Source organism: Dipteris shenzhenensis, chromosome 5, assembly GCF_047967505.1.
Source record: "Dipteris shenzhenensis isolate YYH24624 ecotype China chromosome 5, Dip_SZ_1.0, whole genome shotgun sequence".
Classification (NCBI taxonomy): domain Eukaryota; kingdom Viridiplantae; phylum Streptophyta; class Polypodiopsida; order Gleicheniales; family Dipteridaceae; genus Dipteris; species Dipteris shenzhenensis.
In genome coordinates, this window is record NC_141600.1 from 50,458,859 (window position 1) to 50,530,947 (window position 72,089).

The 72,089-nt window shown below is 42.8% G+C and overlaps 2 protein-coding genes across 4 annotated transcripts; one reads left to right on the top strand and one right to left on the bottom strand.

The window, feature by feature from the left end:
* Nucleotides 1-8,522: 8,522 nt before the first annotated feature.
* Nucleotides 8,523-25,956, bottom strand: LOC147902150 (V-type proton ATPase subunit D-like). Of its 3 annotated transcripts, none has more exons than XR_015540947.1 (2): nucleotides 24,937-25,956; nucleotides 8,523-8,999 (listed from the first exon to the last, which is right to left on the bottom strand). XR_015540947.1 is itself a non-coding variant. In XM_087374301.1 (2 exons), the coding sequence occupies exon 1, from the start codon at nucleotides 25,833-25,835 to the stop codon at nucleotides 25,038-25,040; it is 798 nt and encodes a 265-aa protein (XP_087230427.1). In that variant the 5' UTR covers nucleotides 25,836-25,956; the 3' UTR covers nucleotides 8,523-8,999; nucleotides 24,997-25,037. The 3 variants fall into 3 exon arrangements, 2 of the variants coding, with proteins under 2 accessions (XP_087230427.1, XP_087230426.1); XM_087374301.1 differs by having other exon boundaries at nucleotides 24,997-25,956; XM_087374300.1 differs by having other exon boundaries at nucleotides 24,992-25,956.
* Nucleotides 25,957-38,423: 12,467 nt separating this feature from the next.
* Nucleotides 38,424-43,263, top strand: LOC147902151 (uncharacterized). The gene is made up of 9 exons (XM_087375052.1): nucleotides 38,424-38,887; nucleotides 39,101-39,307; nucleotides 39,400-39,687; nucleotides 39,802-39,878; nucleotides 40,098-40,206; nucleotides 40,970-41,086; nucleotides 41,395-41,978; nucleotides 42,107-42,712; nucleotides 42,820-43,263. The coding sequence occupies exons 1-9, from the start codon at nucleotides 38,713-38,715 to the stop codon at nucleotides 42,889-42,891; spliced, it is 2,235 nt and encodes a 744-aa protein (XP_087231178.1). The 5' UTR covers nucleotides 38,424-38,712; the 3' UTR covers nucleotides 42,892-43,263.
* The last annotated feature ends 28,826 nt before the right edge of the window (nucleotides 43,264-72,089 follow it).

Genomic DNA, 72,089 nt, shown 5'->3' on the forward strand with positions numbered 1-72,089 from the left:
GGCGGCAAGAATAGGCCTCACAACTCTCAGCAACACTCCTCCAGGCACATCTCTCTGCACACAACAGCCACACAATGATGGTTGCCACCTAAGCCATAGGGCTAATGGCCATAGACAGAGTAGAGGAGTATCAAACAAAGGCTGAAGAGCTCGAGTTGGCAATCACAAAGCTCAAGGGTGAGCTCTCTACCAACGAATCCCTGGTCCAAACACTCATGGACCAAGCCGACAAAGCGGAGTCTAGCCTCAAAACAACATTAAAGAAAAAGGCGTAAGTAGAGGCACAGCATGTCAGGACTCGAGAGAACTACGAGCACCAGATCCAAACATTACAGGATCTCTTGGCATAGGAATGGGCACTGAAGGTGTACCTTCAAGAGCAGAACGAACGACAACGCACCCCCAGTCACGCAAAAGACTCAGGGTTGGAAGACCAGGAGCAACAAGAGTTCAGAATGTATGGGGAGGTCTCCGTAGTGACTCGCCACTTACACACTCGCACCATGCACTATCCCCCAGACACTCCAAATGCACTTCGACGCACTCCGTGCATAAAACCTTATATTCCACGTAGATCTCACAGCCCCACTCCCTCCTAACACCCTCCAAACAATCCTCCGCCATAACCCTAATCACTGCCGCCCCATTCTCGCCATGTCCTATTTTTCCTTCTATCTTCAGCCCTCTAGTCTCTCTCTTCTCCGCCCCTCTGACCTCCAAACTCTCGCCGTCCATCCCATTCCACTAAATTTCCAAGCCTGGTGCCACATCATCACGGAGTCCATTAGTTATCCAGTGGATGATGATGTGATGCAAATCGCAAAGCCCAAGGAACTCAGCCTGTGGGTATGCACCCCCGAAAGTTTGCAAGCCAACATTAATTGGATGTAGGCCTACGGCCGAGTCTCCGCAATACAATCTCAAGGGCATCTTGCAGCGTACCAATCCACCACCTATCCCCTTTGCATTATAATCCTCTTTAATAGGGTGCTACAAGCTCTCCAAGACTCACTTGAGTCCTTGGTGAGCAATTTTGAAACAATACATGTTGCATATCCCAAGGAACTAGCCGAGGAGGAAGGCCAAGAAGCCATTGCAATATTTAATTCTACCGCCCCACCTGTCAAAATCCCACAACCGCCTCCTCTGGATCCCACCCAACCCACCCAGCAAGCCACCCAACATCCCCTTCCTCGCACAACTTTGCCCAAATATTCTTCCAACACCTCTAACACCACCACCACACAGCACGGGACCCATCTCCTCTACGGCACTGGTCGACCTCCCTGAAGAGGCTCTCAAAATGCTGCTCAAAGCAGACAATTTTGTCTAGACGACCGATGATACAACACCAATAGGCACAGTGGAGGCGGAACCCATGCCCATTGAAGATGACGAATCTGCAAGCTCCTCCCTCCTCCCCGCCCAAAAATGTCCAGTGGCGCCCCAACTTGCAGTCATTCCATAAACTTCCAGATAGTGCATTTATGCACCATTAGAAGCACCAACTCGAGGGCTCCCACCTCCACCTCTACAAAATCTTAGAGGTGCGCCCCCTCACACAATTCATCACCCAGTCTTTCGATGACTAGTGATGCATGCATCCAAAGCGCACAAGAGGATACAATTTCGCCCCCCCGATGCTCCAATCCCAGGAACCGATGCCAATGTCGGTCTATAGCATCACTAGCACATTTTGTTCCTCAAAAGGGAGTAGTTTTTGCAGTACTACCATAGTGCCCATGTCGATTGCCGAATCCACCCCCTGCACATGCCAATGGAACGATGATGGACTTGGGCGGAATTCCAAGAGCTCCAGCAAAAAAACCCTAATATGTTGTACAATTTTTCAAAGTACAACTTCCCCAAAGAAATGACTCAAGGTGGATTTTGCTTCCACCTCAGTTCATTCAACAACACGTATGGCTCGGTACCCGATCCCGCCATCATGGCAGCGGTCCACTTCAACCGCCTCCTCCTCTTACTCCTCCACGACCCCTCTGCCCATAGTCGTCCCATCGATGGACCACCTCCACAATCTGACAAATCAGATTGTCTACAGCCCCGACATCGGTCCTACGTGATTTCAAGACCTCTGCCTCTACCTCCGCGTTCGCAATCTCCATGGACACCACATCCGTACGTACAAGGATATGCATGCCACCCACTTTTCGAAGTATCACTCATATCTCACTCGGCTAACTCCACACCAGCTGGACTACTATGTAGTCCTACAAACAGTCCTCACCACACACCTCCTCCAACACGGTTAATTCGAGGGCGGCTCAGTAGAGCGAGAAGGGGCGCATGTTAACATCCACGGAGTACAGTCTCCGAATGCAAGGTAATCAGTGAGGATTAGAGGTGATTAGGATTCATGATTTACTTCAACGGTTGCAGCCATGGAAGGTGTATAGTACAAGTTCAAGGAGTTTGAGCCCCAAATACCCCAAGGTCAAAGATTGCAGGCAACGGGCACAGATTGCAGGTTCCATCTCACAGGTTGTAGGTTCCAGCTGCAAGTTGTGGTTAAGTGGTGTCTTGCGGGAGTCAAGCCTAGCCACTCTAGGTTTTGAGCCTCGTACAAATAGGTTAGGGCTTGGAGGCATGAGTCTAACACAAGCACTATTTGGGAGCTGGTTATGAACACCTCCTTATTCCAAGCTTGTCCCAAGTGCTCTTATATGGTGAACATAAGTACTATTTCTGCTATTAGGGAGAGATGGAAAGAATAGCAATATGCCTTGGCACCCTACGGGTCCAAGAGCCTTTTAATGATGTAAAGAGAGGGAGATTGCTAAAAGGAAAAGGGTTGGCCCTCCCTTCAAAAGGTGACATGTATAAAAGGCCAAATGGTTGACTTTGGTCTTCATTGTTGTTTGCACAAGTTGGAATACAAGCTCCCTCTTCTCTTCCAAGAGTGTTTTGGGTGTTCACTTGTTTCTCTTGTAGTGCCCTTATGTTTGCCACTCCATCCCCCTTCACTCTCCTCTTCCCTTCTCCTTCTCCCTCCCTTCTCCCCTCTCTTCTCCCCTCTCCCCCTTCCCTCTATCTCTTGTGGAAACACATTGCAACAATTCAGGAGCCGCTTGAGTGACACATGCAGACAGCTCGTGCCTTGCATTGCTCTCACAATGAGTAGCTTGGAGTGGAGGCTCCATTGGCATTCCTTCAAGATCCCCATGACACGCGAGTCATCGTCGAGGCTACACACGTTCCTTATGAGCTTTCACTTGGGTTCACTTTATCTTTAACCAGAGCCTTATTTGGCAAGGAGACAATTCTTTCTCCATTGACAACATCCCGACTTGACTCAACCTATACCAACTATATCACTGACTACAAGAGACTACAAGCCACAAGGAAGCAAGCAGTGAGCAGACACTACCAACGAACGATGCAAGCTAGTAAAGTTCAAAATAGCAATGCTACAGAGAAAAACACAACTTGACCACAACAATTATAAAAAGAAGAACCAATGAAGCAACAATGAGCATCAACACTCATTCAACTGCAAGCAATGCATCACTAGACACCAAAGCACAAAACATCAATGATGCAAAAGCAACTTCAATGGCAAAGTTTCCAAGAAAGAGGGGCACCAACTCACTTTAGTAAGAGTACCTACCAAAATCTTGATTATGAGATGAATGTAACAATATGCCATGAGTAGAAATTAGTTAAATTAGCATGGTTGTGTTCTACACTAAAAGAGCTTCAAATATGTCTTTACACCTTGAAATTTAGGTAACACATGAAAATTTTCATTAATTTGAAAGGACATGGGTTTTCATATTTTAGTGTATTTATTTTTTTACCCCCCCTCATCCAAAAGACCCGCCCTTGGGCCTCACATACTATGAAAAATATGTACAAATCTTAAAATCTTATATATTTTTCAAGGTATATACCTTATATTTTATGGGAGGGGGGACATGAGATTTTCATATTTTTCCCTTGCATATTTGATTTTTTTAAAAGGAAAATCATGCATATTCTATATGGACCTTTTCCCCCCATACCTAGATTTTGGACCAAGGTAGTAACATAATACATATTGAGTTAGCGCCCCAGGGAGAAATCCTAGAAAAAAGCAAATTTCAGTTATTGTCATAAGCTTAGTCATTACATTAATGAGCGTAAAAAGAGGCTTGAGAAGGAGAAGAAGGTCTACCACCCATTTAAGCACTCATTTGGATGCTTGAATAGTTGTTATTGTGACAATTCCTCTATAATGGCCTCATGCCACCCAAAAAAAAAAAACCTTAAGCATAAGCTAATTTGTGGGTAAAATAGCAAGTTGTGTATAAGGAAAAATAGGGTGATTTGTTGCTATTATGGGCCATAAATTATCACCTTGATGAACACAAAAAGTCTCCACACTAGTAGATGCATATTGTACAAATGAAGCATGCAATCAATATCACATCCTAGGGGCATAAAATATTCTTTTTTTTATAAGATAGCAAAGGATAAGCTGAGTTCCCATCAACAATAGCATCTCTACTAATCAAAATCTCCCTAGTGGCTGGATGGTAGAGCCTAACCCTTGGTTTTTGAGCTACATCCCATAGCTTAGTCCTTTGTTGCTCACGCAAGAGCATATGAAAGGCATTCAGACACTTGGAAACGAGCTATTGAAGACCTCTTATGAGTCCAAAATTCATAAGGAGCAATCACTTGCAAACCTTTATTAGGGCATCTGTTGAGCACATAGGTCATACACATAATTACATCCAACCAGAACTTGTTAAACATGCTTTGATCCTTCACCATGCTCTTGCCATCTCCATGATAGATCTTTTTTTCCTCTTAGCCACACCATTTTGCTAAGGTGCATAGGACACTATAAATTGATGAATGATGCCTCTATCTACCATGTATACATGAAACTCATTCAATATATACCCCCCCCCCCCCCCCCATATGTACAAAGGACCCCCCCCCTTTCCCCCCCTGTATGTACAAAGGATACCAACTTTGTATCTTGATACATTTTCAATCATGGAAACAAAGTATCAAACATGCATAAAAGCCTCAAATTTCTCTCTCATTGCGTATACCTAAGTAAATCTAGAGTAATAGTCAATTAAGGTCATAAAAGAGAGGTATATCAATCGAGGCCACAAAATAGTAGTATCCCCCAATAGATGGTGTCCTCATAGGATGGCATAGATCACTATGTAATAGCTATAATTTTTTGATAGCCCTTGTTGATTCATCCTTTGGGAATGATGCCCATCGCATTTTCCCAAAATGCAACCCCTAGTGGGGGCCTCAAGCTGTGGCAAATTTAGATGCAACAAACTACCAAAATTCAAGTGATCGTGCAAGCATGCCATAGTTACGCATCTATCATAACATCTATGGTCATAACTGAGCATGTATCATGTGCTTGCCAATGTCTCATATCATGTAGCCTATAAAGGCTATGCTATATTGTGCATGAGGCAATCATGGCATCACCATAACTCTTCACGTGAACCATGCATTTGTTACCTACGAATTTCACAAGTTAGCATGTCCTAGCAATGGCTAGAATTAACAATAAGTTCTTATTGAATTCAGGCACAAATAGAACATCTAACACTATAACTTTCGCACCATTTCCATCAATGAGACCAACCTTTCCAACTCCTTTTGTTAGACAAGAGGAGTTGTTTGCACATGTAACTATAGCTCCTTGAGGGGCAGCAGACCCAAGAGAAGGAAACAAATCTTGCTATGAATTGATGTGCTTCCTAGCACTACTAATAAAATACCAAAAATGTGCATCTAACAATGAAATCATACATCATGAATAGAAGTCTAATAGCTAGATTGTGCAATGAATGCCCAATCATATTGTGTATCATTAGCTGACTCCTTTCCTCCACTAAATCTATTGCATTTGTCACTACTATGCTAGCCCTTTGGATCAAATTTGTACTTGGTTTGAATGTGTAAAAGCCCTAAATTGGCGGATTTCATGCATTCAGGAATAAGTAAGTTGTAAAAATCCTAACTAGGGTTTTGATTCGGCTTAGTATAACTTGTGTACTTTACGATTCCAGGATGTCCTATAAATTGATGAATTTTGCTTGCATTGAGCTCAGGGGAGATGATTTGATGGGACAATTATGTCCTCACTCGGACAATACATCAGGATTCTTTTGTTAGATATCATAGTATTTCATTGATAGATGTCTCTTAATAGAAAATTGGAGATCATGAAGTTGAGCAAGTAGTTGACTATAGATTAATCAAATACTGACTCGTGAAGTGAAGTCCTATCTTGTATCTTTTGTCAAAGACCTCGCTAGACCCTCCATTCAATATTGGCTATTGTAGATCTTGGTGGTGTTTAAAACCCAATGTTTATTAAAAGGGATATTAGTGACCCTCAAATTCTTATGCTAGAAAAGGAAGCTAGAGGACCGACTCACAAGAAGCATAGGCTAAAGCTGAGTGATGTGACATCACTTGGGATTCTCTTCTTACAAGTAAATTTGGCCTGTTAATAAATAAAACATGCTTTTTACATGTTTTGTATCCATATCTATTGCCTTCCTATGTTGAGATTAATTTGATGTGAGATGGATGCGTCGTATCAAGTTTTTGGCAATCTCTGCCATTATGGCTTGGGATCGAATGAGGACCTTGTCTTCCTTGAAGACCACAATACTTTCTCTTGCAACTTCGGCTATCTCCCACCATGTTGCCACTAGGACCCTATTCGAGGGCATTTAGAACCATTCCTAGGTCTTTGACATATGCTTTGATGCACCGCTGCATGTGTATCAATCTTCACCCTCAGGAGTGCCACGAGTACCGAACATATTTTGATCACCAAAGCAACAAACAAATCCCTGACGATGACATTTGTTGCTTCTATCTTTGATGGATTTGGCTTGGTTGCTTCAGCAATCTTTGTCAATGTGTCCTTGTTGAGCTCTCATCCGTCTTGCTTTGCCAATTTTCCTTTGCCATTCCCTTTTGTTACAAAGACATCGTCTCCAAAATCGCCATCTCTTTCTCTTAGGCTAGCAAAGGTACCAATTCTTTGAAAGCAGTTGATGCCGATCTTTGTTCTACAAAGTCACTCATTGACACTATCATCATTTGCAATGAGGAGGTGATGTAGGGAACTCAACTTTATAAAACACCATCGACTGGTACACAACCAATGTTGAAGCTAATGCTGTTGGGAATAACATAGTCATTAATAAGGCCAGTGAAAATTGTTGCTTTGAAACAACATAAACCTAAGTGTTCCTGTGAACTGTTTGTGAAGGACGTTCAACTTCATGGCATAAGGTAGTCACAAGTTCACTGTCTAACAAAGAATGAAGCTTAGCATCATAACATAGTTGCAAGCTAAGGTCCATAACCAAGACAACATTGTGGCATAACATAGCGACAAGCAAAGGTCCACAATTGAAGGTGCAAAGCTGGACTTGTGCATGCACAGTTGAGTCAATGCAACTCAAGGAGTCGCAAAGTTGAGCAAGCATGCAATATCCTATTGCCTTTTGAGGATCTACGTCACTCCATTGGTGCAACCGAAGTGTTGTAATGAAGATATTGATGGCTGTGTATCCATTACAGTGTTTCGCACACAGGAAGAAGCTTGAATATTATAAAAAAGAGATAGAAGAGGCTGATCAAAAGTAAAATGGAAAGCGGTTTAGACAATGCACTTCATAATGCAAATATTGATAAGAAGAAACCTTCCTTTTTTACAATCAACAACAATCAAAGTTGAGGCATCAATAAATGGGTTTTAACATTTCCCTATGATTCAATGTTTATGGGCAATCCATCATATTGTGAATCTGTGTGATCGCAAAAAATACACAATGTGAAAGCATTATGCACCTCATTGACATGCGGTCATCACAAATGGCTGTTATTAAAGAAAGAATCTAGCCTCACCAGGTGTAGAAAGCTCTTAAGTAAAATAATTTTTCAAAAACATAGAACCCTAAAAATATTGAGCACCTTCTTTTTCAATTGTAAATCATACCAATGTTTTCTGCACCCATACTTGATTGTCCAAGTTTAACACAAATAATAAGAAGATTTGTAAGAAACATCACAGTGCACCTGTAGATTTTATTTACATGGGATAATTAGCAAAAGCTTCGTGAATTTGCAAATACCACTTCCAGCATTTCTTGGCAAGATATACTCATGTTGCTCTCCTGACATTATCTAAAAGGGATGTTACCACTAACCTTCCTTTTTGAAGAAAGGATCAACCCAATGTTCAGTTTCACAGATTACAATGGGATCATTAACTAGAGAGGGCACCCATATGCAAATGAATCCTGACTTTTAAAGGCATACGAAGCTTCTTTTTTATTATGATTTTTTCCATTGAATCATGTTTTATCATTGTAGAACGATGCAAATATATATTGCATGAGCATAGTCACAAAGAGCACAGCTTTCATTTTTCCCTTGTTTTACGCTACCAGCTATCTCAAACTTCTCTCATGCAACAGATGGGTCTGCAGCACCTGGGATACCTGTGCCTATGTTAAGATAGTACAAAAATTTTATTTTCATTTGTTGTATGAAGAGAAAGCTACATGAATTGTTATACCATGATATATCCATAAAACATAGTTTCAAATCATTCCCTAGACTAGATGGAGGAAGAGTGAATGACAGGATCTTCTTACAAATCCACATGGTAATTGAAATCAGACCGCAAAGAGAAACTACCACTCTCCAATAGGTTATATTGGGGTACCTACATACATGCTTTTTGAAATTGGAATTTCTAAATTAGGCATAAATAGGACCTGGAAAAGGCCCTCCAGAAGCAACAAACCTCATTAACTTAACAAGCTTGACCAAAATTTCACCCAACCCTATGTGCAGATGGACAAACCCCACCAATGCCTTCCACCACTTAAACTTGTACAGGTAATCCACAGCATGGTACTATTTAGATCTTTTGAGATGCTCAGGTGGGCTCCCCATGCACACGACATTAGAACCAAGAGAATGACCTGCATGCAGATAAGATTACGAGAAATGACTCAGAATACTATACCAGTTGCTTGGTCTCTGAAAAGCAAAAGAATAGACAGCTGCATAATTACACGATCCCACAAACCACGAAGGATTCTTAAAGGCCTTTCAAGCAGGACAGGCAAAGAGAGCAGCGAACTTTGAGTGTCTGATCTTTTCTTTGAAAGTAAAACGAAGTCGAAAACTCCAGGCGTCTTAAGTTTCTTTAAAGAAAAAAAGAAAACAGGCCTTCACCCCATGAACTAATTTCATCAAAACACCAAGATACTGTCTTAGCTTTTCCACATGGTGAAGGCCAAGGGGAGCAGAACATAAGTTCCACTAAAGAGGGTACAAAGCTTTCGTTTACCTAAATATTTGCAGTTTGACAGTTGCATGCACTCACCACAATTACAAATGACAGAGTGCGCTCAAAACAAATATATTCAGCGGTATTTCAATTCCTCGTTTCTGAATCTCAGTCGCAAGATAACCCATATCTTCACATCCAAAAGTTTTGATACCCATCTTTCCATCCCGGAGTAGCAAGAAACATCTTATACTCGTGCTAGTTGAACAGACCACAATACAATTGCTTATAATTTATACAGAATATGTTCATATTTGTGTGTTCTTATACTATAATATCTAAAGAGGACTAGAATATGAATCTAATTTCTGAAGAATGAAGGTTGAATGATAAGATACATAGACAAGAGGAAACATCTGTGTCTTAAAGGTGGACAATCTCCCCCAATCCTATGAGTACCCCAATATAGTTCAAGCATTACAACATAAAATATCTTTAAACATCCTGTAGATTAAAAGCAAGGTCTTCAAACAGCTTAAATCATATGATACACAATAACAGAAAACACGTCAACATCTAAAAGGGGCAAGCCCATGAAATATGTATTTCGGATTGACAGATTAAACAAAGCTAAGGGTTAGCAATAACAAGAAACTATAATAGAGCTGCTTGGTTCAAGAGAGAGTTCTACAGTCTCTGCCTTTGAAACCTAACATCGCACACAATTGTCAATCCCACAGCTAGTGCTACCCCGGAACACTGCCTCTATCAAGGAAATGATGATGATAGGGAGCATAGTTACCTGGCAGTTGCAAAACTTTCACGACACCTCAGTTGTGAACACCTGTAAAATATGCCATCATGACACACATTACACAAGGAAATAATGTGATGTTTCCGATTCACTAACAATTGAAACAGATTCTCTTTGGTTGACTGATCTTCTGGACATGACACATTTGACATCTTTGGATGAGACAGGTTAAGAAAGTTCAGTACCGAAATAGGGGTGGACATCAATCTTTCGGGTTAATAGGACAGCTGATGTATTAGAAGGTTCTGAAATAAAGGCCTTACTTATGGATGAACATTTGAATCAGATATCCGAACCATTGTGATCCACGTTGGACTGCCATACCCATGCCTAGCTTTATAGGCAGGAGTCTGGGAAAGACGCACGTTTTTAGTTGAAAGCACAGTTTGACTTGGGCTTCAACTTGGTGCTTTGGCAATGAGAAACCTCTCTCTCTCTCTCTCAAGTAGCACTCCTAACCCACAGGTGGGAAATTAGCCGAACCGTTGAACAAAGGTTTCTGGATTACCACATCATACCTATTCACAAGGCAGGTGATCCAATGGATGCAAGTAACTACCTGCAGCCATATGGACAGCAGCAAGGCTGTCATGTGGGCAGCACATCTAGAGGGAAAACAGGCTAGAACAGAGGCGCTGACCTGGTGATGATGTCAGCAAGCCTACAGACTGCAGGCAGGGACTGTACAGTCTTGTATGGATCTTTGGCGCAGGCTATGGGCCTGGAAGAGGCGCTGCAGGACAAGGAAAAAGGCAGGGGTGGTGGCCATGGCAAGCCAGCCACACTGGCCTTAGATTACCCAAGGGAAGGGGCCCATATGGGCTGCCCTTTGGGGCCTGGCATTGGCCCTTATATAGGATAGGAGGAGGCCTGCACAAAGTCGTCCCATTAGGGGCCAGTAAAAGTCAGCTAAGGGGGGGGGGGGCCAGAAAGTCAACCACTTTCCCCCTTGCAGTCGGTTGGTTTTGGGGGGGCTCAGCCCCTATAAAAGGAGAGGCCTTGGGCCTCATATTGCATCACCTGGAGCAGCCTTCCAAGGAGCAGCAAGGAACAGCAGACCAGCATCTTCTGGACCTCATCAAGGAAAAGAGAAGAGCCCTTGAGAGCTGCAGACTAAGCTTGAAGGAGGTGCCCACCTAGGCTGAGGCTCCAGACAGCGAGGTGGAGGGAGTCTACATATGCTCAGTGGGGCACGTGGGCTCAGAGATGTAGAGGTGCTAGGCATTTAGGAGGAGAACCTTTTAGTAGTGTATATTGTCCAATTTGTAGACCGACGGAAATATAAAACTGGCGGCAATTGGTCAAAGGATGAGCTCGACCAGGATGCCAAGGCTGATGCTGGGAATGCTCCCCCAGAGTTACAGTAGTTTTGTGACTACGATGACTGCATGGCAAAGGGCGGCCTCGGTGATTTCTGAGGAGCTGGTTCCACTGCTTCTACAACAAGAAGCTCGAGAAAAGAAGTACGATGGTACGAACAAGGATGACAAGGCCCTGATAGCTCACGATAAGAGCAAAGGCAAGGGCAAGGGTAAGCCTGACAAAGGCAAGCCCAAAACTGATGATGGAGCCAACTCTTCAGAAGAAGACAAGAAGAACAAGAGAAAGAAAGAGAAGAAGTGCTTCTACTGTGATGAGAAAGGACATTTTGTGAAAGATTGCAAAAAGAAGAAGGCTGATCAAAAGAAGAAGGGTGCCAGCTCAGAGTTAGAGAAGTCACGTCAGGTGGCGATAGGGGAACTTTTCTTGGTGGCTACTCCGTGTGCTGCTGAGATTAGATACATGGACCCTGGTGTTACTATCAAGATGTCAGACATTGAGGATTGATCAGAAGCATTAGGATCCTTTGTGAAGATGATGGACAACAACAAGTGCTTGGAATTAACTGGGTGCTTGAGCCTTGGATGTTGTTGCTGAAGCACAAAGGGAGATTCTTCGACAGGACCTGAAGACCCAGGATCAAATGGTGACTGTGACTTAGAGGGGGACAACAACACAGAACCACAGTTGGAGCGTGACAGTCAAGGTAAACTAGATTTGTGCCTGGGATATGATGTCTTGGGTATGGTGTTTGGTTGCAGATCTAGCCAAATGAAGGACGAGTTGAAACAGACCCTAATTGCTTAGTGCTTGGAGGACTTCAAGCTGTTCACCCGTCATGAGGGGGACAAGTGGAGGATGCCGGTACCTGATGCAGAGCTCGAGTTCAAAAGGCAAGTTCGTGATTGAAGGTCATGGTGCCATCAGGTGCTGCCCAAGATGGACTTGTGTACCAAACTGGTGTACGAAAGTAGAACTAGACTTGGCAGAGCAAGAGCCACTAGTTGAAAAGCCAGAGAAGGACTATGACGACATTGGACCTTTCCAGAGGGCTATGACACGGGAGCTACTAGAGTATCGACATTGACGTGTTGGTGTTGGGCCAAGACGGGTCGGTGATAGGGGGTGTTGGAAATGGATAGGTCACCTCCCTGTTTGTAAGCCCCCATATGAGGAGAGCATTGGTGGGGTGAACCTGGGTTCTAAGAGATGGTCACATGGGCAGCATCAGGGCTACCATGGGGGCAGGGATTAGACAAAGAAAAGGTTGATTGAGGGGCTGCCAGATGGACAGCAGCAAGGCTGTCATGTGGGCAGCACGTCTAGAGGGAAAACAGGCTGGAATAGAGGCGCTGACCTGGCAATGATGTCAGCAAGTGTACGGACTGCAGACAGGGACTGTACGGCCTTATACGGATCTTTGGCGGAGGCTATGGGCCTGGAAGACATGCTGCAGGACAAGGAAAAAGTCAAAGTGTTGGCCATGGCAGGCCAGCCACGTTGGCCTTAGATCTACCCAAGGGAAGGGCCCAATATGAGCTGCCCCTTGGGGCCAGGCAGCAGCCCAAAGGGCTTGGCCTTGGCCCTTATATAGGGCAGGAGGAGGCCTGCACAAAGTCGGCCCAGTAGGGGCTAGTAAAAGTCAGCTGAGGGGGGGGCAGAAAGTCAGCCACTTCCACCCTTGTAGTCAGTTGGTTTTAAGGGGCTCAGCCCCTATACCTTCGGCCGCATTTTGTATCACCTGGAGCAGCCTTCCAAGAAGCAGCAAGGAACAGCAGACCAGCATCTTCTGGGCCTCATCCAGAAGAAGAGACGATGGCTGGAGAGCTGCGGACTAAGCTTTAAGGAGGTGCCCACCTAGGCTAAGGTTCCGGACAGCGAGGTGGAGGGATCCTTTGGACTGAGAGTCTACATACGCTCAGCAGAGCACTCAGGCTCAGAGATCTAGAGGTGCTAGGCATTTACAAGCAGAACCTTCTGGTATTGTATCTTGTCCAGTTTGTGGACGGACAGAAATATAAAGTGTTGCTTCTATATTTGTCTCTGAGCATAGTGTATTTGCTAGTCTGCACATACACATGAATGTTGTGAACTACACACGCACACTTGATGAAGCATTTATTCCATAGTGAACCACTTCCGCGTGTAATTCTTGGGCTAACTATCAGTCTTCCGCTGCAGGATACCCACTGTGTGAGAGGTCACTTTAACCCAAACCAAACTCTCAGAAAAGCATTTGAGATGGGAGAACTTTCTGTCCATATTCCATTTCCGGATTGTGCATACTCCAGGAACACATAATAGAGGGCGGATGCCCTTTTTAAGAGGCCTGAAGATTTTGGAAGGATCGTGGAATATTCGGCAAGGACAGTCAACCAGCCAGTGCTCGGGTATCCCATGAAGGACAATCATCCATGTCACCATAGCCCATCATAGACATCTTGAGGACATGAAACTTGAAAGAGCATATTACAAGACCCGGATTTTGGAAGATCATGGAGAATATTCAGCAAGGTTAGTCAACCAGCCAGTACTCTCTCAAGGATGGGTATCTCATGAAGGACGATCACTTGCGTGTGACTCGTGACATGCGGATGAAAGTATTGGAGGAATCTCATGCACCACCTCATGCAGGTTATCAAGGTATTTCCACCACGACCCAAGCTATTGAAACATACTCAGACACAGCATTTTAAGAGATCTGGAACTGTGGAATTCACAATCTCACTTTGACCGTTTGATTGGGGGTCAAAAGAAGACGAAAAATCCAACTTCGGCCCCATGATGTCAAATGAAGCTTTCCAAAACAAGCTGGTCATCCAGGGGTCTCGGTCACTTACAACTGACTTGGGCAGCCCATGGTGCTTGGAGATGTGTGCCATGAACAACTTCACCATGTGGTCCGCTTTGATGGTCTTCTTGATAGGAATAAAGCCAGCTTGCTTACTGAATTTGTTTGATATTAGTCCAAAATCCCATCATTTGTATTCTTTGATCTTGGTAGATGCTTTCCCATGGGGCTTGAGGTACCGAAGTGACATCAACAGTCCTGGAGTCTTCTATCTGTCATACTTTACTTTTTGGCGGGTAAGGCATTCTGTAACAAATTTATTGATGTCCTTCCGCATACTGAGTGGGACAAGTACCTTCCTTTAGTGGAGTTTGCATACAATAACACCACTCACAGTTCCACAAGAAAAGCCCCATTTAAAGTGATATGGGAAGGTGAATTTACCACCAATTCTAATGACCAAGGATGAGATTTTTGTGGCTCACCAGTATGTTTGAGACCTCGAGACAGCTTTTTCTCACATTTGGACAGCCATAGAAAGATCGAGAGAAAAGCACAAAAGAGCAACAGATAAGCATAGAAGGGACATGAATCTCTAAGGAGTTTGGGTACTCATCAAGTTCGAGAAAGACAAACTCTGGAAGATAAAAGGGAAAGAAAAGGCATATCTGAAGCTGTCTACATGTATTATGGACCTTTTCAGATTAGTGAGCCAATAAATAACATTGCATATCAACTAGAACTACTAGAGAATTCAAAGATCCGCAATGCTTTCAAAAAAATGCTCTTCGATCCAACCATGGCTGCCCTTTCCTTACCTCTAACATATAGAGGCTTCTCATCATAGTTAAACAAACTAAGACTAACTGCAATTGAGAATTAGATAGCACTAAGAGATATAGAGAGAGAAAGAGAATGCAAATCTGACACAAGACATGCAAATTGGCATGCAATGCAATGAATGCAATAACCTGATTACAATAATTAGCACCTTTAGGTCTGGGCTATGACTGACTCCATATGCTGCTGCTGACAACTAGATGTTGATGGAGAGGCTTTAGTGGATGTTGATGAAGAGCCGGACTGTCGGAGGTCTTCTAGATCTGAGCCGATAACTTCCCAATGCTGCTCCTAGCTTCTGGATGCAACACTATGGGAGAATGCAGGACTTGCTGCTGTATGTAAACTGCTGCATGGGCTGAATGCTGAGGATGCAAGCTGACTGCTGAAGACTAAACTGCATGAGCTGAAAAATGAATGGGATGGTATCTTCTTTTAGGGTAGACAAACCAACCCTGGTCAGATTGTCAATGCCGACCATTGACCCTTTTCAGCTGGTCAACTTTGATAGTTGACCAGGTCACTGTTGGCAAAAAAAAGTCAACGTTGACTTTTGGCTAAAAAGTTCAACGCTGCGTTTTTTGAGCTGTGTTGTCTTTTGTTGCCCAACACCATGTGAATGTATGGTAATTGATGCTGGGAAATTATGTCTGTGTAGCCAGGTGTCACTACCACCTGTGATTGGCATTTTGGCACGTGACAACCTTGCCTATATAGAGAATAGAGATGCTGAATAGTGGTTTGGGACAACCCTAGTCATACATCTTTTGCAACTGAAGCAGGTGTACCATAAAGTTCATGTTCATGGCATACTTCTTTCAGTAATTGTCATGGGCATTCACACCTCAGGTCATATTCCTTCACATGCTACCACATCACCAGCATGGCAGGACAAATCCATTAGTACAAAAGTCTACAGAAGACAGAGAAGGTTTTTTTTTTAAAGAAGAGTTGACTTTTTCAATCAAAGAGTCACCGTGATGACTTTCAATCAGCGCTGACTTTTGATCTACCTAGTCAATGATCGGTGTTGACCACCTGACCAATGTCGGCCAGCCACCATCCTTATTCTTATAAAACCCACTGGTCATTCTTGGATCTTCCGGTATAGCAACAATTCATCCAATTACCCAGACTTAGCTCCAGCAACAACCTTCATAACAGAAGTAAATGCCAAATGGTGCCTAGTTCTAGCCCTTGGACCGGCAACATCAGCCTAGCAACCATCTTCATCCATAGCTCCTCAAACCCGCCTAGCAGCTCAGATGAGTAGCTCTCCATGTACCCTCCCTACTCAACAACTTCCTCAGTCCTTCCACGGACACAACGCCCCTCAGTTAGCCTCACTCACAACGATCAGCTAAGCCTCAGCCCTATAGTTACAGCCCTTCAGTATGTAGCTTCGGCTCTCTTCAATCACGATCTGCTGGATTAGGGTTGGTCACCTCCCCACCTATGAGCCCCCATATGATGAATGCATGAGGGGGGTGGACATAGAATGATAGGATGAGGCATGGAGCTGCCACATGGGCAGCACATGGGCTGCCATGTAGACAGCAGAGAGAGAGAGGAGATCCCTCGCATACGAGAGCCACCATGGAGGACAAATCTGGTCAAGGCTGTCCACAGATGGAAAGGGCAGATCTGGGCAGGGTTTCCAGCAAGCAACGACTGCGTGGACAAGGCGCTGACATCAGCAAAGGTTCCAGACAGTACAGCAGACCATAACGACATTTCTGGAGCAATACCAGAGGCTGGAATGGTGCGGAACAGATGCAGGAAGAAGGTGCACAGGTTCACAAAGCTTTGGGAGGCCTACAGGCAATTTGAAGCAGATGTACAAGGCTGGCACTGCCTGGATGCCACACGGCCAGGCAGGGCCAGTCAAAGTCAAGAAATGAGCCCTGTGGGGCTTTTTATAGCCGTCCCCCTCCGGTTGGCTGGTGGGGGCAGGCTGAGTCGGCCTGTTTGGTCGGTTTTTGGGTAGGGCTGAAGCCCTATAAAAGGGGTCCCTAGGGGCCTGCAATCTCATCACTTGAAGCAGCCTCTGAAGAGCAGGAAGGAGCAGCAATAGCAGCAATAGTTGGGCCTTATCTAGGATGTGAACTAGGCTGAATACCTGCAGACTTAGCTCTGCAAGAGTTGCCCACCTAAGCTGGCCTTCCAGACAGCAAGGTGGAAGGGATCTTTGGATTGGATAGAGAGTCTACATAAAGCTCAGAGGAGCACGCGGGCTCAGAGATCTAGAGGTGCTAGGCATATAGAAGGAGAACATTTTGGTAATGTATTGTGTCCAATTTGTGGACGGACGGACATATATAAGTGTTGCTTCTATATTTGTCTTGGATGCACTATCTATTCTGGCTTGCACACACATATGAATGGTTGTGAAGTACACACATGTTATGAAGTTTGATTCCATAGTGAAACACTTCCACGTGTAATTCATGGGCTAATCTATCGGTCTTCTGCTACGGGATACCCTCTGATGGGATTTCATTTTCTAACATGGTATCAAAGCCCCGACGAAAGTTCTCAGGAAGTGGAGCTTGAAGGCAAGAACCTTGCTGAAGGAAGACCTCAATTCATTGCTCGTGGGAATTAGCTTCAGTGTTTGAAGGATTGTACCCAGGCGGGAGCCTCAGGTTCGGGCAAATGTCTGAAGGATTGTACCTAGGTGGAAGGCTCAGGTTCAGGCAGGTGTACAACACTCTAAACTCTTTACCTCTTTTAGTTCATTATCATGGACAATAGATATTAGATCCCAAATTTTGGTGAGGCAGGCAAGCTCGATGGGACCAATTACTCGTTGTGGAAAATGAAGGTTCACAGCCACTTAGTGTTTAGGGAGTTGTGGGGGATTGTGACGCGGACAAAGCTATTGTCTCAGGCCACCGTTACTACCCCAGCCACATCAACTTCGAAGGCAATGACAAAACCAGCAGACCCTGTATTAGTGAGAGCATCGCAGATCCAGGATGCGGAAGCCTTAGCTATATTGTGGGTACGATGGCGGATATGGTGCTTTCTCATATTCAGATGGCGAACTCTTCTTTCGAGGCCTACACAACATTGAGGGATATGTATAAGCTCAACAATGAGGCGAGAATCTTGGACCTCGAGACGAAGCTGTACGGCATGAGGATGGATGAAGGGGATTCGATACAGGAACACATCACCAAGATGAAGGTGGTGCGAGATTAATTGGTGGCTATTGGTCAAAAAACGAGCTCCGACCAGGATGGCAAGGCTGTTGTCTGGGAATGCTCCGGGGGCTCCCCCAGAGCTATAGTAGTTTTGTGACTACGATGATTGTAGGGCAGAGGGCAGCACCGGTGACTTTCGAGGAGCTATTTCCATTGTTGCTGCAACAAGAAGCTTGGGAAAAGAAGGACGAGGGTACGGAAAAGGATGACAAGGCCCTTATATTTTAGGACAGGAGCAAAGGCAAGGGCAAGGGTAAGCCTGGCAAAGCTCCTCGGAGCTATAGTAGTTTTGTGACTACGATGATTGCAAGGCAGAGGGCGGCACCGGTGACTTTCGAGGAGTTAGTTCCATTGCTACTGCAATAAGAAGTTCACGATAAGAACTACGAAGGTACAAATAAGGATGACAATGCTCTAATAGCTCAGGACAGGAGCAAGGGCAAGGGTAAGGGTAAGCCTTAATAGCTCAAGATAGGAGCAAAGGAAAGGGTAAGGGTAAGCTTGGCAAAGGCAAGCCCAAGGACAAATATGAGGAAGGAGCAGACTCTTCAGATGAAGACAACAAGAAGAAGGGAGATAAAGAGAAGAAGTGCTTCTATTGTGATGAGCCAGGTCATTTTGTGAAGGATTGCAAAAAAAAGGAGGCTGATCAAAAGAAGAAGGGTGCCAGCTCAGAGTCAGAGGAGTCAGCTCAGTTGGTGGTCACAGAGGAATTTTTCTTGGTGGCAACTCCAAGTGCTGTTGAGATTAGATATATGGACCCCGATGTTACTGTCAAGGTATTCAATATTGAGGATTGGTCACGAGAGGAGTTAGAAAACTTTGTGAAGCTGATAGACAGTGATGAGTGCCTGGAGTCATCTAGGTGCTTGGCTGGTATTGCTGAAGCAAAGGGGGATTCTTTGATAGGACCCGAGGACTCAAGGTCAATGGGAGGTTGATTAGAGCTTCACAGTCCATGTAATCTAGATTTATGCCTAGGATAGTCTCGGGCATGTTGTTTGGTTACATAACTAGCCAGACGAAGGACAGATTAAAACAGACCCTGAGAACTTGGTGCCTAGAGGACTTTAGGCTTTCACCCATTAGGAGAGGGACAGCTAGAGGATGCTGGTACCTAGACTGCTCGAGTTGAAGGTGGGTTCATGACTGAAGCTGGTGATGCCATCAGATGATGCCAAAGATGGACTTTTAAAGAACTAGTGTGCCTTCTCCTGCAAGAAGAAGCTCAGGAATATTTAATTTGACGGATCTAGTAACCGGCCTTCCTTGCAAAAGGTAAAGCCGGAGAGGGTAAGCTTGGAAAAGGCAAGCCCATCAAAGATGACAACTCCAGACGGGGCAAAGTCTGAGGATAGTGGAGACAAGAAGAAGAGGAGTTGGGATCGGAAGTGTTTCTGCTGTGAGAAGCCAAGCCACAAAGCAAAGAACTGCAAGAAGAAAAAGGTGGAAAGGAAGATGACAAGCACAGATCAAGTATGGAATAATCTTGATCCCCAGTGGACAGGTTGACCCATGACCTATTCTCTATGGACGTTGACAGGATCCCCGTGCGTAGCACATCGAGATAGCGTAGCATTCAACGACGAGGTTCAAACGAGAAAGGGCTTACGGTGGACACCTAGGCACCCAGTGACGAGGAAGGGCGTAGTAAACGACGAAATGCTTCGGGGAACCAAAAATAGATATGGATCCGGAGATTCCCGAATAGGTTAACCCTTTGAACTGCTGCTGAATCCATAGGCAAAAGAGGATCTCTTTTTAGTCATAGAGTACTGCTCAACTCACACAGTTAGTGAGGATAGTGATGGCTGGTACAAGGACAGTGATGCCACCAAACACCTCCCAACAACAAGAATTGGTTCAAGGTACTACAACCTACGCATCCGGATTCACATGTGAGCATAGGGGACAGCAAGAAGTGGTCACTTGAAGGAATCTATGAATTCACGTGAAGAAAAGGTACTAAAATCTCTTTAAGAATCGTTTGTTGGTCAACCAAATTGCAAAGAACGGGATGAAGGCTGTGTTCGATGCTGGAAGAGTGCTGATCCGTTCAAAGGACACAGGAAAAGACGAACAGAGGAGCATGGGCTGCACAACATTAGGGCTTCTAGAGCTCGACCGTATACAGGGAATTCAAAGTTGTGGCATGAAAGGTTCGGGCATATGAGCTACGAAAGTCTTTTAGAAATGCATAGACTGGACTTGTGGATGGAGTTCCATATATTGAAGACAGTGCTGAAGTCTGCCAAGCTTGCATGGAAGGCAAGCAACACCGAGAGGCATTCTCAAAGGAGGCTACACAGCGAGCCAAGGTCCACTTGAGTTGGTACACTCTGTGTAGCCGGAGATAGACTGTCCTCACTCTCTCTCCTGCTCAATACTAACTGCAACTGCAAGATGATGCACTCAATACACAAAGTGAGCTGTGGATGTGAGTGAGAGAATCAGAGGGAGAGAATGTAGTGGACCTCCGAAGAGGAAATAGATACAACTGAGTAATGAATGCCCAAAGGGCTGAATACAACTGTATGGAGGGGCTGAAACCCTCACTGCAAAACTAGAAGACTAGACTACCTAGAGGAGGTGAATCCTCACTAGATCCCTGAAGAGGCTAAGGCTACCCTGCTGGCTCTATCACCAGAAAACGCATTTCGGGCAGTAGAAACGTGAAGAAATGTTTCTGCCCGAAACGTTTCTAAGAAACATGCAAAACATGAAAGTTTTTTTGAAACTTTTTTAATAAAAAATACACTATTTTTATCATTTATATAAAATACACTAATTTTACACGTTTCTAGACGAAACGTTTGTCAAAATCTCGAAACGTTTCTAGAAATGTTTCTTGAAACGCGTTTCTAGAAACGTTTCTTGTGACACTGCTTGCTGGTCTGCTGCGGGGGGGCCTGACTCTACTGCTCTGAAGGCTTGAAGGCCTAAGGAGTGGATGAAGAATGAGGGCTAGAGGCTGCCCTTTTATAGGCTGATAGGTCAGCCTGGCCGACTTGGTCAACACTGACCGTTGACCTGGTCGGCTGGTCAACGCCTACCGTTGACCAGGTCAGTCAAAAAGTCGACGTTGACCAAAAAGTCAACTCTGCATTTTTTGACCTGCGATGACATGACGTTGACTGCCTGTTGACTGTGTGCTGATTGCTGATTGCGCAGGGCTGCCTGAATGGCTGTACGGACGTCTACGTGGCCGTTGACTTGGCTGCCTGCGCTGGCACTAGCATGGCCACGGGCGTGTGGATGCTCATGACACTCTGACATATGTGGAAAGATGTCCACGACAGCACTCTCAAGAGCCGGGTACTATCTCACCTTTATCGATGATTTCAGTAGGATGATTTGGATCTACTGTATTACAAAGAAGGCTCAAGTCTTCACCAAGTTCCAAGAGTGCGCGGGCCGGTCAAGGAAGAGTTAGAAAAATGATCAAGACCTTTAGAACCGACCGAGGGGGAGAGTTTACCTCAAAACGCCTTCGACACCTATTGCAGGAAAGAAGGGATCCAAAGACAAGTGACTACAGCACACACATCCCAACAAAATGGGGGAGCAGAAAGAAACAACCACACAATCACTGAAGTAAGCTTATGTCTGCTGAGAGGGTGGGAGAAAGCTTCCCAAATCTTTTTAGGGTGAGGCAATCCATACGGTTGTCCATATCCTAAACAGAACATATACCAAAACCGTGGAAGGGAAACTCCATACGAAGCATTTTTTACTAAGAAGCCTGTTATTTCAAATTCAAGCATTTTGGTTCTGATGCATATGTGCATGTAAACAAAGCACATCGCAGGAGAAAGAGGTGTAACTTTATTGGGTAGAATGAGGAATCGGAAGGCATATTGACAGTACAACCCAGAGACGAAGAAGCTGGTGGTGAGCAGGGATGTACCATCCCACAAGAAAAGGACACAGAAAATCCAGAAATTGAAGGATTAGAATCACAGTCCGATGCATCCACACCAACAGAACAGACCCTGGCGGAGGAAAGAAAGTTGGTACCTACAGGTGTTCCAGAGACTAGTTCGAAGGTAAGGAGGTCTCAAAGGAAAGCTCCTACTGTGAACTATGCTTTGATGGTTCAGATCCCGAAGGTTGTGGAACCAAGAGCCTTTTGGTATAGAAGAATGATAGCATTTTCATTCATCAAGAGAGGTATTGTCAGGAGGTGCTGAAAAGATTTCAGATACACGAATGCAAAGAAGCACCAACTCCAATAAAGGTAAAGACAAAGCTAACACATCTAAGGTGATTGATGCAGCGGTTAGCCAGAGAATGGTTGGTAGTTTGTTGTATTTACTAGTATTCCGCCTGACATAGATTTTGCAGTTGGAGTGCTCTGTCAATTCTCATCCAGTGTTGTCAAGTACGGCACAACCACCTATGGGATTACACTCTGGGAATGAGCTCGGAGGATTCTATGATTTGGATTGGGCTGGAGATTGGGATACACCGCGCTCAACTTCAGGTTACTGCTTCATGTTTGCAGAGGGTGCCATCTTTTGGCTAAGCAAGAAGCAACCTACAGTTCTGTTGTCTTCCACGTAGGCAGAATACAGGGCAGCTTGTCTAGCAAGATGCGAGTCCGTTTGATTCATATGGATAGGAGTTCTTCAACAGGAGCTGACGGTGATGGCAAAGAACCTAATATTCCATGCTCGAACAGAACTTACCAAGGTTTATTATCACTTCATTCGAGAGTTGATTCAAGACGAGATCATGGAGCTGCTTTATCCCCAAAAGAGCAAAACCTCTCTGATATTTTCACCAAGGCTCTTCCCAAACTCCTCTCGCTGTGTCTCGCTGTGTCTCGCTCGTTAGTCCTGCCTTCTGCCTTATCCCCTGCTTGTCACTGACCCACCTGTGAGCCCCCATGTGAGGAGGACAAGGGGTCAGGGCACTGAGGGAAGGGAGGCTTACCTGGACAGATTAATTGTGCATAGTTTGCAGCAAATTTGGAGAACTGGTTGCATCTGGAACTTGGACCGGAACAGCCACGATGACACATGTCATGTCTGCGTGGCACAGGGCAGGGAGCTGCCAAGGCTTTATAGCCCTGGGAGTAGACGCCTACAGAAGCAGCATTTTCAGACTGTACAGAAGCAGTCAGGAGGTCAGGTAGGAAAAGTCGGGTACTTCCAGCAGACTGGGTCGCGGCTATTTCGCACAGGCTCCCTTCTTACCTATAAATAGGCGATTATTTCCAGTCATTCCTATGCAGCTACTGAAGCCACTGAAGGCCCCGCAGATTGTGTAGGGCATGGCAGAACTGCTCTTCTGTAGATCTCAGTAGATGGCAGTTATCCTTGACTGCTCTTTTGCCCAGCATCTCTGGCTGGATGTACTTGGCTCATCCTTGAACAGTTTTCCGACATTTTGTGGATGGATATTTCTTCTCTACTTGTTGTATTGTCTGTGTGAGTCTCAGTGATGTTAGGGTTTCTGTTCAGACAGTCCCTAAATCTAACAAAAGCACGAGTCCCAAGAAAAATTCTTTGTACGATCTTAGTCCCCTTAGATCTAATGGTTAGGACTCGGGTTTTGGCCCTTTGGTTACTCCCAGCATTCCACTTTCAAAACATATTACATTGAAACAAGAATTGAGTATACAATGAATTGCATACTTTGGCATTCGTCTGCATCATCACATATACCAATATGCTTACATCTTATGCAGTAACTTAAATCACGTTCAGAATCCAGAGACTCATGCAGACACCCAAAACAAGGACAAAGGCACTAGTTATTTACTGCTTCAGCAACAATTCAACACTATATACTCATACTGGGAGAAAAGCTCATAAACTTTCCAGCTAAGTGGTCCAAGTGTAAACCATAAACTGCAAACAAAGTATATTACTCTGACACTCCTGCCTCATATGAACAGCACCAATAAGTGGTTCATTCAAGTATGGAAGAGCATTTCATGCTCTAGCATTTTGCAAAGATTTCACATCATGAGTTCCCTTATTTTCTGGATGTGACAGCGAAGCTCAGCCAGAGTAAATTACTTGCACTTCACGCTCAAACAATTAAGAAGAAATGAGTATAAGGCTAATGTACATCTGTGGGTGGCGAAAAATTGCAGCGGCAAGAATGGGAGGTGGCATGCCGATATTGGATCAGACAGCCCTTTTCCTCAATTGCCTTATTGCCACACAGTCGGAGCGTGAAGGGTTATGCTTAGCCAGATAACCAGTGGATCAAGGGACAAGGTCCATCTAAAGTTGAGGTGGAAGGCTCCAACTATAATGGAAAGGGTGCTTGCCACCACACAAAGTTCGACAAAGTACCAAGAGAATCCTTCGGCCAGACTTCAACCAGTTCCCCCACCAACACCCCGTGCTTGGCTTGTCCCGTGCAGCCTTAGCATCCCCCATTACCAACTGTGCAATAATTATTAACTGGGCGATACCATTCCATTTAATTCAGAGGAGATAGAATTAATAAAGTTAAAAGACCATTTGTTGCAGCAAACTGGCTTGGCCAAGCTAAGCAATTGCCAAAAAAAAAAGTTACAAAGAGAAACACTTTTGGTTCTTTCCCTTCACAGACGATCATAATGCGAATTTGTATTTGACCTTACAGTTACAGCATGTCACGACACGAAAGACGTAAACAAGAAGATCCACACCCTTACGTTTCCTTTCCTCCACATATGGTCTCTTAATGCAAAACTAGCAATTGTATTTGACCTTACAGCATGTCCCGACAGGAAGATTAAAATTCGTTCCGCGCTCTTTAAAATATGATGTCCTCGTCCTTTTCTGTTTCAGATTGAAGCAAATTGCGGTTGGACGGCCGGGATTTTGTGAAATCGCCATTAGGCAACGAGACCTGTAGAAGTGCTTGTTCTGCTTCGAACTTTTTGTTAAGCAACAGTTGTTTCTCTACTTCCCTCTTCTTAAATCCTTGGACCTTTTTAAGCCTAAAGAACTCCTCTCTCTCCAGCTCATCGAGTTCCGCCTTGATGTAACTTATCGTATTCTCCAATCGGGGTTTGACCACGTTTTCCAAGGCGTTCACTCTGCGATTCGTTGTCTTGATGGCCTCGTCGAGGGTGAGGAATGATGTCTGCAATGAAGCAAGCTCTACAAGAACCTCGATCGCTTTAACAAAGGACGATCGGCATAACTGTATTTGCTGCCCACCCCTCGCCAGTCCAGTAAGGTCGTTCTTGGTTTCCCCTGCCTCCGTAAAATACTCAAATCTGGGGAGTTTCACACCAGCCACGTTATCCTGCTTGGCCCTAACTTTGACAGTTGCAGAGTCAACATTCTCCAAGACAATATGTTTGATGTTATCACCTGCGGTGTACTTGGCCTCCGTGAGGGCAAATAAGGAGGCTTTCAAGGAGTCACCCATGGATTCCTTGGTTTGGACAATTCGTTTGAGGATTTGTCGAAACTGAACGGTGAGGGCATCGCTCTTCTTCTTGAGCAACTGATGGCCTTTGGTGGCACCGACGAGGCGAGCTTTGATGACGCCGAGGACGGTGACGGTAGGAACGACATTCAATCGCTGGCCTTGGCCTGACATTGTGAACGAAAAGGGCAGACGGAGAAGCGATTAAGGAAGGATGGAAATGCCGTGAAAATTTTTCGACGGAAGTCTTGCAGAAAAAATGGACGAACAACACGCTGGATCTTGAAGATGCCAAACCACGCTCGCCACGTGGCCTTCCCCTCAGTTTTTGCCTTCCTTTAAATAAACACAAACACGCTTGCCACGTGTCAGCTTAAATAAAGACAAGCACTTTCATAAAGTAAAGCGCTGCCTCACTTGGATGACTTGGCACTTTTTTTTTTCCCCCTTCTCTGTGCCGAGTGGTGCGGGCACTGTGCCCTTAGGTTAGAGCGACGGCCCTCGCTTGTGGTCGAACACACACGCACTTTTTTTTTGGGTAAAAAACAAACCCATACCCACAAGGCACAACTTGGCACTTTTAATAAAATAAGCACACTCTCAAAAAGCCTGCAAACTATATAGAATGAAATTTGAACCTTGCAACATTTTCTTTTTCACCTTTAAAACATCACCTTTATTAATTTTGTAAAATCTCAAAATTCTAGGCAATTCCGTTATATTTTAGCTTTGTTAAGATTTTTTTTTTTTTGTGAACACTACTTGGCGCTCTCTTATCATTGCTCATATTCCAATTGTGCTTTGTTTTTCCATGGATCTATATTTTATAAGAGGTTGTGCTATCTCTTTGTGAATTTCCAAATGTACCACTAAATAAATCGTATGCTTTCTCCTTTGCATCCAAAAGTGCCCATTTTACTACTATACTTGGAGGCTATGCCCACATGCTTGTTGATGCCGTCCCTACTTTCAAAATGTCTTGTTTTGAAGCTTTTACAGTTGCACCTTCTCTCATTTTGGGGAGATGGTTGGTATCTAGATGGGCCTTATGGGTTTGCATGTGCAGTTGGTCAAGTTAACCTTGTTAAAGCACGTCATTAGAGTTTTGAACAACTTTAAAATGTTAAGTTAGCTTAGTCTTCCTGCTATCCAATTGGTCTTCGTTTCATTAAAAGCAAGGCCATAGTGGTTTCTCCACCTTGTCCTACTCCTCCTCCTCCACCCTTCTCCTCCTCCCCCCTCCTCCTTGAGAGAGGGAGGGAGAGAGGAGTGCACACAATATAGCTACCTATACTTTAAGTTGTATTGAACATGAGCATGAAGATATACATGTGAATCCCTTAGGGTTAGGGTTAGAGTTTGTCCCTATGCCCTAGAGGTATGGTGCAATTTACACCATCCTAAACATCCCCTCTTAAATTGCATTGGGTAAGTAGAGGGTGCATGTACAAGACCTTTTTGTGTTTCGTTTGGTGCATATGATAGCATCCAAAACTAGAAAAGAAAACTGAAAGAAATCATAGTAGTATGTGCGTATGTGAGTACAAAGCGGAAGCATGTACAATGAGTACCACTTACGATCCTATACATAACATGGATTTCCCTTGTGGGTCATCCTTCGCCTTTGGGAATAAAACCCAGAAGATAGGCCAAAAGGGAGAGGAAGGAAAAGATGCAGAAAATAAAGTCCTCTTGGTGGATCACTGGTCGATAGAAAGATGATTGCAAGAATGACTATGTGTATGGCTACATGTGGAACATGTCATAAGTCACCATGGACTGTGCAACTGCTCTGAAGAAGAGGCATCCGGATGTGAGGCTAGTCGATGTAGCTGTGAAGAAAGAATCCTGGGAGGTGGTGACATACGAGAGTGTCACCAACCAAAAATAACTGACAGCAATGTCGGATGTAGGATATAGTAGTGTAATCTTTGTAGAATGATGTGGGGTGGAAGAAGACAGCATAGTCGGCATGGACAGAGTGATCTAGGGGTTGAAAATATGGGGCCGAAGGTGCAAGTATGATACACTACTCTGCTAATGAAGAGATCCGTACAAATGACAAGGTATGGCAACTTGTCAAACTTGTATGCTCAACTGTCATGAGCTAAAGGTCGTCTAATTCATGCATGGCTAAACGTCCATTGGCATGGGATGTAGCATCTATCATAGGCTCGTCGAGATGGAGCTAACAGTAAAAAGGCCTATAAGCTTGAAATACAACTGAGAAAACATAAGATGTCCCCAAGACGTATGCATTGCCGAATGCTGATGTAGGGACTAATCTATAATCTTGGATCCAACCACTAATCTGCATCAAGTATGGATTGGATATGACAACCATAAGTGCATGATGAAACACTGAGTCTCCCCAGGTTGCGCTATGGCTAAACCTGATGATGTCTATTGCACTGGGGCAAGACTGCACTGATGCATAAGTATCCTCATGTTGAGGAATGATATACTAATCGAAGGTGGTAATAATTGGATTCAAGAGTGGTGTAATGTGGCATGACTGAGCCGATACTGGAATGTCCTGTAGACTGATCTACTGATCCATATTGCTCGTGGAAATTGTGTCCATGGTATACTCTGTGTCAAAGGTGAAAGCATCAGTGATGGATGCTAAAATGGAATCACCTAAGGAGTTGAATGCGATGTGGCATGTATCTCCACCTGCAGCTAGAGATGTGAGTGCCTCATACTGAGGACTTACCTGTTGAATAACTGCATGATCATTGGTGAACTCTTGTTGAGTATCTACATCTGATGTGACAATAGATGGAGTCGGATCCATGCATGAAGATGATGGCTGTGCATCATAAGAATCAGTATGTTCTGATGTCGATGGGACTACCTCGTGCTGAGGGATTACTGTCAAATTTATCTCGCGCTAAGGGCTTACTACCGAATTGCCTCGTGCTGAGGGCTTACCTACAAATGATTTGATCTCTCAAGGCCAATGAGGCTCGCGTATGCATCATAAATCGGTACATATCCTGTGTCAATGAATGGCTGAAGTAGGTTCTCTTTCCACTCATGGATCTCTTCTGGAGTCATGACTGGTGTATCATCAACTACGTGATGTGAATAACTCCATGCTGGAGACATTTTGGTGCTCTGCGGCGTAAGAGGCTTACCTGTGTACCAGCAGCAAGAGTGTCTACCCATGAGAACAATATGTGTGAATAGGCTGCCACTAGGGGGATTACGTTGAACTGTCAAAACCAATTAATGTGAGAACAACGACAATGTGCCAAGGATCAAGCATGTAGTAAAGTGATGACAACTGAGTGTCGAGTGTAGCCAACAGGCTGTACAAGGCTGATGTATGTGTGCAGGAACCAATGCCAAAAATAGTCAACAAATGTGACTATACATGGGTGGCAAATGTGCATGCAAATGTGTGCAAAATCCTGAAACCAAAAAAAGATCATTGCCAAGTATCACACTAATGACGAAATTGCCAAATGCCAAGAGACTGACCTGGTGTTAGTGTGTGAATGTGTACACCGATGATAGATCTGATTGGTGCTGCTAGTGGAACTAATCGGGTAATGTGGCAATGGTTGACTTGGCTTGGTGGAGTTAGATCTCGTCTAAGGCGGTGCTAGTCTATGACTATCTACGACTAGACTACACATTGAAGTGCAAGATGCAACAAATGAATTTTATCTTGATTCATTCTAAGTGCTCGGTACATAGCAATGGATCAAGAGGTGGTTCCAATGATGAGTATTTGATGATGATGTCCTATGGAAAATTCAGAATGAAGATCTGAGGTGCTCAGCACATAAAGCATGATCTAGCGATCATTTTCAACGCAAAATTCCTCCTATATTAAAAGTTATGGCTCTCGGAAAGATGGCCAAACTTTGATCCCAAGAGGGTGATCAAAATGATGATGTGGATGTAGTGATGTGACAGTGTGACATGGCAATGGTGGTCACATACTGCTTACAAGGCTGTGCATGTGTGTTTAGGTGGCACATGGGTGCACATGGAAGATGCCAAGGTGTACCTAGAGGCTGTGTGCATGGCTGGCACTGTGCTGACATGGCACTACCACATGTCATGATGGCTAGGCAGTTAGGGGTGATGTGGTAGTTGTGGATGAGATTGCCACCATATGGCACAAGAGTGGCCACATACTTAACCAATGGTGAACTCCACCTAGCCCTAGCTAGATTCTATCTGCCTCGTGTCTGTGGTGACTGGATTGCCATGTATCACCAAACTAACTTGACCAGAGTTAGGTCAACCAACCCTATCTGCCACGTGGAAATCAACCATGTGACCTAAGGTTGAACCTTGGAAGCTTTGAAGAAGATAAAGCTTCTTAACGTGAAGATAGGCGATGATAAAGATGAAGGCGGTGCGTGCGAATGTACTCAAATGTGAGTGCAGATAGACATCAATGGAAACAACTTGGAGGTCAGGGTTTCTATTCAAGGAAAACTCTATGGTGATAGGGGTTTGAGAATATAAACTAAACAAAGAACAATGTGGAGAGAATGGTGGCAAACCACACTTGTATTTTGTTAAGAAATATTCTATTTACAATGAAGCCGCCTTGAACTGAGCACTCAGCTATGCAAGCACCTAACCTACCAAGCCGGAGAGAAGTCACGAAACTTTTATACCACAACCACCTTCACCACCACTTGCTCTCTGTTACAACTCCTTTCTACTAAGTAGACTTGCTACAAGACTGGCTTCTATTCCTAACACTCGGTAATTCGTTGGACCACTGCTCGTAGCTGGTCTATCGTCCTTAACTTTAGGACGACTCCTCCTCGGCGGACTTGGAGTCATTGCCTTAGCTTCATTGCTACTGTCCACTCACCACTCAGTGCAGTTAGCCAATGATGTACTTCCACCTTAGGTATGGCCAAGTAGCAGCCACAATCAACGTGAATCCAAGAGGATCACCATGAAAGATAGCTCTTCATTTGTTATAAGAAAAGGTAACCATCAACTGAACCCTTCTAAGTGCATATTCCACACCTCTCTAAGTCACCCTAGCTACCAGATAGTCAGAAAGCAAGTGGTGCATACCCTTATCTACACATTGACACAAGCTGCATAGAGGATTGACATCAAACCATTTAACTAAGTTGCCTCTTATAGGTAACCAAGCATGAAAGTAACCAAGCATGCATTACTTTCCAAAGCATAACCTGATGTGCAGAGACCTTGTAGAAACCTTTGGAAAGTCTTTGAGTGGTTTTTTGCAAGCCAGCAAGTGGTTTTGGAGGCAAAAGATGGTCTATTTTAGACCTGAGAGTCTTTTGATGAATATATCTTTCTCTAGAAGCTAAATCTCACCTTAGATCAAAAGAAAAGTTGTAGAAGACTTTGAGTACTTCATTTTTCATTCTTACATCTCTGTCATCCGAGTTTTCAGTGAAAAGTTATAGCTCCTGCAAAAAGTGACGAAATTCAATTTCTTGCGTGAATTTCGTGTGTTGGATCTCCATTTCCAGTCCACCATTTCCAGTTTGGACACTCCCAATGGATTTAGAGCAATCCAAAACTTCTACTTGTGAAGTTGCTTCTGATTCTGTGAAGTTTTTAAGCTGTGATTAAGCTCTGTCTACTCCAACGTATTCATTTCGTCATTCCCTGTGTGAGTGGGATCTCAACATCCAAGCCTCCATTTGAAGAGCTTCTATCCTGTTGGATCTGGGACTACCTGAAACATTTGTTTACAAAGCTGCTTGCCATTCTGTGAAGAATCGAGGGAGTTGTGCTTCTCTATGTTTTTCCGTCGTCTCTTTCAAGGAAATTTCTCAAAGTTTCCAAGACCTTCTCATTGATTGCCATGTGGCATTTTGTCTAAGGTTCATTTTTGCAAGTAAATGCAAGGATTGACTGGCTTTTACTTCATCCTTGGATGAGATTTTGGAGTTGTGGCACAAGAGAGATATTTGCAGATTGTCTTACTGAGTTCGATTATGTAGTGATGCCCATGTTTTGAGACATCCCAGGTTCTATTTTCACTAGCGATCATTGCCGTGGGGCCATGATTTCTTGGATATACCTTATGCAAATCACTCTGGTTGCAGTCTAGGCCATGTGTGCTCATTTATGGTTTGCATTGGTTTGCAGTGGATGCTTTACAGGCCATTTGGATGCATTGCGATCCTTGTTGGATGCCGCTGATAGGCCCAGATTGTCTTGTGGGATGCTTTATTGATGGACATTTAGCACACAGATGCTATTTTAAGCTGAGGGGAAGCTTCAACACATTGCAATTGATGCAATCATAGTGCTATACTCTCTTGGATGAGACATTATTGATGCTTATGCCCATGGATGGTGTTTATGCTTGAGGCATTTGGCTCTTATTGGCATTGGGTTTGCCCTTGTTTTGTCATTATGGGTTGACATTTTCTTTTGGGCTAGATTTTCTCATATGAATGCATAGTATATGCACATGAGTCAGATGCATTTTGATGCTTTGAGCCTTGAGTTTTGGTAACACTATCCTTCATTAAGGCAGACATATTGGGTGCACCTAGTATTTGGTATGATTTCTCTCTTGCAGGTGCTAGCATTTGGGATTTTGTTTCATTTGCATCATGACATCCTCTTCCATGTTTGAAAAGGAGTTTTTCAGGATTAAAAAGTTTGATGGGACAATTTTTTCTTTGTCGAAAGAACAGATAACAGATGTGCTTATTTAGAAGAAGCAGATTAAACCCTTGGCAGGGATTGAAGCTAAGCTTGCATATATGTCTGAGGATGATTGGAATGAGTTGGATGCATTAGCAAAGTCTACTGTAAGACCATCTTGCAGAGTCAATTTATTTCACAGTAGTAAATGAGCAGACTATGAAGATTTATTATGTGCCTTTTATGAGAAGGAAACTACGTCTAATAAAGTTTACCTCATGAAGAGGTCGTTTAAGCTACAGATGAAGAAAGGGGTCTCCATTGCTTCTCACTTGAATGAATTCAATAATATTTTCAGCCAGCTTTAGGTTTACAAAATGAATTTTGATGCGAAGACTAAGGTAATATTCCTCTTATGTTCATTACCATCCTCTGGGATACCTTCCATACAGCTATCAGTAACTCTGCACGTGGTGGAGTACTGAAGTTTGATGATGTTGTGGGTAGCTTGTTGGACGAGGAGATTAGACGGAAGTCTATGGATGGCAACAAACAGGATGCAGCCTTAAATGTGCAAAGGGGCATATCACAATTCAGGGGGAAGTACCAAGAAAGCGGGAAGTCTCGTAGCACATGTGCCAAAAGAGCTTCGGAAGAAGCTAGATCCTAAGTATAGGAAATGCATCTTTCTGGGGTATGGTGAAAGTGGAGAGATGGGCTATCATCTCTAGGCTCCAGAAGCAAAGAAAATCATACGAATCCATGATGTGGTCTTCAATGAGAGGAACATGCATGACACCCATGAGGGATGTGGAAATGAGGAGAATCACTTTCCAGGATGTGAATCCACCCGCATATGTTGATAGACAGCAAGCTGTCCATGCACCAAAATGGTGCCACCCGGTACTCCCACAAGTACACAATCAAGGGCAGATGATGGCAATGATGAGCCAAATGTGGTTGATACGCAGGCGGGACAGCAAGTTGAAATGCCCTTGAGAATCTAGAGTGTCTAGATCACCTAAGAGATTTGTTCCAGGGGTAGACTATGTGATGCTTACCGATTATGGGAAGCCTTCCTGCTACAGAGAGGCTATGATGTGCGAGGATTAGCGCAAGTGGGAGTATGCTATATGCAATCAGAGATGAGTTCAATCATAAAGAATAAGACTTGGGACTTGGTTTCTTTGCCACATGGAAAGAAAGCATTGCCATGTAAATGGGTCTATAAGATGAAGGTCACAGGTGATGATGTGCCTAAGTACAAGGCTCGTTTGGTTGCTAAAGAGTTCAAGCAAGAGAAGGGTGTGGACTTTGATGAGATCTTCTCTCTGGTTGTGAAGATGACCACACTTAGATGTGTACTTGGACTTGTGGCAGTAGAGGATATGGAGCTTATGCAGATGGATATCAAGATAGCTTTCTTGCATGAGGATTTGCATGAGTAAATTTACATGGTACAATCGGAAGGCTTTGAAGAAAAGGGCAAAGAGAATTTGGTTTGCAAGCTGAAAAAGAGTCTCTATGGCCTTAAGCAAGTGCCTAGAGAATGGTATCACAAGTTTGATACTTTCATTCAGTCCCAAGGTTTTAGAAGAAGTGAGATTGATCACTGCCTCTACACTAAAAGAGCTAAGGATAATAGCTTGATACTCTAGGCACTTTATGTGGATGATATGCTATTGGCTAGCAAGAACACTTATGAGCTTGATGCATTAAAGGCCAAGTTGCATGAGGCATTTGACATGAAGGATTTGGGACCTGCAGGTCATATTCTTGGTATGTGCATCACAAGTGATAGGAGTAGGAAACTCCTTTGGCTTTCATAGAAGAAGTATGCTACAAAAGTCTTGCAGCATTTCAATATGGAGGGGGGGAAGTCAGTAAGTACTCCATTGCCTCCATATGTGAAACTGAGTTAGGAAAATAGTCCCAAATCAGATGAGGAGAGGGACATGATGGCCAAGGTTCCTTATGCATCAGTGGTTGGGAGTCTTATGCATGCTATGATAGCTACTAGACCGAACATTGCATTTGCAATGGGAGTTGTTAGCGGGTATATGGCTAATCCAAAGGCAAAGAATCAAGAAGTTCATCTTAAGACTGATTTGATGGATTGCACATGAACTTAACGAATCCTTGGCACAATTTGTGAACAAAATCAACAGCATCATGACCGATTGTAAGGCATAAATGCAAAGGTAGAAGAAAAAGATGCACTTGCAATTCTCCTTAAGACACTTTAGGCAAGGTTTAATGATATGCTTGCTTGCCTACATTTGTCAAAAACTTTACACAAGTATCCAAGATGTATAGATTCTTCGGAATACACACAAAAAGCATCCAAGTACATAGCAATAAATTTGGTCAAATAATCCCAGAAAGTGTCAACCATACATCTTTGAAAAGTTGATGATGCATTTGGTAGCATTGCCTTGGTAGCATATACACCATATTTTGTTGTAAATGCTATCTTGGATTGATCTTATTTAATATGGATATATGATTATAACCACTGTACCCATCCATGAACGAGTACATCTCATGATGACTAGCTACCTGGTCCAGAATCCCATTTGTGAATGGAATACAAAACGAATTTGGAACCGTTTGGGCACAAATTCCTATAGTTGACACAAAGTCAGAGTTTATCATCCTTTTTTGGTACCACCACAATAAGAAACAACTAATCACACATGTCAATGACATTAAAAAAACCTACTTAGATCAATTTTTCTAGCTCTACTTTCACTTGCTTGGCATACTTAGCATGCATGCCATACTATTGTTGTTTAATTGGCTTGGCATCTGGAATGAATGGCATGTGGAGTTGAAAAACTTTTGGAGATACTCCCCATAGATCTATGTACCTCCAGGCAAACACATCATTGTATTGTAGGAGCAAGGCTTTGATTTCTTGGAGCTAATCACCAAGCAAATCTATGTTGATCACAATAGTGCGAGGATCCTCTTTAGTTCCCAAATTTAATTCATGTGTTGGTTCTGGTATCAATTGTTCAGAGCCCAATTAGGTCATTGTCACCGGTGGTTTTGCCAGCTCCCATTCACCAACTAAGTCTATGAAACTCGTAGGGTAAGAGCTTTGTTGCTTGACCAAATTTTCTGCTTTCATTTTCTCCTTAGCTTAGCAGAAACTTGAAATACATCAATCTTTGCAACAAGTAAGATTTATAGCTCCATTAATTAGGTTTCTATGTCTTGCGGGGACTCATCCTTAAATTCCAAGTCTTTTGGCCGAAAACTTCTTGGAACCATGCTTGGATTAGTGGGATGAACTTCAATGTCCCTCATTTTAATGATCATTAGATCAGTCTCCCAATCATGCATGACCTTAGTACTCTTAAGCCAAAGTCTACCCAATAAAATAGGATATGCATTTTCTTCCGTTGGAATAACCAAAATAGTATTTGCCATAATGAAATCCACCAATAGTCACAACAACATCTTGAAGCATACCTTTGGGTTCCATTGGGGGCTGCCTGATCTACCATACATAGTTGGGCTTAAACTATTTAAACTTAAGCTGTTGAGCAATTGCTTCCAAATATAATGTTGACTTTAGTTCCACAATCAATGATTACTCTAGAGACATTCTGCTTCTTGATCTTTAAGACAACGATAATGGGTACTTCATTGTCTACCACTACGGTATCGATGATTGGAATGGTCACCAAGGAGTCAACATCCTTGGTTGGTTGCTCCTCTACTTGGAGTTGTTGTATGAAGAATTTCGTCAAAATAGCGCAACTTTTAACAAATTAGCAACAACTGTCAAACTTACCTCACATTGTTGAAGATTCCCCAAGATTTCATCATCTCTGGCATAGAAGGCTCAATGACACTGGTTCCTTGCAATAAATCATCTTTTTCCTTCCAAGTTTGTCTTTGTGTTGTAGATAGATCTTCTTTAATGGTTTCCCAAAGCTTTTTGTGCAGAGAGATACCTCATTGGTGTAGCCCAGGTGTAAACCTTCCCTAGTGAGATTCTCAATAGTTGGAGTGTGTAATGCCACTGCAAAGGTCTTACCAATTGAAAAATCTTTCAAAATTGACAATATATGATGTCATACAATGATTTTGATTCGACAACAATGTAGAGTCAAACCGATCATTTTTACTTTTTGGATCATTGGCAAATTCTTTTTAGATTGAAAGTTATGGCTTGTCAAAGTTTTTTATCAAGAAGAGGTCAAGATGATGATGTGGTCGTGGGAGTCTTTGCAATCTAGCGCACCTGCCAATGAGCGTGTTCACAAAGTAGGCAATGCAATCTTAAATACGCAAGACATAAGCTCGCAATAAGCTGCGTACTTGACGTTGTCACTTCCACTCACAATTGCATCAAGAGATTGGATCCGAATAGCACAAACGTATTTTTCCTAGACATAATCGCCAAGTACAGGAGAAGGCCAATAGATTTGCTAGGCCTGTGCCTCATTGAATTTGCAAGCGGATACACCACAACAAGTCATGTTCCCAAGAGGAGGCGAAAAGCGAAGGTTGTGCGCTTCAACAACTATAATGAAACAAAAGACAAATCACTATAGGGAGCTCTGTCTACTATACTTGCCATTTGGCAATGAAGAGCCCTGCACAATCGATGAATTTCCTACATGGCACAACATATACTACCATGAGCAAGTGACAATAGACATTAACAGAAACAAATTCAACAGGGCCACCCTTCCTCCCGACACTTAGCATCACAAACACACAAGGTCATTGTCCACAAGCACAAAAAATGAGCCTCAACAGCACGATGCTGAGTATGACTTACGGGTGGAGCTACAAGGACTAACCAAGCAAAACCAAGTCAACAAGGCGCTAGTTTTTATCCTTTGTATACATGCCAAATGCACAATTTCACACCGAATTGCGAAAGCTGAACACCAAACAACGGCACATCGTTGACGACATCATGCTTAAAAAACGTTTGGAGCACAGCAAGCCTTTCCACCTTTTTTTGTTCGGGGACGTTGGAATAAGTAAAACGTTCACCCTCCTCCTCATAGTCCAGGCCTTGCTCCGATACTACTTGCGTGACGCAGACGTAGAGCTACCAAAGGTGCTACTGCTGGCATACACTGGGAAAGCTGCATACAACATAGGCGGCACAACCATTCATGCACTTGCCATTGCTTGTATTGACATACAAAGGCCTTGCCGTAGACAAACTGCAAACGCTATCGCAGTTGTACAAAGACATACAATTGATTGTGTTCGATGAAATCTCATTAGTGGAACAAAATACTTTCATCGCAGCTGACATGCGCATGCGTGAAATCAAACACAACCACACACAACCTTTTGGAGGGGTTGACGTGCTCTTATGCGGTGATTTGTGCATAGCAAGCAAGCCCCACAAAGGACACATGGATATTCTCAAGGATGCCATCGGCATTAGCAATATCCCCTTCCGTGTGGAGTGATAATGTGTTGTACTACGAACTCACAACGCCAATGCGACAGTAAAACACTGAGCTTTTGGGCCAGTTAAATCGTCTGCGAGTTGGCCTACACATCGACATCAATATCGTTGCACTTAACACGCTCTACTATAGGCAACCAATCACACCGGCCGAGGTCCCTCACCTTTTCTACACAAATGCAGTGAAGGATGCACACAACCACACCATATTCTCGCAACTACCAACAACTCCTTACCACGTGGAAGCCAAGGACATTAGGCACAGAACATGCAGTAAAACAATCAACATTCCGCAAGATGCAAAATCTAATGGAGGCCTCCACAAACACCTCCACGTGAAACCTAGCATGATTGTTGAGATTTGTTTAGGCAATTTGAACATATCAGATGGCCTTGTGAACGGCGCCGATGCAATCTTCAAGTCCACTAGTCTTGCCAGGACACTTCCAATTGTTTGGATTGAGATGACAGACCGAAAAGCAGGAAAACAAGCACGATTAGCTCACTCTCACCTATACGAAGAAGACATCCCAACGGCATGGACACCAATCCTACAAATTGCAAGGCACATGCAGGCCCTATGAATAGTATTCATCTTGTTATACTCGGTTAGTTGCAAACTTGGACGGAGATGAGAGAAGTAAACAATTAATAGTTAGGAGAAGGAGAGAGAGAGAGAGAGAGAGAAGTTTGAATTTAAACAAGGAAGAAGTCGAACGTTGCTTGGTTTCTCTGTCTCTTTCTCTTACTTCTGTTTTGCAAACCCTGGTTCTTCACCATCGCCATCTCCAAGCTATGGCTATGGCTATGGCTTCTTCAACCCTCATCTTTCTTTCACGCATCCCTTACCTTCCTTCCATGCAGCCTCACTACATACACAGCATGCTTCCAGCTCAGAAGAGATAATCCTTCCGGTAGCTTGCACAGTCAAATCCATTCGCCATGGCTTCTGCATCATGATGATCCTCCTCCCCCCTTGCAAAGATGACCCGCCCCTTCGGAAAATCTCCCGCTTCCTCCTCCAAAAGCAAGCGATCGCAGCTCGATTTGCAACGGCTCTCTCTCATTGATGTCTCTGCGGAAGATGACAGCCTTTTGCCTTCGGCGAAGAAATGCCTGCAGGAGCAAAGATCTCACAATGTGCCTCATTCTCCCTCCGGTAACTCTATCTTGCTCTCGTCCCCTTCGTTTTCGTAGGTAGTCTGCATCAGAATGCTATCTCGCTGCTTCTCTGCAGTTCCTCTCCCGGAGGTCTGTAGCGACTATTTTTTAACGCGATTCTGGTGCAGCTACATTGCTTAACTTCTCCGAAAGCGCGCAAGTTCATTTCAATTCTTTCCGACTAAGTGGTTTTGCCAATCAACGTGTGCAGCCCCAGATTCAAGAAATCTCAAAATGAGTCCCGTCGCACCGGACGACCTGCAAGAATGTGAACGAATGCCAGCTAGTGTTGAAACAGGGCAGCAAACGGACGCGCTGTCGCCCTTAGAGGTATCCTCGAAAAAGAAGAAGAAGAAAACGGGTCACTTCAACCTTCGGAAAAGTCTCGCGTGGAATCATGCTTTCTTCACGGAAGAAGGTGAGTGCACTATGCCTGCCGCTCACCAGCGTTGCTACTTTCTGCACCTTGGTTTCTTTGACGACAGGCCTTTTTGGAATACTCGATTTCAGGAGTACTTGATCCGGAAGAACTCTCACTCGTGAATAGAACTTTCAAAAAGCCCCCAGATTTGCCAAAGCCTATCAGCCATAAGAAGCCTACGCGAACTCCAAAACTCGCAAGACCACCAATGATTCCCAGAATCGATTTCTCTTCGATTCCTTTGGCGAAACCTTCGCCTAATGTAGACAGTCGACAAATTCAAACAAACGGAAGTGGTTCAGTTCTCTGCAGCCCTCGAAGCAGCACAGGTAGCATCACAGGCAGTGCCAACGATCACCGTAGCCACAAAGGCAAAGGTCTATAATCTTCTCATTTTGCCCATAACTTTTTCAGTTCTTCTTGTAGCCAGAGCGCATCCAGCAGTAAATTAAGTACACGATCTCCACTAATTTCTCTTGTTGTTGATTCAGGTCTGACAGGGCTTAATGCGACCAAACAGGTGGTGGGCATATCGTCTTCTCGAGTACAAGCTGAGCCTGTCAGGCAGGTAAAGCTCAAAGAACCTGCTTCCAAGTTATTACCTGTCAAGTCCATTGGGGGTCTGCTTTTTCAATAGGCTTGCCAAGGGTACCATCATATGCGTTTGACGCATAATCTTTCCTATCCGATCCCTTGAAAGTCGTCCACATCCTCACTTGTTTGGATAACAGACCTAGCAGTGTGTTTTTTTACGAATGTGCAATTGACGCCAGCTATGGATTTACAGGTCAAACCAATGTTTGCCGCTCGATCGGATTCTACTGACTCTAAGCCATTCCTTCCAACAAAAGTGGTCGATAACAACGTTAAAAAAGCGGTTGGACCCCCTATGCCAGGTACTATCGCCCTTTGTACTGTATATAAATGGAACTGTAAGTGTTGAGGGTACTGACTGGGCGAGACCAAGTGCAAAGCAAGCGATGTAGTTTTTGCACACTTTGCTCACGTTATGATTAAGAAAGCATCGTTTTCTACTGTAGGAGGTCAGTATCGTCTAGCAGAAAAGCAACAAATGCCTTGGAAACAAGCTCTTTCACTAGTGAGGCCTTCGATCGTGTAATAAAGAACTAACTGTCTAGTGTAGATGCAACATATTTGTGGGCAGAATCTCTTTGAAGGGAATTATATATCTGGCAAGCACTACAGTCTCTAGGATCGTGTTGCAGTTCAAGTCAGTCCTGACAAACGACATTGACATTTTCACACATTATCTTAGAATGATGGGAACGCGAGCTTTACTTTTTTGTAGATGGTTTTTAACATAGTTACACAATCATTCACCTTAAGCCAAGACAAACACAAAGGCGATTCCAAAAAGTAATGTATACTTCATCCCATTGGAGGGTTGAGTGGCATACATTTTTTCTATAGAGACACGCCATTGTTGGTCTTTAAGATGGTCCTTTTCTAATGGGGGGCCTCATTAGGGCTCAACTATATAAAAGAAAATTGCAACAGCTGTATCATAATTCTCTATCTATCTGTAATACAGACAAACTGTTGATTCTATTTAGTATTCCCATATCTTGTCAATTTCCTTGGAGACCTTGATGTAGAATGAAATTAATATGCCCAGTTCTGTAATATTGTGGTTTACAGATCGTGTTGGTGGGCAAAAGGGTGCATCTATGATTGCAAATAGTGCACAAAGTTTTTCAAAGACCGTTTCTTCTGTATCAAGAAAGATGAAGGACAAGCTTGGGATGGTTTTTTCAGGTTTGTTTAGAGAATCTTTGAGTCGTAGATGAAGTTTTGCTAATGCTTGCTTTAACGGAGAATGATCCATAGATTTGAGAGTATAAATGTTGCACTAAGAGGGGGCATCGTAATTCCTGGATCTCACAGTTTAAATGTTTCAGGGGCATCATGATTTGCTTACCAACATTACCAATGCAATGCACATGATTCTTACAAACTATTGCTTGACTTGACTATTAGTTCTTTTAGTAGCGCGCAATCTTGAAAGTTATCATCATCATACCTTCAGGTGGGTTTGCATTCTGAAGCTCGAATATCTTTTGCAGGGCACAGCAATGCCAACCAATTGCGGATGTCTGAAGATGATTCCAAAATGTCAGTTTGTTCACCTAATGCTTCTTCAGTGTCTGCTAAAGTGCCTCGATGCTATTCGCAGTCTTCTTTCGAGAGGTTTGGCAGATCAACAGTTGTTGCAACTTCACTGGAATCTGTTTCTAGTAATGGGGCTTTTTGTCCTGAACCTACCAACATAGAGAGCGGGTCCTCCAACCAGTTAGAAAGAATGGCAGAAAACTCCACCCTTGATGTGTCACCTTTAGGTGTGTACAGGGGCTCTGCTTTGAAAAGCCCTGCAGTTGTGGAGGCTGGGGTTCTTTCTCAAAGGAAAGCTAACATGGACTCAGCTCCCTCTGCATCTATTCCTCAGTCTCAAGAAGTACCTAGCTCTGCCCAGTTACATCAAGAGGCATTTGGCTCTTCCCGGTTACATCAAGAAAGCGCCTTTGCAAAAAGTGACCCGAATTCTTCTAAACAACTAACACAGTTAGAAGGTGGATCTGGAACTCTTCTGTACAGAGCAAAGCCATCTGGCTTGCGCATGCCTTCACCAAAGCTAGGGTTTTTTGACACGGTATTATACAAATGCACATGCCTTGAAGTCTTTGTTGTGAATTGGCACTTTAGATTATGAGAGAATTTTGTAAATTTCTAAGGCATATTTTATATGTGGGTGGCTACTAAAGGTTCAGTTGCTGGCAGGCTAAAGCAATAACTGCACCTCAAGTTGCTGTTTTGCGGGAAAGAAACTGTGGCCTTGGATTTGATGGTGTTGCTGTGCAATCAGGCAGAAACACTCTTTCAAACAGGTCCCCAAGTGAGGGTGGTGGTACAAGTAATATGCAGCAGAACACCAGGATGAAAGTTCATGGAATTGTGGGTAAATCAAGCCAGCCATTATCGGGAGCACCAGGACTTGGAAGAAGAGGAGGTGCTATTCCATCTGGCATTCCTGCTGCACCTCACTTACGTGGTTCTGAGGGCTCTTCGAGAGCTTCAACCTCATCTACTTTGGCACATTCGGCAGTGGCTTCAAACTCTTCTCGCTATAAGGCAGATAGTACAGTTTGTAGCAAGGGACAGGCTTTTCAGTTCAAGAAGAATAAGGAGAACAAGGAGAATAAGGAGTATCTTTTACCAGAAGAGAATGCTCATACTGCTAGTCCCTTTATAACTGAGGGAAAAACGAACGGATCGGATCCAAGGACATCATCCATTACTTCACAGGAATGGCCTCTGGTTAAAAGTGGTGCCGTGCAACATTCTCCGCCAGACAAGCTACCTCCGTCGCCTGGTCCATGGTCACCGGTGTGTTACCAACTGTTTGACTGCTAGTCTCTAGAGGCTGTGCTGCTTCATTCACTCTTATTGTGTGATACTGGTTTTTAGCTTACTTTACTTGACCTGTATTGCAGGTGCGGAAAAATGGGCAACAGTTAGGCCCATTTGATTGTACCAAGTGTGTGACTACAGGCATTTCACATTAAGTGTGTCCAGATGGCAAGATGGAGGTTGACTTGTACATTCCAATCTGTGTAGATTTATGAGAGATTCTCCATCCTTTTTACATATCCGTCTTCAAGATCCATCTGAGTTGGAGTTACGCCTTTTGTTCTAGAGTACTCGGTGGTGTGCATTCTCATCCAATAAAGAACAATATATGGTTCATAAGTTAAGAGCCAGGCAAAACCTGTCTCTGTTTCGTATGGACCTGGACTTGGACTCAGGGCGTGTGTTGTAGAATTGGGCAATTAAATCTTTGCTATTGACCATCCCTTATTGCTTAATCGTAGAACCCTGCATTGTTGTGGGTTGTTGAGAACTTGTGAAGTACGGCAGTGACAGAATTTCGAATTCAATCCAAGGTCAGCAAATTGCAGCTGTTCTCTTAAGTCCACCAGGAAGCGATATTCTAGGCTTCATGTTCTGTGCTTTTTTATGTCAATTGTACACCTCCCCCCCCCCCTCTCTCTCTCTCCCTCTCTCCCTTTCCCGTCTATCTCCCCAAGGTCATATTGAAAAGGTGGCAATCAACTTCACCCCTATGAACTATCTACATGGTGGAGGATGTACCAGCTCCATTGCTATAGGCGAGATCAAGGCCAACCAAGATAGCCTGCATTGTCGTGGTACCGAAGTTCGGACTCTCTGGAGGTAGATGCGCTCCGACTCTACTGGTAGGATCTGGTGAGACCAATAGCTTGCTACAAATCATCCATTCAAGAACTGCAACCTGTAGTCTCTCGACTCGACGCTAGTTTGTCTTAGAAAGTCTTGGGCCCCCAAAAGGGATCACCATACATCTTCACTAGGCGAACAAGACATCTGCTCTAAAACTGCGTGACATTTCTTGCTGCGCTGCTCTAGTCATATTTAAACTTGCAGACCCATGAGGCATGAGGTGACCCTGCCTTCAAAGACTAGATTGGAAAAGAGTGGCCCTTTAATGGCTCCACCCCTTAGATTTTATTGTATTTGGTTTTTTTCAATCTCATGTACTCTACGGTCTTTTGAAAACTTTAATAAACTTTCTTTCTTCCACTCCTCTCTCTCTCTCTCTCTCTCTCTCTCTTTTCCTTGCTCTCCTTGACTTCCCGCCGCTTAGCTCTTCTTCTCCCATCCGCTTCCACTTGCTCAACTCCAGCTCCCTTAGCTCTCCTAGCTGCCTCGGTAGCCCAACAGACTCGCAAAGGTAGCCACTGCTACCATAGCGTGTTGGCTCGTCTCACTTCACTTCGCCCATTCGCCGTTTCCTAATGTTCCTCCAAAGTTGCTTTGAACTTTAGTCTGTTCAACTCAGTTCAGTTTGGTTTCAATAACTTAACTCTATCCATTTATCCCAAGTTGGGGTGAATTGTTACGAGACCACAAAAAGGACTCATCAATGATTCTCCACCTTGATTCTCCACCCAGCCTCGATTCCAGAGTGCTCCCTCTTGCCTATGTACGTGAACTCTCTCTGCGTTCCTTCTCTTTTCTTCCTTTTCTGGAGCCTCTGTAGAATCTCCCTTGAACCCAGTGCTTGTCACTTGGAGTCCACCTGAGTGTCACATGTCCATATATAACCTTAGTACCTTACTGTCCTTTAGGCCTTAACATTGCACTCCATATTGATGCAAGCATTGTCGAGTCCTCTGGTTTTTCGCTTCACCGCGTAACCATATTCGACGATACTGGGGTTATGGTTGACGTAACATTCCCTTCCCCTTAAGAATGGTTTATGTCCTCAAAAACAAAATTGGAAAACCTCCTCTAAAGACTGCTTACCCTTTCCCATGTTGAACTCCCTTCAGATCTATCTTTCCACTTACCATGTAGGTTCAACGAGTTCAACTAGGACTTCATTTTCGATGAGATTATCATCTCCTAATTTTCTTTTTAGCCTATTGACATGAAAAATTGGATGTACTCTACATCCTTCAGGTAAGGTAGTTTGTAAGTATTGTGAATGGTCCACAATACCTAGGAGATAACTTTGGACATTTACCTATCTTTAGAGATTTTGAAGATTCAGGCATTAAGGTAGACTTTCTCATTTACTTCAATCTCCGACTTTCTACGGCGCGGGTTTGCATAACTTTGTGCTCTATCCTGAGCTCTTCTTATGCTATCTTTAGCTAACTTAAGTGTTTGATTCATATCCTCAAGAAAGTCTTTGGCCGCTTGAACCTCTTGAGCCCCATTGTCATTGGTGCTCTTGGTTGAAATCCATACATCATCATGAATGGACTAAAACTTGTAGCTAAATGTTTGGCACTGTTATATGCAAATTCTAATATGGGTAGATATTGTTCTCAATTAGTTTGCCATTTACTTACATATGCTCGAAGCATATCCTCAAGGATTTGATTGACCCTTTCAGTTTGACCATCATTCTGTGGATGCTTCGTGGTGCTCATATTCAATGAAGTTTCTAATCTCTTAAACATAGCCCTTCAAAAATGGCTATAAAATTTGCTATCTCGATCACTAACTATTCCGGTTGGTAGCCCATACAGTTTATAGATATGCTTTAAAAATAGCCTAGCTAATTCTGGAGTTTTAACATCTTCACTGACAGGAATAAATGCGGTGCTCATATTCAATGAAGCTTCTAATCTCTTAAACACAACCCTTCAAAAATGGCAGTAAAATTTGCTATCCCAGTCACTAACGATACCGGTCGGTAGCCCATAGAATGTATAGATATGCTTTAAAAATAGCCTAGCTAATTCTGGAGTTTTAACATCTTCATTGACAAGAATAAAATGAGCCATGTTGGTCAACCAATCCACAATTATTCACACTAAGATGTGTCTCCTTTGTGTCTTAGGTAATCCCACAAATCCATGGAGATGCTCTCCCATTTGCCAGATGGAATCTCCAATGGGTGTAGGAGACCTCCTACCTTAAGGCGTTCAACCTTATTGACTTGGCATTTTTGGCACCTCAATACATAATTTTTCGACATCCTTACCTATTCCAGGCCAAAAGAATTGTCTTTTCAGGAGCACATATGTCTTCTGAATTCTCGAGTGTCCAGCACTTGGACTATCATGACATTCCAAAAGAATTTGGCGCCTAATGTCATTATTATCCAAGACACATACTCTACCCTTGTAGAGTAGGTAGCCATCCTCAATAGTAGGTTGGAAGCGAGCATTTGATTCGGTTCATGCGTGAAGGAGAGGAGTAACCACATAGACATTTTGTGGGATGGTAAGGTGGAACCCCCCCCAATTCCCCTAATAAAATAAATGAATTCTACAATACGGGGAAGAATGGTACACAATGGTTCCCTAGGTAGGGATTCAAGTAGATATGACATAATTTTTTTGAATGGAAATCAAATTATTGGGGGGAAACAATAGTACACCCAGTTGGCTGCAATACATGTGGATTATTTCATTCACTACTCAATCACCCACGGAAATGGCACTTGAACCAATTACCATTTTAACCAATCAAACTGATCGATACGAGTTGATCTTCTATTCCACTAGATAAACAAAGCAATGGATAAACATATAAATATATAAATATGTAAGTATATGTATGTATGTATGTATATTTATTTTTTTAATTTTTATATTTATATTTGACCTTAATTTCATAGTTTATTCTAAGGAGAGGGGGACATAAATCACTAAAAAATTTATGTCTCTAGATATGTCAATGATTATGGACTAACATGCATTTGTCCATGGTTGGCCTAGATTTTTGTCATTAAGAAAGTTTGGGGGTAATTTGAATACTTAAAACATCTAAACATCATAGGTCATGGATGAACTTGATTTCCCTAAAATCCTCCCTTGAACTTCACATCTGCAGCAGTGACTCCACTATTTGAAGTCATAGAATCCAGGATAAGGCCTCCTGAAGGTATTGTTTATCATAATTGTAATTTGTAGTTATCCACTAGCCACCATTGAGAGTTGTGTTGCCATAAGCATATAAATGGAGATAACGGTATGAAGCAAGGGCAACCTGCTACATGGCATGGAGATAGTATCCCACATGTGAGCAAGCAAATGCAAGTATGTATCCACTCCTATAAAGGGAGGTTCATTTCAAGCAAAATCATCAAATAAGCTCTCAAGGCTCTTTATGAGTGTAAGTTGCAATCTTGTAACATAATTGAAGTTGAGTCTGTACCTCTGGAGTGTAGCTCTTCATCATATGTACACTTAGGATGCATCCACCTTAAATTATTTGTAGGCAAACTTAGTTGCTAATTTTTTCCCATGGTATCAAAGCCTAAATCTAGCTCTCCTAGATGAGGTTTAGATATAGTTGAGAGTCCATGAGGTTTGATTTCTTTCTAGAGAGATTGAGAGAATTCTTTCATTCTATTGATGAGAGTAACTTCCTTTCTTTTTTTCTCTTTCCCTCGAGAGATTTCTATTTATCTCCTTCATTCCATCTATTTTGCGAATGGCTCTTACATTCTTTTCTTGGTGATATCCTTTGAGTTAGAGAGATGAGTTTATGCATTTCTGAGAGAGAGAGAGAGAGAGAGAGAGAGAGAGAGAGAGAGAGATTTTTGTCAATGAGGAGAGTGGAAAGATGAAAGCAAGCCATTGCCATTTGTAATGTTCATACCTTCTTTATTTCTTCTCAAATGAGGAGAGTAAGCCATCACCATTTGCAGCGTTCATACTCTTCTTGATTTCTTCTTGAATGAGTAGATTCTACTCATTTGCAGCATTCAAACTCTTCTTGATTTCTTCTTGAATGAGTGGATTTCACTCATTCGGATCTACAAAGTCTTGAGCAACTCCACCATCAACTTAGCTATTCAAGGCAAAGAGATAACTAGCAAAGCGATTGCATCATCCACAAGATAGCAATTGCATGTAGGAGTAGCACACAAATTTAGGCCATGTGGAAATGTCACATGGCATATAGGTTTAGTGGGGTTAGCCTTAACCTTTTCTCAGTGGTCAATAGTTTGCCACACCACAAACCACCCACACATGCCACATCATCAATCCATGCCATCACATGCCACATCAATATAGCAATACAATTAGCGCACAACAACCTGCTAATCATAGTTTGTATTCTGCATGTGAACCAAAGACTCTTGCAAGGCTTTTGCCATGGCTTTGATGGTCAAATGATCAACTTTGGTCATGTACGAAGTGCAGTAAGTTGCTATGCCATGGGGATTTAGGACGAACTGGGCATTTGTGTTTGCACCCCATAGCCTAGAGATTGAGGTGTTGAAGTTGCTTATGTATATGTCTTTCGTATGTCTCTTTAACAGGAGAGTTGGTTGCACAAGCATAGAATGCAACGCTAAGAGGTAGTCTTCTTCAATGAACGATAGAAGTTCCAGGAAGCTTTCAAAGGTGTGGGACTCGTGAAGCCCCTCATTTAAAGCTGACACAATGGCCTTTTTTGTGCATGTCTTGGTCGGCGTCTTCGTCGAGTGGAGTTAAGATTCTCGTTGTTGCCATGGGTGGCCACAGAAAGTGAAAACGGCATGACTTTCCCTTCCTCTTGCAGTTTTATGGTGCTTATGTCTTTGGATGTCTTTGTTTTGTATACCGAATCTATCAATGTTCGTGGTTATGTGCCCCCATCGATGAAGTTCTCGATAGCAATATTAGCACATTCTCCATATCGTGGGGCACCTTCTATCCACACAAGGCCATGGTCGTGCTGGCTACCTCTATTTTGGAATTCAGTTACAAAGAAAAAGTCAAGCACTTTGCCTAAAATCGTTTTGTCTTGCCGTAACAATTTCTTCAGTGCTTGAAACCTGTGGATGTAATATCTTGCCGTTGTCACTGGGTCGGAGCGAATTAGCTCGCGCAAGCCATCTTTGTGGGGAGCAGCTGAGGATGCTACAACTACTAGCATTTTGCATAGGCATTGGATGAGCGACTTTTCTTTGTAGCTGAGAAAGTGAGGAAAAAGGTTGGTGCACCCAGTTGTCGCAACATTGCGAAAAGGTTTTTTTGAGTTTGTGTTTGTAGTCTGCTAAAGTTTGCAAGCATTCAAAGTCACGAAAACCTACATTCGATTGCAAAAGGCATTCCATGTTTGTGTCTTGTGCCACATCTTTTGCCTTTATTTTGGAGCCGTGGAGCTGGGCTTTGCGCATGCAACCCAAGATGACGAGAGCACACGTGCAACAAGAACTTTCATGGTCTTGAAGAACATATTCTCTATAAACATTGCGAAGCATCTGTCACTGTTGACTAGCTCCCATCGGGCAATGTCTTGGTAGGAGACGCATGCGGGCAAGTTGTACCTTCTAAGAAAGCCGTAAAAAAGGTTTGGGAAGGCGAGCTCTTCACAGTTTTTGTCCTTGAAAATGTTGAGCGAAGTGAAGCCTTGTGATGGTGCAATATTGATTGTCTTATCCTGAAAGTCTATGACTTGTTGCGTTGCATAGATGCCGTGCACCAAGGTGTTGTGGAGCTCATCCTCTTCATTTTCATCAGGAATTGGTAGTTCGTTTGCATGTGCACTATCTGGATTGAGTGTCCCTCCAATGTGGCTAGCCTAAAGTTTGTTGAGGGAAACGTGTTGTTCTTTGTATAGCGGAGTTGGAAGCAATTCATCGAGCGCATGCAACGTTAGCGTCGGTCGAACAAGCCCACTCATATACCTGTGCGCATACTCTAGCTTCCGCTTCAATGCAACCATGATAGTTGAGCTATCATGCAAGAACCTTGGTAGTGTTGAGATATCGAGCTCCACTCATGATATGCCAGGGTGACCATTGTGCATTTATGTCATTGACTTGTTAGCTGCAGATGCGGTTGGTACACCGCCCATGAATAATTGCTGGATGACAGCTATCCTTATGTACTCTAGTTCGTGGCTCAGTTAGTATGCCACCTTAGTTAGCTGAGTTTGGTTTGAGACCCACATATAGGGTTCTTCTATTTCCTTGTACCAGAGTTCTTTTGGCTTCACAACTAAGAAGAGGAAAACTGTTTTCAGCCTCCACCTTTGTGTGTATTCCCCCATTGTGTATGTGAGAAAGCTGCAAGTGAGACTCCTTCCTTCTCTCCCACTATCTTCACATGATATCAGAGCCTGGTTTGGTGTAAGGAGCTCAAGAAAGCAAACCAAGTTCGCGGTGTCCTGGTAAGAGGACCAGTGTTGCTTTCCTTTGGGAGCAAATCTCTGCGCAGGTAGCATAGCCGGAAAGTGCAAGAGTGCATTGTCTCAGATTGAGACGCCCTTTGTGGTGTGGCGAGAGGGCATTATATGTTGTGGGAGAAGGCTAAGCCCCTGGTGACTTTATTTTCTTGATTCGAGGCCATTTCCAGGCCCGTTTTGGTCGCGGAAGTTCTCCGCAAGCACTAAGAAAAAGGCCCTGTTTTTGTTGTGCGACCATTGCTCTGCAGGTCGGTGAAAAGTTGTCATAGAAATTGCATCGTATGCCTGTGTGCAGAGATATTGGGAGTTACAGAATCATCCTTATTGCCTGTTTATGCAAAATCATCACTAGGAAGTGACTATGTGGTCAAATACCACTTTTGTCAGTTTTGCAGATTTGCCCTTGTGAGGCAGAAGCTGTGTTTTTTGCAGTGACAGAATATTTTGTAGTGTTCTATAATGGCGTTTGATTCTCTTTCACAGATTGTCACTGAAAAGCTTGACAAGAACAACTTCCAAGCATGGAAGTTTAGAATGACGAATTTCCTTATGGGAAAAGGCTATTGGGAGTTCATTATAGGCAATGAAGAAGAACCAGTTCTTCCTAATGTTCCCAATCAATAGGAAATGCAGGCATTTAAAGGATGGCATGAGAGAGCCAGAAAAGTTATGTACTGGCTGTCTATTAGTATTTCGGATTCTATGATTGTGCATATTCAGGATGCAAGTACGCCAAAGGAGGCATGGGATACTTTGGCAAAAATTTATAGCACAAATACGCAAGCCAGGAAAATGCAGCTCAAGCAGGAGTTGCACAATGTGCAGAGAGAAAATATGAGCATCAATGACTACCACATGAAGGTGAAGAAAATTGCAGATGCACTTGCTTCCATTGGGTCGCCAATGAAGATGATGATCTAGTTTCTGTGACCTTGAATGGTCTAGGAAAGGATTATGCATAGTTCCGGACATCCATTTCCGTCTGTGAAAAATTTCCTGACTTTGACTTGTTTGCTCTTCTAATTTCTGAAGAGCAGAGCAATGGTGGTGCATCTTCTTCAGGAGGAACTTCAAAAGAAACTGTCTTCTACTCAAATGCTAGAAGAGGTAGAGGCAGAGGTAGAGGAGGCCGATTTGGAGGTCATGGTAGAAATTAGAATATGTAGCAAACTCAAGAAAACCAGTCCTATGGAGGAGGACGTGGTAACTCTAGAGGTAGGGGGAGCCAAAGAGGTCGTGGTGGATGACAGAGAGACCAAAATGCAAACAGCAATGTTGAATGCTATTATTGTGGTAAAATGGGTCATATGGCTAAAGACTGCTACAAAAAGCAGAATGACATTATAAATGGAAAATTGCAGCAAGGCAATTATGCATCCTCTAGTAGATAGGGTGATGACAGAAATGAGCATTTATTTACGGTGCAGTACATGACCAATTCTGTGACAAGTGCAGAATAATGCAATGATGTGTGGTATGTCGACTCAGGTGCGTCAAGCCACATGAGAGGTCATGCAGAATGGATGCAAGATGCAAGGAAAATGGAAAGACCAGGATTTGTGGAGACTGGTGATGATATTGCACATCCTATTGTGCAGATTGGTAAAATTCCTTTGTCTATGCAGGATGGGAAAAAGAAGTACTTGTCTGATGTATTTCATGTCCCGAATATCACCAAGAATCTGGTTTCTGTTGGTCAAATGGTTGAGCAGGGCTTGCAGGTCAGATTTAATCCTCATGGATGCTTTGTTGAGGATATGAAAAATAATGGTCGCTTGATAGAAAAAGGAAAGAAGAAGGGCAGGATGTTTACATTGGATGCAGACATGCCTGAATTGAGTGCAGCAATGTTTGCACATGGGACCGGTGTAGTTGCAGTATTGATATCTGGCATAAACGCATTGGTCATGTTAATGTACAACGACTTAAATCAATGCAGGCCCAAAATATTGTTGCAAGATTGCCTAAATTTAAGGTTACAGAAATGCATAAGGTATGTGAAGCCTGTCAATTTGGAAAACAGGCAAGGAAACCATTTCCTAGACATGTTCAAGAGAGTAAGAAGCCATTGGAATTAATCCACTCTAATGTGTGGACTACTAAAGCTACATCTATTGGAGGCTATCATTATTTTGTCACTTTTATTGATGACTACAGTAGAAAAGTTTGGGTGTATTTTATGAAAAAGAAAAGTGAAGTGTTTGGCATTTCAAAGCTTTTAAAGTTATGGTTGAAAAAGAAACAGGCCTGCAAATAAAATTCCTAAGGTCAGATGGAGGGGGAGAGTACCTCTCAAATGAGTATGCAAGGTTCCTGCAGGAGCATGGCATAAAGCAGCAATATTCACGCAGTCATACCCCACAGCAAAATGGACTTGCAAAAAGGAAAAATAGGCATATTGGAGAGGTATCTCAGGCCATGCTAAATGAAAAGGACCTACCAGATTATTATTGGGCTGAAGCAGTTGCTACAAAAGTTAACATAATGAACATGACTCCCACTATAGCAATACATGGCATGATGCCAGAGGAGACGTATACTGGTAGGAAACCAGATATTTCTCATTTGGAAATTTTTGGTTGCATTCCCTATGTTCATGTGCCAGATGAGTTGAGGTCCAAGTTGGATCCAAAAGCTAAGAAGTGCATCTTTATTGGTTATTCTCTATAGCAGAAAGGGTAAAGATGCTATAACCCTTCTACTCGTAAGTTTACAATGAGCAGACATGTTGTTTTTGATGAGATGAGCAATTGGTATAAACCAGTAAATGTGATTGATGATATAGATGCACAAAATGGTAATGCTGCACAGAATTCATAGTAGTAATCACAAAATATTAGTGGACCTACAGTGTCCTCTAGCAGTGGTTCACATACTTTGCCATGGATAGGCAGATTGAGATCAGGAGAATCTCCTCAAAGCAATGCAGATAGTGGTATGTAGGTATCACGAAAAGGAAAAGAGAAGGTAGATCAGCACATGTTTGATGTGAATGCAGGTCACTCTTATGTGGATGGTGAATCCAATGGCTCAGAGCATTGATGATGAGTTGGGTATTCCTTCCGTTCTTATACCTGGAGTAAGGAAGACCAGGGATGTTTTGAGAGCACCTGGAAGTGAGCCTACTTTGTGCAGGTCTACCAGAGCTAGGTATTCTGTGGATAGGCTAAAATATGATGGATTTACAGCCACTCACTATGCCTATATGGTCAAAGTGATATAGGAACCAGAACCACTTCTTTTGAGGAAGCCCTGGGAAAAGAAAAATGGTAGAAAGCCATGGATGCCTTGGAAGCAAATGCTACATGGGAATTGGTGCCTTCGCCTAAAGACAAGAATGCAATTGGCTGTAACTGGGTTTATAAGGTGAAGCACAATGCAGATGGTTCTGTGAACAGATACAAGGCAAGATTAGTTGTCAAGGGGTATGCACAGACATATGGCATTGATTATGAAGAAACATTCAGTCCGGTTGCAAGGATGGCAACCATAAGAGCAGTCATTGCTATGGCTGCATCAAAGGGATGGTCTTTACATCAGATGGATGTAAAGAATGCCTTCTTGCATGGTGATTTGCAAGAAGAGGTCTTTATGGAGTAGCCACAAGGTTATGTTCATGCTGTTCATCTTGAGTTTATTTGTAGGTTGAAGAAAGCCTTGTATGGCTTGAAGTAAGCACCTAGAGCATGGTCTGACAAGATAGGACAGTATCTTATCACTATTGGCTTTCAAATTTCCAAGGTAGATTTCTCACTTTATGTGAGAAAAACAGAGAAAGGTATTATGCTGCTTGTCATTTATGTTGATGATTTGATCATCACAGGTGATAGTGATGAAGATATCCTTCATGTGAAAATGCTATTGAAGCAGAAGTTTGAGATGAAGGATTTGGGAGAGCTGCGTTATTTCTTGGGCATTGAGGTGGTTAGATCACCAAGTGGGATATGGCTCTTGCAGAGGCAATATGGATTGGACATGCTGTCCAAATATGGGATGACAGGCTGTAAGCCTATTTTAGCTCCTTTGGAGCAGAATGTGAAGCTGAGCGCAGATGCAGGTGAGCTTCTGGAAGACCCAACTATGTACAGATGCATAGTAGGAAGTTTGATTTATATGACTATTACCATGCCAGATTTGAGCTATGCTGTTGGATTGGTAAGTCAGTTTATGTAGGCTCCAAGGAAACTGCATTTGGATGCAGCTAGATGCATACTCAGGTATGTGAAGTCCACATTGCAATATGGACTATTTTATGAGGCTGGGGTTCAGATAGAGTTGCATGGATACACTGATGCTGATTGGGCTGGTAGTATTTCAGATAGACGATCTACTTGTGGATATGTGTTCTCTTTTGGGAGTGCTGCAGTCACTTGGAACAGCAAGAAATAGCCTACAGTTGCCTTGTCAGGCACAGAGGCTGAGTAAAGGGGTGCAGCAATGGCTACATGTGAGGTAGCTTGGTTGCATCTCGAGGATTGCATAAGCTACTTTATGATATGCATCAGTCTACAGATGGGCCAGTTGTCATTTATTGTGACAACATGAGTAGTATACACTTGGCAAATAACCCAGTCTATCATGCGAGAACAAAGCACATTGAGGTACATTATCACTATGTGTGGGAGAAGGTTTTACTAGGTCTTATTGATCTAGTTTATGTCAGCACAGAGGATCAGGTAGCTGACATATTCACAAAGGCATTGGGCACAGAGAAGCTGCACAAGTTCAGAGACCTGCTTGGTGTGCAGGAATTGGGATTGAGCTCGAGGGGGAGTGTTGAGATATCGAGCTCCACTCGTGATATGCCAGGGTGATTGTTGTGCATTTATGTCACCGACTTGTTAGTTGTAGATGTGGTTGGTACATCGCCCATGAATAATTGCTAGATGACAGCTATCCTTATGTACTCTAGTTCGTGGCTCAGTTAGTATGCCACCTTAGTTAGCTAAGTTTGGTTTGAGACCCACATATAGGGTTCTTCTATTTCCTTGTACTAGAGTTCTTTTGGCTTTCACAACTAAGAAGAGGAAAACTATTTTCAGCCTCCACCTTTGTGTGTATTCCCCCATTGTGTATGTGAGAAAGCCGCAAGTGAGACTCCTTCCTGAGAAAGCCGCAAGTGAGACTCCTTCCTTCTCTCCCACTATCTTCACAGGTAGAACACTTTGCGCTAATCAACATCAGTGAACACATTAATAATTGCACCCCAAAGACCATATTGGCCTTCATAGGATAGCTCGCATATTTGAGCAAAGGTTATTCTTATTGCGACTAGACGCCTCTCAAGACTATTAAGCATTTGTGTGTGTCGTGCGTGGAAGTTTAATGGCATGTTTTGCACAACAAATTGTGTTAGCTTTCCTTTGCGCATTTGGGTTCGATAAAGATTGCAAATGAGATAAGAAGTGGACTGGCTCATTGTTGCAACTGAGATTGGAGTAGTAAAAAGGTTGCCATCGAGGGGGACATGCAATGCATTTTGCCCTTGATTTCAAAAGTGTTGCAACAAACACAAGGGAACGAAGATGTGCCTTGTATACTTCTTAAATATCTCTTAGTAGGACAGGGTGCACTTGCATGGTATATGTTGATCCGTGATGATTCATTGGCATGATAGCTCCTGCCTCAGACACTGGTGTGTGCGTCTCTCCGTGAGAGTGTTGTGGAGGCAGTTGTTGGTTTGATGGATGCTCCATTGTGTACTTTTTCTTTTGAAGAGGGGAGTGGGATAGAAGAGGTGCATCATGGCAAGGAGTAAGAACACATGAGATATGGAAATGAGTGTTCTATTGATTAGGAGAGAGGTGACTCTCTCTTATAGAAATGGGAAGAGGGTGGCCTAGATCATAGGCACCTTCCCTACATCAGTGGCAATCAGCCCCTACATCATAGGAACTAGCTAAATCAAAGGAACCTCCCATGTGGGGGCCTTTGTACTTACATCATCACTTAGGTCATAGTCTAGACACCTCATAGCACTAGGTGTGCTTCTACTACACACACACACACACACACACACACACACACACACACACACACACACACACACACACACACACACACACACACACACACACACACACACACACACACACACACACACACACACACACACACACACACACACACATGTGACTCCCCTAGATGCACACATGCACCTTAGAGCAAGCCCTTGATCACATTTATCCCAACATGCCCCCCCTCAAGGGTTTGCCTCTTGCTATGTCAAGGATACATCTAGCCACATAGTTTCTCATGCCATCTCATGGTGGTCAAGGATAAATTTATGGCTACGATCTTATGCTAGCAAAGGCCCAAGAGTCAAGGTTTACAAAAATGGGATAGACCAAATACATATCACATGGCCTACATCATATGGTGACCATAGGTGGTATAAAAAAGACAAAACACATAACATTCTTTTTGGTGTACTACTCCAGGCAGAGAACCTCAAAATTTGACCAAGTGATGATAAACAAAATTTCAAAGACAAAGTGCTCAAAAGGCATAGTCCTTGTCTTCTACCACAAAGTTTGATTGTGCATTTGTTGAAGTACTTTCCTCAATCAAATTTGCCTTGGCATTCTTTGTAAATGCTTGATCATCTTCAAGCTTTCTAGTGTCCAAAAGTGATGTCTCTTGTTGAAGAGACTCACAAGTAATATGAGTATCATCCTTCATCTTGAAAACTTTGAGGAAGCCTTCAGTGTTGATCTTGACATCCATATACATCTTGTCATTTGCCAATGAAGTTGGCATGAAATTAAAATGTGAAGAGAGTAGATCTCCCTTTTTCAATGGTAGCATCAGGAATATCTCATTAGCAAGAATGTTGTTCTTGAGAAGTATAAAACATTTCCAAAAGGAAACATACTTTGAAACATAGTCATCAACATTTGCATCCATTTGTTTACCACTATGAGTGATCATAGACTTCATGATTGTAGAGGAGAATTCAATAAAGTTTGTCTCACCATATGCATACCATACTTGCTCATCTCCATATATGTTGGCATGTCTGTTCACACCTTGTCCTGAGCACTTCAATTTGTCTTTGTTGTTGATGAAGGTCTTCATGAGATTTTTGAAATATTCATGCTTCATATTGGGCATTTGATCATATTGTGATTCATAAGAGAATGCCATTTGAGTAGTTTTTACCTTTAAATAAGGCAGTGTCTATACTCTTACAAGTGGCTATTTATCATCATAAAACTCTCATAATCCTTTGAAAAATAATTCCCAAATGATGTTTATACTCAACCAAAGTTATGATCAACTGAAAAACTCAATAAATGAGAAGTAAGACTAAAACCCTCATCACACAGTTGAGTGGTCAACCATTATCATCAAAAATCAGTCAAAAATATTCAACCATCAAACTAAAAATTTGGAGCCCAAGATTTGCACAGCTCGTAGCAGATTTCAAGGGGCTTTTAGTGCAAAATAAAAGCTTACATATCAACTTGAATCCTGCTCAGAGGAATCACACAATTGTTTGTCATGTCGCCATAGAGAAGCCCTTCAATATTAACTATGTTTTTTATGATTCCGGCTAATTTTGTGGACCATTTGCCATCAAATTTCAATAGAATATTTGTCATAACATTGCCCACCCGTGGCTAGAAGGGATTAACAAATAATCACGACATTGGGCGGAAGTGCGTGAAATTTCATCGAGTGAAGAAACTGTCAGAACGGGCGCTAGCAGGATCAATTTTGAAAACGATCTGGGCTGAAGTTTTGTCCTATCAAGGGGATACTTGAGCTTAAAGGGTTCTAGCAATGGTGAACTATACTCAGAGAACAAGCTGTCACAAATTTGGGGAAGAAGAGGGGAAGAAATGGAGATGATAAAGAGGCTTGAAAAAGTCTAAGAATTCATACTAGGGATCATCTAATGCTAGGCTAAGCTAGATCTAAAACCTAAAGTTCTGATACCAAATGAAGAGGTGAGTGGGATAGAAGAGGTGCATCATGGCAAGGAGTGAGAACACATGAGATATAGAAATGAGTGTTCTATTGATTGTGAGAGAGGTTACTCTCTCTTATAGAAATGGGGAGAGGGTGGCCTAGATCATAGGCACCTTCCCTACATTAATGGCAATCAGCCCCTACATCATAGGAACTGGCTAAATCAAAGGAGCCTCCCATGTGGGGGCCTTTGTACTTACATCATCACTTAGGTCATAGTCTAGACACCTCATAGCAGTAGGTGTGCTTCTACTACACACACACACACACACACACACACACACACACACACACACACACACACACACACACACACACACACACACACACACACACACACACACACACACACACACACACACACACACATGTGACTCCCCTAGATGCACACATGCACCTTAGAGCAAGCCCTTGATCACATTTATCCCAACATCTTTATCATGTATGTATGCTTAGTCACTCAAGAATGGAATGGCGGGCTTCTAGAAATGTTTGTAGAAACGACTTCGCTATAGTTTTTGCACGTGCTTCTGGCATTGTTTGCACCAAATGTAGCAAATGTTCTTCGTGGTCTTGTTGCCACACGGTGTAAGTACGCTTGCGTTTTTTATAGTGGAGTGGGGATATCTCTGCAGGACAACATAGCTCATCCACAATCAAGGTGTATTCATTCTGCTTTGTTTGCTAGTGGGATATAGAGCACATGTTCCTACAGCATCCTTCCAAAGTAACATAAACAAACATTGACAAGTGGTGCCGAGACGAAGAAGGTAGTGCCCGTGAGTTCGATGCATTTGAAACAAGCGAGATGATGTGCTCAATCGGTGTCCTAGTGGGTTTACAAACATGCAAGTTTTGTATTAACTCCTTCCAAGGTGATGCGATAGAAGTTGGTTCTTGGAATATGGAGTTGTAAAGTGCTTGTGCAAGAACATCGTATGTGCAAGAGGGAAAAAACTCTTGCACACACAACAACAAGTCATGGTTTGCTGGATATTTAGTCTTAAACATTTGCCACTTAGCATTGTCGTATTCCACTGTGTAACCTTCATTAGCCATTTTAACAAGGTGCGTTACTTTGAAGAAAGCCATAGGTTAACCAACCTATGGGCAATTACTTTTGAAGAAGTTTAGCAAACAAACTTTATTGAAGAAGGTTAGCAAACAAACTTTATTGACAACTGCATGCAGGAACCAAACCAACACTCAAAACTTTATACATTTGGTTTGAAGGCCACCAAATGACTTGAACTATTCATAGTGAAACTACCACTAGGCTTCAAGTCAAGGAGCATAGACCTAACACCAAGGACACTTTCTTTGTACAAGTCTAGGAAGGATGTAGGGGCACTAAGCAAAGTGTCAACATGCACACCACGAATGGTCACTGGCACATCGGGAACTTCGCAGTAGCAAATGCAGCCTTTCGACAATGGAACTTTGGAGATGTATTGGACACTAGCACACATGTAGCAATAGGGGTGTGATGGGTCGTGACTAACATGGGTACCACTACATGTGATGCACTAATACTCCATCAGTTGCACGTTGACAAAACATGTGTTCCTCAGGATCTATGGAGCACTCTAAGGTGGATGGAACCTGTGTGGAAACATGATGAAGAGAGTGCTCATGACATGTACCTCAAGTCAATTAGGTTCCAAGATAGATTAGCTTGGACTCATAAAGAGAATCTTGAGATAGTGCAAAGTGCTTGATTGATATTACTTCAAATGAACCTCCCTTTTATAGGTGAGGGTACTTACATCCATATGCTTGCTCACATGTGGGATATCTCCTCCATGCCATGTGGCAGCTTGCCTTTACTCATACCTTTGCTCTACATGTGCTCATGGCACCATATCTCAACACCTCCCCTTGGTGCCATAATCCTTTGGCTACTGCAAGGTGGTCAGATGTGAGTTACATTCCATCACCTCCCCTTAGTGCATGCATTGCTACTTAAGGTGGTTAAGTGTGGTTTCTACATGTCAATACCTCCCCTACGTGCTTTCATAGCTACTCTTAGGTGGTCAGACTTGATTTACAAAATATAGGCAAGGTTGGCAAGGTCTTTGTTTCTCAAATACATTTTGTTCCTGTCATTCTGCTCATGGCTTGATGATGACTCCACGTAGTTGACTTGTTGGTTCTTCAATCTACAATCTTCTTCCTTGTGTAGCTTCATGCATGATGCTTTGTTCTTCCATGTGCCTTGATGCTTTATGTGTGGATGCCATGCTTTGTGCTATGGTCATCTCATGCACTTGTGCTTTTGGCATGCTTATGACATCGATGTTTGCATTCATGCTTTGCTTTATCATTTGTCGCAAAGGTCTTACCAATTCATTTCTTTCAATATTGGCAGTGTCTAATTGCATACAATGATTCTGATCTGATAAGCGCATAGAGCTTGAAAAGGCAATCACTTTTCCGTTTTGGAGCGTATCTAAATTCTTCTTGGATTGCAAGTTACGCCTTGTTGAAGTTTATGTGAAGAAGAGGGGGCCTTGATGATGTGTCACGGGCAATCATATGCTGCTTGCAGGACTGTATTTGGCAAGGGGTTATTATGTTGAGGTGGCCCTATGCCATGTGGCAATCTTTTAATCCAAATAGGTTAACCCAAGGTTACATTCACATTACCATGGTAATTGTAATCCTGACACGTGTCCAAAAAACCAACCATAGACCTAAACCAAGGTCATGTTGAACTAGCCTTGGCTTATCCACCACGTGGCAAAAAGCTATGAGCTTACAATGAGCTTAGGAGGATGCCGAATGTTGAAGACGATCAAAGGCTTCGTCGTCGTGCAGGCGATGCTCTTCTAGATTCATCCTCTATCTCAGTTTCGCTTATGCCTAGCAATAGCACTATATGCAAGCTAGGGTGCTGTGGTCGTCCAGCCATCAGGAGCTGTTGTGAGGAGGCTAGAGGTGCACGATTCGGTTGAGCAGTCGGGTAGGCTGAGTGGTTGGAAGACGGCTGTTGAGTCACTAAAGTCCCATTTCTTTGTCGTTAGGAGGAGCTAAGCATTGACGACGAGCTAGAGCTTAAGGACTTGGAGGCTGTCTTCGAGTCGATGATCACAGATGCCATTGAGGCTATCATTGTAGAAGCGGTCGTTTGGGCTAGAGCAGTTGCCGCTGGCAGCTACTTGTGGCGTAGGAGCTGGCTATGCGTCGCTAGTGGATGGCTTGGAGAGTCTATTGAGAGAGCCGCCATCATATTTCTGAAGTCGTTCGTCACTAGAGCCATGCTATAGAGGTTGCTGGTCGCCACTTTTGAAGCTTGCTATGGAGCTGCTTCTACTTGCTGTGATTTGGTCTCACCGTTTCGGCCTATCTCTTCGCCTATGTTGCTGGTCCTTGCTTAGCTTATGCACTGCTAGTTGTGTCGATTGATAAAGGGAGCCGTGAGCTCCTTGTGCTTAGCTACAGTCTCGTATGGCAAGAGGCTGAATCCGCCTTGCTTGAGATAGTCGAGAGCTTGTTGTTGCTAGGATAGGATAGACTTGTCTCTCTTTCTCTCTCCCCTTAAGGATAAAATGGACTCTAACATCTCTTTCTCATAAGAACGGAATGATGAGAACTCTCATGGATTGGATGGACAGAAAATTTCACAAGAAGAATGAATCTAGATCTCTCTTACAACTCAAGAAACACTCTAAAGAGCTCTCTAGATCTAAAACTAATCTTACATTTTGAAACTAATCTAGGAATGGGAGCAATCCTAGTGAACTACTAATGAGCTAAACTAGGAGAGCTAAACCTATGCTCTGATACCATGACAAAACATGTGTTCCTCAAGATCTATGGAGCACTCTAAGATGGATGGAACCTATGTGGAAACATGATGAAGAGAGTGCTCATGACATGTACCTCAAGTTAATTAGGTTCCAAGATAGATTAGCTTGGACTCATAAAGAGAATCTTGAGATAGTGCAAAGTGCTTGATTGATATTACTTTAAATGAACCTCCCTTTTATAGGTGAGGGTACTTACATCCATATGCTTGCTCACATGTGGGATATCTCCTCCATGCCATGTGGCAGCTTGCCCTTTACTCATACCTTTGCTCTACATGTGCTCATGGCACCATATCTCAACACGCGTTGAGGTTGGTGAAGTGCAAGATGCTAGTAACTTGCTCAAGGAGAACATATGAAGAAAAAGTTAGAGCATCCCGTGAGGAAAAAGGAAGGAGAAAGCGGTAAGGGAGATACTATTTGCCCATAGCCGAGCCCTAAAACCTACACCATGAACACTTGTTGCAACTCTAACTTCTTTGGGCCATCGGGAACATCTGTAAGGATGATAAAGTCATAGAAACTGAGGGTATTCTTCGCTGTCATGTACGAAACATTCTTCAGTGTGTACATGACGATTCCATCGTCATTGTACTCTTGGATTAATTGTGTGAGAACACTCTTGCGCTCAGCCACAAATGAAAGCTATAGGAAAAGGAAAGATGCCTTAGCAATGCACTGATTGAAATGCTAACCATACACAAGCAAAGAAAAAGGTAGTCACCATTGCACGGTCTTGGTTGTGTGGTCCATCAGCAACAATCACTTGATTAGTGACTCCGCCATCAGTATCGACTTTTATGATGGCAATGCTTAGCGTGCTTACTATAGTAGAGATTGTGCCTTGCTTCATTGGCAATGCCCATGTAGCAAAGGGCACAAAATCATCGATGGTCAACTCTGACACATAGGTCATGTTTCCGTTGAACTCTTCGCCTTTAATCACGAAGGTTGTTGCATCAGCGTGTAGCGACATTAGGAAAAAAGGGAGCTCATTTTGGGGCCTTTTATGGTTTGGAAAAATAAGCTCTCAACCAATCAATAGAGGGCCAACGTAACATTGGAAATTCACGAAAATAAGAGAAAATAGAAAAAAGAAACAATACTTTATGTAGGTACAAGCGTGCGACATTAATGTGGAGATTGGTTTTTTATTCCCACAAGATCTTTGGACAAGAAGATAGAATCTAGTCTAACATTTTATCTGACAAGGGCCTTCCCGCTTCCACCTTCCTTTGAACTTTGAAATGTTGTGCCACCTTTCCTTCGAAAGGTCTACCATTCTACACCACTGCCTCATTGTGCAGCAGCCTCTTCTTTTCCAAAACTGCTCCCTTGATCCTGTTTGGCATAGAGTAAGATGTTTCTTGTCAACTGTCTGTCTACCCACTTTCTCTTTCTTGAATCTTCAATTTGTTATCTTGTTTACATTACTTTGCTATTGTTACAGATTCAGAAGGTCTCCATGGTGAATAAAAACCATGGCCGTTCTTGTGGAAGACGCTCTGTGGATGATAATGCTATGAAGGCAGAATTATACCACACATCCTTACCCCATCGACCTGCTTCTTCTATTTCTTCGGTAGAGATTCAAGTATAGTCAAAACGGAAGGAACTTGGGAAAGATTTAGTGTTTCGAAAGGAGCATGGGTGCTCATGCAACCTAGCAAAAGAAAAAGACCCCAGAAAAAAAACATTTTCTTGGCATCATGGAAGGGAAGAGTACAAGATTTTAAAATCACCAGAGGGAAGATATCGGTGAAAGAAGTTTTGATTCAGCATGTGTACATGCATAAAGAACTTGTCTTGCGAGACTATCCAAATGATCTTCGGCAACACAGGCCTAATTGTGTATTTTTCTATTGTGGTTTTTTTCTTTACGAGGTGTATGGATTTTTAAGATGAAGCTTTCTTTCTTTGCTTATTGACATTCTTGTGTTGTTTTATTTCAGATTTATACCCTTCATCGTATGAGACATGTAAAACATCGATTGTATTCTGGGATTTATAGATGTTCTGCATGGATCGATAGGAGAACAACAATACAAGGTCGATGTGCAACAGAGCTAGCTCAATCGGGTATATTTTTTACTAATCATTATTATCAGTTGCTGGACAATGCTAACACACATGGTGTGTTAAGGAAACAAGACATTCCAACATGGAATTCAGTGGATTGGCCTCACCCACATTCTAGTGTTACAGAGGCATATAGGGCCAAGCTTTTCAAAGAAGTACAGAAAGCTCTGAGGCCCAATATTGCCACAAGGATAATAAAAATTTCTTTATGCATGCCTCTCATAGTTTTTGTGGACTTGTTTAATACCTTTCTAGTGAAGGTTTCAAAAACAATGTTCACAGTTAAAGCAACAAGTTTGGCATGCATGCCACAATTTTTGGATAAAGGTTGGCATAAGAAGACATGTAGTTCAGTGTTTTGTGAGGTTGTCCAACCTTCTATGCAACTGAAGTAAATGGTTGCATCACAAAATTTTATTTTTTCTTTTTATTATAAGCGCAGTCGAATGCTAGGCACAAAACTAGTCCCAATGGATCAAGATGAAGATTCTTTTGGTGCAGAAAATAAACTTCTTGATATTGATGTTGTTGAGAATGGAGATGTGCTAGTCAATATCTCATTAAGAGAATGTTGCTCCCTAGCTCAATTGCGCAATGACATTCTGTTTGAGACAGAAGGTTCTATTTCAAATGACTTTTTATTTATCTACAACAATAAAAAGTTACACCATCTGATTTATCCTAGTCTCATTAAGCACTGCTATTAGTTTACTTTACCCTGTTGATTCATATTGCTTTTTTGCAGGTGCTCAAAAGAAGAGAAAGCTCAATAAAATGCAAAGACATTGAAAATTTGAAAATTGAGATAACACAGACTCCATAAACAAAGGTTTTGTGTTTAATCAAGTAAAATTTTGTACAGAAGTGTTTAGTTGTACATGTAGAACATATTCTTGACAACCATTTTCTATTTATGTACAGCTTGATCCAGAGGCTACTCTACATGATCCAAACTCTCCCTATCATCATTTTTTGGAGAATCTATTTTCTGCTGCTCCATCCTGTCCTGTACAGTATGTTGGTGCTGCTCCATTGTCTCCTCTACTGCCCCAGGAGCATCTGTTTGCTGCTGCTCCATCTTCTCTTCAACAACATTAGTAGCAGGTCCTTGCTCCTATGGCTTCTCCTCATCAGCACTAGGTCCTTGTTCCTGTGGCACCACATCAGCTTCATCTGTGGCATCAAGGTGTATGAAACCTTCTCGTACTTTAGAGCTCTCATCCAACTCGACAGTAGCTAGTACAATAAGTTTGGGGGAGGCATAGCTCAAAAACTTCCAAATTGTCTGAGCTCTGAGATTATATACATAGTTTGAGCTGAAGCTATCTTCTTTCATCTACAATGGAATATGATGATTTAGAACACTTTGTATCACTATCAATTATTTTCAAGCTAAATGAAAATTATTTTTTCTTATAAGGTCTGGCTGTTCTTTCTCAAAATAGCTTGAAAGTAGATATTTGGCACTGATCAGCACTCTCCATCCACAGCTACTTGAATCATCTTGTTGTGGTGTCTGTACAGTTGGAAAGATATGTTAGAAACTGTTAATATCTGAACAAAATAAAATTATTCAATAAGTTCAAAGGCATAGCATGAAATAGACATCAGTAGAGGGAACGACTTTTTACCTCTAGATTTATTGGCTCTATTGAATCCAAAAGAGAGACATTAGGAGGACAGTGATCCAATGCATCTAGAAGCCTTCTAATATAACTACAATACATATAATTTAGTTAGTATGATATCAAAATAATGAAGTTTTAAGTTCAAAAAGCACACACACCACTTACAATTTCAGCTCTCTGTGTGTGTTTTTAAGAGAGTTGAATATAAAGCATTGCTTCTGCTAAATGTCAATAGAAATAAAACTCCAGTGGTCACTGCATAAGGAAAAAAGCATTAGGAAATCAAAGGCTACAAGAGTTCTCAATCTTAAAGAAGAATCTTAAAAGAAGTAGTCACCCACATACCTGTTGTGGTATGGAAGTAGCAAAACATCAATAACTTCAAAATTGTAGTGTCTGAACCAGTTGGAAATACCGATGGGAGTTTCCTTTACATCTCTTAACTTAGAAGAAATGGCAGGATCAATAATATGGACTGTATGCTGTGCAGAGGGGTGAAGCCAGCTTCTCATCATGCTGCATAGGACCAAAAAATAATTAGGGTAGGGTATAAAGGAGGTACAAGGAGGATTGTTTTGCAAAAAATGTAAAATAATAGACACTTACTAGAGCATTGCAAGAATGAAAGTATCTGAGCAATACTCATTGTTATGAGCCAATGCTGCCAAGCATGGCTTTGTCAAGTCAAAATCATTCACTGAAAATTCATCCTCAATATGGACAACTATATTAGGGCCCAGCTCCTGCAACCTTCTATGTATCTGCATCTCCCTCTTTCCAGTCTCCACATCTATAACAAATTTTGTTTCTTTTATTTGCTGCTTCAGTTACTGCTCATAAGCAGCCTTCCCTCTGGTGTTCTTTGAGTGGGTTACTTCAATAACCTTAACCTCATCTGCCTTCAACTTCCTTGTAGGTGTAATTAATAATATGTCTCTCATCTTTATGTCCTGCCATTCCATAGGATGAACAAGCTTGTCATACCTCCATCTCACTCTGGACAAAGTGTTGAAGTCTTTGGCCATCACAGTCACCCTGTGAGCATGGGCTGCTACCGGCATTACCTCAACAAAATATTTTTCCAAGTAATCCTCTGCCATTTCCTATAAGGAAAGAATGGAAGTCCTGTTCCACCTGAACCCAAGGTGCCAACTATCACATATTTCTTTCACCAGTCTTTGAAAAGGTGCCTTGGGTTCATTTTTAGGCACTTCAACAATGGGTACAAAAGGAACAAGCTCAATTTGACACTGAGAAACAAGCTCAATTTGAGGTTGAGAAACAAGCTCAAGACCCAATCCATGACTTGGCCCCACAAAGTATTGATAATATACTGGAGCCTTTGTTCCAACAATAGACACCACAACATAATGTACTGCCACATCAACTTGAAGGAGCCGCACTCTCTAGTATCCTGAATTGCCGTGTGTCGATTCCCATCAGAATCTTCCTATGGAATTGTCCCAATCTCTGGCAGAGTTTCAAAGGATGGATTGAACTCGCAAATCCCCTTCCACTTATGAATGACATCGAAGATATCCCTCTGCGGTATTTTGATACTGTTGACCTCACTGAAGGCAAAAAGATCGCCTTGGTAGCCTCCCTCCTCAAGGATACAGCTTTTCTATGGTGGCAAAGACGTTTAAAGGATGGCAAAAGTGTGTTAACATGGGATCGTTTTGAACACGTGCTCCGTAAGCAGTTCATACCTGCCAATGCGAACTTCCAAGCACGTTCAAAACTCCGACAGTTGGAGCAAACGGGCTCCCTGTCTTCCTACATTTCTCAGTTCACCACACTGGTGCTGGAGATAGATGGTTTAACTGAGGATGATCGCCTTCATGCTTTCATCTCAGGCCTAAATCCCTCGTTACGCATTGATGTCCTTAAAGCAAACATCACCACCACAGCTGGCGCTATTGCAGAGCGCATTACAGAGGCCAAGAGATTGAATCATGGTGCAGGTGTGCTAAGGGAGATCAGGAAGCAATAGAAGCTATAGGCTTTGCACAAAATCATAACAGAGATGGAATTTCATAAAATTAACATTACAAATGAGCTCATTAGACCTATTCCGATCGTTTTGACACCAAACATGACTACATTTGGACATTTCTACAAAAATTATGATTTGCCAGGCCAAAAGTAGGCTTTTCACCCACCGTAAAAAAGGTAGATATTTTTGCACCAAAATGGTGCAAATGAATTTAAAAATGTTTTAAAAGCATTAGTTCAAAAAGGTACATATTTTGAAGTAATGCCTTTTAAACATTTTTAAATTCATTTGTGCAAAAAATTTTGCCTTTTTTATGATGGGTGAAAAAGAGTTTTTTTTCCAAAAAAAGGCCCAAAAGAAGGGCGCCCTCCTTTTGGGTCTACTTTTGGTTTGGCAAATCATAACTTTTTGTAGAAATGTCCAAACGTAGTCATGTTTGGTGTCAAAACGACCAAAAGAGGTCCAATGAGCTCATTTCTAATATTAATTTTGTGAAATTCCATCTCTCTTATGATTCTGTGTAGACTAGTTCTCTCTCTCTCTCTCTCTCTCTCTCTCTCTCTCTCTCTCTCTCTCTCTCCCCCTCTCTCTCTCTGTGTAGTAGGTGATGTCATCTCAGTTTCCTCATCGCAACCCATAGATTCTGAAAACTCTGCACAATCTTGATTGCTCTAGTTATGGACAACCATGCAACAATTCTGCCTTTGTTTTTCCCTCTTGGAGGTGCCCTCTCTTTCAGGTACTCCTCTGGTGTTTTTCTTTGTCTAAATACTGCAAACATGGAAGCCACCATGCAACCCATGTGGCAATCCTTGATCCGTCGGACAAAGTAGTAGTGATTATGCAAGCACTTACTCCAACAACACCTAAGGAGTGCTTTCGCTTTTTGGGTCAAATTCGATGGCATGGCAAACATCTGCGGTTCCTGACTCATATGCCAATTCCCTTGAATGCACTTGCTCATGTGGAACTGAAGGCATTTGTGTGGACCGCAGAGTGTGACCAAGCTTATCGCAACTCAAGATCCAGCTTTCCAAAGCACCGGTGCTGATGTCTCCGGATTGGGAGAAGGATTTTCATGTATTTATGGATGCCTCAGATAGAGCTATTGGGAGTGTCCTAATGCAGGAAGATTTAGACAAATGGTATTGCCCAGTCTATTACACAAGCCAACGGCTCTCAATAACTAAAAATAATTACTCTGTTGTGGAGAGAAGAACTGGGCATGATCTATTCAGTCAAAAAATTCCGGCATTATTTGTTGGGCCAACCTTTTGTATTCCATGTTGATCATTCCACATTGTTGTATTTGGTTAAACAGCAAAGTCTTAAAAACATTTCTCATCATCAAGGAAGAATTCCATAGGGCCAAAGATAGCAAAACAATGAGGTAGAAGTGAAAACCAAAAGAGACACAGGAATTTGCAGGAAAATGCGATGTGGGACCATTTGTAAAATATAAAGCACTCTCCTCGCATTTTGTTGCAAATTCTCCAGTTCTGTTGATATGCATGTCAAATCAAACACTAGGTTCATCTCATTGATTCCTAGATAGTATGAGTTGATATGCAAGAGAAAGGCTGGAGTTGAGCGAAGCTTTTCATGAGGAATGTGTCAACAGCAGGAATTTGCAGCAAAATGCGATATGGGCTACCTAGAGATGTATAAAGCACTCTCCTCGCATTTTGTTGCAAATTTCTAGGTTCTATTCATATCCATCTCCAATCAAATTCCTGGGTGATTTACCACATTCTTGGACAGTATCAATTGAATATGTAACAAGAAGGGTGGACCTGAGTGAAGACATTTGGACATCAAAAATCCAATGAATGGAAGAAATATATGTCAAAAAACATTGAAAACAATCTAGAATTCTGACCTTTTTTTTCCTTTTCCATGCTGTTGGAGTTGCATTGGTGAATCTCCTACTCTTTCAGTAACTTGAACTCTACACTCTAGGTAACCTGGAGATCTGGCAGTGGTAGTAGTCTTCAGGCAGGTTGCAGTCTGGATGGAGTGTGCTACGTAGGAAGGGATCAGAGAGAGAAGGAAAAGGAAGATGCGAGGGTCCTGGCAAGGATGAAAGATTGGGAGGTAGGGGAGGGAAGAGTGGTTGTGGAATTGATTATGAAATCATGAATGGCACAAGTTCCAAGGCATAAAGTGTACCTTTCACATGTGCCAAGTTTCAAACTCCAAGAGATCTGGGTCCCATCCACACGTGTGAAAAACGACTACATTCCACACGTGTGGGATTTAGTAGCTGCCTTATTTGTATTTTGCACTTATCTTTTCCCTCCTATCTAATCTATCCTATCTCAGCCCTCTTGCCCTCCAGTCTCAGCTCTCTTGCCTCCCTACCTTCTACTCTACAACATTAGCATCCTGACTAGCAGTACAGGTTCATCCCCAGCACAAGGTACTCATCAGCAGCATAGCACACCCACAAATAGATTTCAGGTCAGTATTAATGGTTTCTTCCCTCAGTCTCTGCAATCTTCTTGCCTACCATAGAAACAATCCATCCTGCATGGAAATGCATAGACTCAGTCCATATTTTATTTAGTTGTAAAGACAGAGAAATCACTGTAGGAATGCAGATCTTCAAGTGTGATAATTGCATGTGAGGGTAAAACTGTATTCATGGGTTCTTCCTTCAGTCTGTGCATACTTCTTGCCTTCCATAGACTCAATCCATCCTGCATGGACATGCAAACACCTTCAAATGACTAAAGGCATATTCCAACATGCTGCCTCATGAATTTGCAGGAAAACGTGAGGAGAACGCCTTAGGAATTTCAAACAGTTGAAATCGCGTTTTGTTGCGAATATTGAAATGTTGCTTCATCCACCCCTGTCATTCTGATTTTGTGACTTCCATAGTTATCCATGGCTGTACTCTTCTTGCATAAACTCCATTCATATTGTATTTAGTTGTAAAGACAGAGAAATCACTATAGGAATGCACCAGCATGTCACTTCAGGTATTTATAGGAAAACGCGATTTGAACCTGTTAGGAATTTCAAACTCTCCATATCGCGTTTTATTGCAAAATTTTCAATGTTGCTTCATCCACCCCTGTGATTGCCTTTTTGTGTCATACCATGTTCTCCATGGCTATAATCTCTTTCCATTGCTTTGTATGCAGTTTGTCAGAGTGATGGCAAGAACCAAGTCAACTGCAAGGAAAGCTGGCAAAGGGCCAGGGCTTGTAGCAACAGTAGCTGGGGCTGGTACTAAGAAATTTAGTGTGCCTCCAAAGGGAAGAGCTGCACATGGCAGGAAGGGTAAGCCAATGAGCCTGCTCCACCCAATGAGACAGTAGGCATAGGCCCACACACATCACTGGGAACCAACTCCAGTGGTTCAAGCCTCTTCTTGTGTAAATTTTTTTTAATGAAGTCTAGCTAGGGGAGACTAACTGACCTAGCCCATGGCCCCCTTCTTCTTATCATCCTTCTTCTTTCCACAATCCTTCGCAAAATGCCCTGACTCATTACAATAGAAGCATTTATTTTCTTTCTTCCTCTCCTTCTTGTTTTCTCCATCTAAAGAGTCTGCTCCATTGTTAGATTTTTTGGGCTTTCCTTTTCCAAGCTTACCCTTACCCTTGCCCTTGCTCCTATCCTGAGCTATTACGGCTTTATCATTGGTTCCATCATACTTCTTTTCCTGAGCTTCTTGTTGCAAATAGTGGAACTAGCTCCTCAAAAGTCACTGGCGCCACCGTTTGCCTTGCAATCATCCTAGTAACAAAACTACTATTGCTCTTAGGAAGCATTCCTAGCAATATCCTTGTCATCCTAGTCGATGTCGTCGTTTGACCAATTGCTACCAGCTGATCCTGATGACTTTCATCTTGGTGATGTGATTCTGAATGGATTTCCATTCATCCATGCTCATGCCATACAACTCTGTCTCGAGGTCCAAGATCCTTGCCTCGTTGTTGAGCTCATATGTATCACTTAACATAGTCCATGCCTCAAAGGAAGTGTTTACCATTTGTATTTGAGGAAGCACCGCACCTACCATGTTTCCCACTCAATGATGGCCAAGGCTTCCACATAATGGATCTTTCAAGCTCGCACTAACATGTCTGCCGGTGTCATCACCACTACTGTAGTAGTTGTGGCTAGAGTAGTCATGGGGGGAAAGGGGATGACTCAATCTAGGGCTTTTGTTTCTCCCCAAAATCCCCCTGGTGTGGGCATACAATTAGAGTTTTGGCTAGCCACGTGATAGGTTGCCACTGGCCCTAGCAGTCTTGCCTAAATCAGCGCTCTGATCCAAAGCCTTCCAAACCTTTTGTGATTCTTGCTCTTGTAGCTTTAGGCCTTCTCCAAGCCTGGTCCAACTGAGTGTGTTTGAGGAGCGAGTTTTTCAAAGTGAGTTTCGGAGCGAGTTTTTTTGGCAACCAACATGTTTTGTTCCACTTATTCCACTTGTGACATCCCTCTCTCTCTCTCTCTCTCTCTCTCTCTCTCTCTCTCCAACACCTTACCACCCCCCCTTTGTGATGTATCTCCCTTTGTGACATGAATTTATAAATGCTAAATTTGAGGATTTCTCTCTCTCTCTCTCTCTCTCTCTCTCTCTC

What these genes read in the sequence shown, in the direction of transcription:
- LOC147902151 (XM_087375052.1), top strand. Translation starts at nt 38,713, where the DNA reads ATGACCCGCCCCTTCGGAAAATCTCCCGCTTCCTCCTCCAAAAGCAAG. An exon ending in GCTTGGGATGGTTTTTTCAG is followed by an intron (nt 41,087 to 41,394) that starts GTTTGTTTAGAG and finishes TATCTTTTGCAG; the next exon opens with GGCACAGCAATGCCAACCAA. An exon ending in AGCTAGGGTTTTTTGACACG is followed by an intron (nt 41,979 to 42,106) that starts GTATTATACAAA and finishes AGTTGCTGGCAG; the next exon opens with GCTAAAGCAATAACTGCACC.
- LOC147902150 (XM_087374301.1), bottom strand. Translation starts at nt 25,835, where the DNA reads ATGTCAGGCCAAGGCCAGCGATTGAATGTCGTTCCTACCGTCACCGTC.